Source organism: Sardina pilchardus, chromosome 13, assembly GCF_963854185.1.
Source record: "Sardina pilchardus chromosome 13, fSarPil1.1, whole genome shotgun sequence".
NCBI lineage: Eukaryota > Metazoa > Chordata > Actinopteri > Clupeiformes > Clupeidae > Sardina > Sardina pilchardus.
The window spans coordinates 22,011,246-22,083,157 of NC_085006.1; the positions used below are offsets into that span (position 1 = coordinate 22,011,246).

Genomic DNA, 71,912 nt, shown 5'->3' on the forward strand with positions numbered 1-71,912 from the left:
TGAAGATTAACAGTATTAAGAGACAGGCATAGGCCTACAGCAGGACGTTTTAGGTGGTCTACTGACAGGCAGGCATAGTATGAGAATGTTACGTTAGCCTACCTGTGTAAAAGGAACGGCGCACAAGCCACTACCAACGCTGAAGGGCACAATGTTTGTTCGCACGGTCTCGGGAAGACGGAGAAACTGTTGACGAGTCAATTTGTTGCTGCCCAGGGCACACACAGTGCTTCTATGAAGATAAAAGAAACAATGTTAGTAAATTGTTGGAGGTTTGAATGACTGTAAATAGCTTTTGTTAAGCTAACAGCTAAGAACAGGTGTCAAGTTTGGCAGTCAGTCGGCTTAATTAACCTAATGCGGACAGCAAAACCGAGTCAAAAAATCAAACGACTGGCCTTTGCAAAGCCTGGAGTTAGTGTTACTTGTGGCAATATTGCAAGGAAATTGAAATCCGTATACGGGTTTCTGACTTACCTGATAAAGTTGATGTAGGACAGTCCTCTCCGCAGCGAAGCCATCTTACTGGAGCTCAGAAGGAAGTTGGTCCGGCCCTGAACGATTACCCCGGTGAGACAAGAGCAGCTTTGCCGTGCAGCCTGCATTTTGGACGATGATGTTAAGTAGCCTATGAATTTAGCTTGAGAAATTATATCTTAGCTCTAATATGCTCAAAAGCGACGATAATTAGAATTTAGAATATAACGAGTGATTTTCTTTCTTTCTAAAGGAACGTTTGCTACCAATAATATTAGACTATATTGCCACCTAGTGGAAGTATTCCTTATGTTTTGACTACTCCGAGTCTTCGATGTGATCTGACAGAGAATGGACATGCAGGTATTTATAGGAGCGGACCTGTGTATCGATCCGTTTACTTTTCCCTCCAACAGCGTGCTGAAAAGGGATTTTGGACGTGTTCAAGGCTAGAGACTCTTTTACGTAGGTACTACGTTAGCAGAGAGGTTAAGTCAACATTGGTGTCAGAACATGCATGGGCTCTGAATGTATAGCAAGATTGTTTACTCTCCTCTTTTGAAAGAAATAGGCCTACATGGCAATACCTGATGAGCAAATGAATTTATTTACGTGCAACGACCAGTCAGTTTTACAATGAAATACAATTATAGGCTATCTGATTTGCTGACTTTCATCACAGGATAGAAATACCTCAGCAAATAAAAAGTCAGGATATTGCACAGAAGGCAATATTGTGTGATAAAACTAATTGAATTGCCACCAACATGGGACATGGGTTGAAATGTTCTCTTTTGTTTTCCCAGCTTTGCAATTCAGTGGGGTTTATCAGTGCATGCATAAAAAAATGCAGTGCATGCAAAAAAAAAAAAAATGCACCAAAGCGAGACCTAACATACCAGCAGTGCTATCAATGTGGATGTGCATTATGCTACTGTGTAAAGGTCTTCTACCTTTCAATAATTTAATCATCATTAATCATCTGATCTACTGTGAAAAATATACTTCACTGCCCTTACATAATTTTTTGTTCCCACAAACATAACAAGTTAGTTAGTCCTGATATGACATGTTCGATCAATATGTTTACGTGTGAGCACATGTAGGATGACCTCTCAAGCCTGGGAATGTTAGCAGCCAGTTCAGCTCAGGGTTATCCATGCTGCCTGGAACCTCTCCTAAGCAGTGGATAAATCAGCCTGGAACCTCTCCTAAGATAAATAATTTACTACTGGACATATTCTTATCAGAGCTCAACGGATATACATGATATACTGTATCTATATCACACACACATACACACACACATACACACACACACACACACACACACACACACACACACACACACACACACACACACACACACACACACACACACACACACACACACACACACACACACACAACAGAGAACTGGTTTTAGATATTACAGCGTTGACCTAGAGTTCATTTTGCCAAGTGACCAAAGAATGTTGCATAGGCTATTTGTAATTAAATTGTGTGGTTGAGCATGCAGTTGTTGAGCAGTATGCTTTGCTTCTACATGCAACCTATACATATTGTACAAATACTGAAACATGTCAGTGAAGCAAGGATTTGTTAATGTGTCAATTGGAATTCATTTTCACTGGTTCTATATGGACAGGGAATATGATGAGGAATTGCCACAAGATGGTGCCACTTGCTAACAAAAGCGGAGGTCCTGTAAATGTGGATTACACATTACAGTAATGCTCTTTTAGTCTATCAAGACAGAGTGTTGTGTGCACAGCAAACCACATTGAAAACGACCCATTGAAAACTTAATTAATTGTGCATTTGTGTTTGTTTGAGTTACTTTATTACATGATTTGGTTGTCAGTGGTTAATCAATAAGTGCACTCTGGAAAATAAAGGTGTTTAAATGATTCTTTAAATCTCTAGATGGTTCCACGGAGAGCCAAAACTCTGTGCTGAACCATTTACAGATCTGTTGCCTCAATGAACCCTTTCAAGCCAAGGCCTTTTGAAAATTTTATGCAAAAATCCAATGTTGTTTTTTTAAAACCTGGGCGGTTAGAGGGTCAAAGCACTGAAAAAGGTTCTTCTATGGCATTGCTCTGAAGAACCAGTACTGACCCCATTCTTAGTGTAAGCCAAAAACTGCTTGTTGCAATACTATTCTATGAAGTCATCCTCTACCCTGGTCAAGTACAAAGCTCACTGATGTGTTGTGTTTTCCGCCAGAGCATGCTTGTGGTAGCATGCTGCCTCTAAGCCATGCAAAACAAGCTGTTAGGTCCAGACAGGGTTTGTTTTGGCACATAAACACTCAGGTGCAGAGCATTTATTCCGCTCTTGTCCTTTTAGTTGTTATCGTTTCAGATTTGGCACTAACCTGTATTGGCAGGTTGCCTCCACATCCAACATGAATTTATCTTATCAAAACCCAAGGTGTGTTTACTGTTGGTGTGCCTGTCAACACTCTGCTCCAACGCTGGTCAGTGAGATTCACAGACCCATAGTTAGTCTCAAGCCGTTACCGTGACACTGGGAATGTTGGAAATTGGACGTTCTAAGAATATATGAGTTCATCGAATTCAACCAAAGATTCTGTAGTTACTGCTTATTCCTCCCAGGAATACATGGTCATTAGACCTCCCGTTAGAATCCTAAAGGTGCGTGGCAGTTGTGAACCCTATAAGTCAATGTTCAAAACTCCCATGCTGAAGCGTTTTAAATAGTCAACAGGGGGCACTCTTGTCATGTTAAAATGTGGGTGACTTTATAGGGAAGGTGCACTCTGCAATGTGTGCACATCATGCCTGTTGATTTCATTCACAATTGAGGCCTTTAAACGTTGGTTTGACATCTCTGTGTACAGTGTACTCTTGGCACTACAAACAAACAATCTTTGTAATGGACAGTGGTTTGAAGGTCTGGTTTTGCCTTCTTGTGTTAACAGACTTTTTCATGGGTATATAATAACTTATCAAAAACCCCTGTCACATCATTCAGAGTACAGCAATATGAGTGTGTGGTTTTATCACTGAAGAACTCGATTTGATATTATTACTCATCCATAGTCATCACAAATGCGTGTGCTTAAGCACCTGCATGTTAGTAGACCGTTTCCCTCTCTTTACCCAACCATTTGGTTAACCTGACAAATGCCATAACTATCTACCGCTTGCGCCTTTTAAACTATTATGGTAAACGATATAAACACAAATGATAATCATGCCATGTTCAAGTCATAGGCCTTTACTTTGCATCCACTATGCCAAAATACCAAATTCCAGACTATACAGCCAGAATGTTTGCTATCTGGGTTGTTCCATCTAACCTGAGTTCACAAATAATACTATCACTATAAGTATAATATGCCATCCTACACCTTAATGAGAAAACCACTCATCAGACACTAAACACTCTCACAATGTTGTCGTTGTGTTTGGATTCATCTTTAAATTTGAACAAACAAGTCAGTAGTGTGGTGTAGGGTAGCTTTTTTCAGATCAGAACCTTTTCTAAATTAAAACCCTGTTTCTGTAAACATTCATTCATGCCTTCATTTGGTTGGACTACTGCAATTCTCTGTATTCTGGTTTAACACACCACTATTGCTAGATTGCGACAAGTCCAAAACGCAGCTGACAGACTACTGCCAGGAGAAGAGAGCATTATCTCTCCTGTGTTGTCCCAACACTGGTTACCTGTGCGATTTAGAATAGATTCTAAAATGTTACTATTTGTTTTTAGTTTACTATTGTTCATATTTAATCATTTGTAAAGCACTTTGGGTCAACCCTGTTGTGTAAAATGTGCTACAGTATATATTTAAATTGACTATATAAAAAAAATGGGCAATGGACTCATGTGAGATGAATGTTTATTTCTGCTGAGATGTCATTTATGTTCCATAGACTACTAACAAAGAGGTTACAATTATGCTATAAATATTTTATAATACAATTCTTACATTGTACATTTACAGAGATTGATTGCAGCTGCCATTTTATGGTCCTATTTCTCAGATACATGTAATGTTTTTTGTTGTTGTTGGTATTTTTAAAGTTTGGCTACATGTGTATGCTCACACATACATCTGTACTTTTGTATGTATTTATTATATGGAATTAAAGTATTACATTAAAACAGGTAACATATAACAAAGTTATGGGGAAAGAGTAACAGAAAAACATAAATACCAATGGTTTCCCTGAGCAGAGTCATCTTTATTTCAGCTTTCTTCCCTTGTAGATAGCCTTTATATGCATTTTGTATGTTATTACAGAGGTTCAAGACATGTTAATTGTGATTCATTGATATTAATCAGTAAAAAATTGCATCACTTTCATACATTTTGCAATTCCTTATTCGGGTATTTAACTTGCCACCGGGGAGGAACGTGTGCGTGTGTGGAGACATCATTAAACTTGCAGCAGGCATAGTACCTCAGAGCATTATGGAACTTTTCATCTCTGAAACCATAGATAAGCGGACTTATCGCTCTGGAAAAAATGTGGAATGCCAAAAAGTCAAAGTAGCGAATGATGAGAAACAAATTGATGTCTCTCATCTCGAGGACGCGGGCTTCGATAAAGGGGCTGACGGCCTCCAGTGTGCAGAAGAAGAGTTGTAAGACGTGCAGTAGCATAGTGCGCTGCCCCTTTGAGGCGGCGCTTCTGTTGTCGCCCGAGGCCCTTCTGGCAACCAGCATGATCGACCCGTAGGAGAAGCACAGGATGAGCACAGTGAAGACGAGTTTGAGGATGTACACGTTGCCCCTCATCATCATATGCCAGTCCCGCTGCAGAAGCACCTCATAGGAGCAAGATGTCATCTTATAAAAGTAGCTCTCTGCTATATAGGAGAGCAGGATGACAAAGTCTACTAGGGGCCGCATGAAGGACAGGAGCCAGACTATGATGATGATGAGGACGGTCCTCTGTGGGGTGAAGATGTCCACGTGCCGGAGAGGCATGCAGACGGCCACGTAGCGCTCCAGGCACATGGCCAGGATGATGTTGGGCGAGACCTGAGCCAAGGCGTCCATCACGATGACCAGCGGGACGCAGAAAGCCATAGGCACGATAAAGTCCACATAGTAAGAGATGACCCCGCAATTAGTGAGGAAAAGGAAAATGGCGTCGGCGAGCAAGGTTTGGGCAAACAGTACATAGCGAGCCTCGGTTCCCAGTGCCTGTTTCCTGAAGTAGACCAGGAGCATGAAGAGATCAATGAGGATGAAGGGCCACACGATGACCTGCGCCACTGCTGTGGTTACATTCAGACGGACGGGGTCATTGCCTCGAAACGCGCCCTGGGTGCTGCCATTCGCACTCTGACTGCTATTGCCATTCATTGCTTCACTGCCTGCAAGAAAAGGAAATTCATATTATGCATAATTACTATCTTAAACATGAATCCTTTGGTCAAAAAACATTTAGTAATAATGAATTATGCATTTATCCTGGTGCAAGGTGTTGACATTTGATAGTGCCTCCTGCTCTGCAAGTGTACATAGCCAAAAATAATATTTCATATAAAAAAGGGGGAAACAATCATTTCCTGTTAAAACGTCTTCTACTATGACAAGTACACAGTGTTTTGAAAAGGAATCTATGCAATGCACCTTTAAATCACCCAGTCCACCATAAAACTACAGTATTTCATGCCAAGTCATATAACAGATAAATTGTTTGCCCCTAACCCTTTCACGAAACCACTTCAGGCATCCAACCAGTGTTCCTCCCTCTCATTGCAAAAACAGACATAACAATGCTAAACTCATATAAAGTTGCCTATGATTTACAGCTGAATGAAATAAAACTGTAACATGTAACAAAACCAACATAAAACTCCACAAAGTCAAATACAAGGAGATGTTTGCAGAGATAATAGTCCGCATTTAGAAAGAGTGAGTGGGTGTGAATCCTCTAAGTTTCTTACAAAGGACTAAGCCCTGCAATACCTGTGGTGGATATTTCTTCACATGTTTAAAGTTGGGGAGTTAGACCCTACCCTCTGAAATCTCTCCACTTTTCATTTTTATGTGGGTTGTTATGAATATTTATTAGCTCACCTGATGACGTCTTCCAGCCAGCCTTGTTGTTTTTCCACTAGTGGTTGTGTTAGTTTGTGTCATTATTCTTGATGTCTTCTTACTATGCATTGAACTCATTTTAACCATGGTCTTAGAAGGCATTGTTGTTTATGCCTCAAAGACTACAAGGATCTCCACATGGCTGTGGCTACTAGTGTTGAGGCTGTAAGCCGGATATGTGTTCAGACTTTTTTCTTTATAATTTGAAATTAATAAAAAACATATGCTCATTTTGTAAACAACAAGGAACGTGCCACAAACGTTTGCTCCTGCTTTCCAAATGGGAATGCTGCTGCCAGTGATGTTCATAATACACTGGATGGAGAAAAGTTCCATGAAATTATGCGTTTTGATGTTTTGACACAATTAAAATATGCTGATGAAATTGAACATGTTCACAATCATAATATGGAATGCTGAGGTGCTCAAAAATAGTTTTTAAATGTGTATTTTAGGCCTACAGTAATGAAATATCTGTAACCTGTTCAGCATTCCATATCACATTATAGTGTCTTGTGTCTTATAGTGTCTTGACATGTTGGAAATTCTCTGTGAAATGATGGCGTCAAACATCCTCCAAATTACACAAGCAACACACCAGGTTTGATCATCTTAGATATGATTGTGTGCTCATCTGTTTTGACTCTATTGTATACTGGTGTTATCATTAGGCCTACTTGACGATACAGCCAAGAGAAAAAGAGTTTTGATGGATACAAGTAAAAGTGGACCATGTTAATATATTGATGCCCATATACAGAAATATATATTTGAAATATAGTTTGATAATATATTTTGAAGCATATGTAAATATTAAAAAAAAACTTTTTTTTTTTTTTTTTGACACTTAAACATTTATTTGGCATGTTAAAATTGTCGAATTGTGAAATGAAAAAGTCAAACTTGTGCTCTTTGGTTGAGGTGAAGATGAGGTGTTACAGATCATCCACTGGGAGGCAGTACAACACTAGTACACTACTGAGCAGGGCACATGGCAGCAATGTCAGGCCTCTTGCACACTGCCTGTGTGGTGTGAGCATGGCATGTCTGTTGCGCGTCAGAGGGTTAATGAAGCTAAATGAACCATAGTATGTCTGAATGTATTAAATGAATGTGGCATTGATGTTGTGAGTGCAGCTTTCATAATGAACACAAATAGATCTTGCAACACAGTTTGGTAATTAAAAGGAAAAGGCCTAAAGATGTAAATATGTTGTCAGCATCTAATGCATTTATATAAAAATATAAAAATGATATTTATACACAGTTAATGTTTTTTTTTATTTTTTTTATCTAAACCCATTTTATACTCTAAATTATTTTCTAAAAACTCTGCATTGAAATGGGCACACATGACAGTGGATGAATCTTGCAGTGTTCAGAAAATAAAATCTGTTAGGTCTCTGAGCCTGATTGTCTGGTTGGGACATATGACTCAACAGTGGAGGCTCTTAAGCAAGACAATTATAACTATTGACTGCCCATGACTGTAATAAGGTACTGACAATTTAGCAGCATCTTGGATGACTTAACAACAACTTCATCATGTTTACTCTAAGTGACATGTGAGAGTTTTGAGTGAGGAAATGCAATCAGACATAGAAAGAAACATTTATTTTTCTGCAGAGATGTGATTAAATCCACACCTGGCATAATATCTCATAGCAGCATTAAACTTCTCATCTCGCAAACCGTACACGAGAGGGCTTATGGCCCGGGAGACGACAGAGAAAGCCAGGAAGTTGAAGTAGCGCACGATGAGGTAAATATTGATGTCGCCGATCTCCAGCACCCTGGCCTCGATCAGAGGCCCCGTGACCTCCAGCGTGCACAGCACCAGCTGTAGGATGTGAAGCAGGAGGGTGCGCTGGCCCTTGGAGGCGGCCTGCTTGTTGTCGCCCGAGGCCTTGCGCGCCACGTTCATGATCGAGCCGTAGCAGAAGACCAGGATCAGCAGCACGAGCAAGTAGTTGAGCACGAAGAGGTTCCCCCGCATGATCATGTGCCAGTCCTCCAGGAGGATGATCTCGTAGTAGCAGAACGCCGGCCGGGAGAAATAGCTCTTTGCCACGTAGCTGAGGAAAATGGTGAAATCGATGAAGGGCTTGCAGAACGAGATGAGCCAGACCAGGGCCACCATCAGCATAGTCCTGGCCGGAGAGAAGATGGTGACGTGTCTGAGGGGCATGCAGATGGCCACGTAGCGCTCTATGCACATGGCCACGATGGTGGTCGGGGAGACGTGGGTGAGGCCTCCCATGAGGAGGGTGAGGGGCAGGCAGGCACCCACCGGCAGCAGCAGGAACACCTGGTACGTGATCACCACAAAGTTGGTGGTGAGGAGGAAGGCCGTGTCCGCGATCAGCGTCTGGGCGAACAGCACGTACCGGGCCTCCGTCTTGAGCACGCGCCGCTTCAGGAAGACGACGAACATGAAGATGTCGATGTAGACGAAGGGCCACACAAAGATCTGCGCCAACGCGGTGGTCACGCTCAGGCGCACCGGGTCACTGCCGGTGAAGAGCCGCCCATCGCTGCCATTCCTGCCCTGACTGCTGTTGTCACTCATGGTCTGCTATGAAGGCGAAATGAATCAAACAGAATAAGTAAATAACATTAAGCTAGGTTCAAAGCAAATCTTAAAAAAGTCTTAAATTATGTCGAATCTAGAGGCAGAGTCGTAATTAAACCAGATTATGTACTACAGTGTATATACAGGCTGCTGTTAGTTCATCATGACCTGCTAAGATAGGAGATACAGCATCAGGGGAAAAAATAGAGTTCTAGACAGACACGAAGCCAGATTCAGCTGGATCAAGACGGCAGCTGTGCAGTATGTAAACCTCCCTCCCAGTGTTCCAAGACATTTCATCCCCTTACAATTATGTGGTTCTACGTATCTACTTTCTGTGAAGTTTTTAGATAAAAAAAAACCTCAGTCTTGAAATTCTATATTAAGTCATACTGATAAGTGGAACAAACCTCTTTAGATATAATGTCCGAAAACACATACGATTACAATAAACACCTCAACCCCACCTTCTTAAGGTGTCACAGAATAAGAACATGTCAATAACTCAATTTTGACAAAAATGTCAGATAGAACCTTATAATTCTAAGAGAACGATGTGTTAAGATAGACAGACATAAAAACACATGCCTGCCTCTCAATCAGCGGTGCTGCAAGTTGCTCGGGCTGGTTTAGGGCTGAGGCATGCAGTATAGTCAATCAACACATGCAGAGCTCAAATGCAAAAGCCTCTAAACACCACCCCAGTCCAAAATTAAATAATGATGATGAGTGAATGCTCTCCACACATACTGTAATACAGGTTAATCAAATAATTCTGCTTCCAAACCCGCTATAAATACCACTCTCTTCCTGGTCTGAAATATTGATTTGTAGGCAAAGAAAAGTGTTCAGAATGGATTCAGAGGGTTTTGCATCTAAACTCTTCAAATGTGCATCTAATAGGCTAAATATCATAATTATTAATATGTGTTTAAATCCTTGTGTGACACACAGTTATTGCATGCATTAATTATGCAAGCTGCAGCCGTTACTCATGATCTGCTGTAGGGGGGAAAAAGAGTAATTTCCATCACTACACTATCACATAGGGACAATCATACAGTAACGTATATTTGTATACAAGGCATTACACAGGTACACGTTAACAGTCACATAAACTCCCCCTGATAAAGAGTACAATGCATATAATGTTATTCACAGAGTTCTTACCTAAAGTTAGAGCTCATGATTTGTCAGATTCTGACAACCACTCAGGCTTGCATTACTTTTTTTATAATGTGTGATGTGCTTCATTTGAATATTAAGTTGTTGACAACTACACTATGTCTTCAGGGAGCGTAGTGTCACGATTGAGCGCATCCTGAAATGAATGATACTTATTGATGGTTGTTACAATTGCAATCACACAGTCACAATCGCATTGCTACAAAAAAAAAGATAACGACAAGAACACTCTACTTTCCAAATGTGTTTTGTTGAATTACTGTCCCACATTATCTTTCGTTTTTTTTTTTTGGCTATGAGAGATTTATTGGTCAACTGGTTGGATGAACTGCTCTCAATAATGGTTCTGTTGTTTTTGAGAGTTTGTCCTGGTTACACATTTAACCTCAAATTACACCTGCCTTTAAAAGGCAGAACATTTTCATCACAAAACATCATCACAAAACATATATGCGCTATATGCCAGAATACAGTACCTAATCAATCTTAACTTTTCCCCCAACCTTCCCAAAAATGCCTCTACATTAGTAAAATGTCTGTTTCTTGAGATCACTGAGTACCGGTACGGAAAAAAATTGGACCAGGTCGCTACAGTGCTTATAATTCAGTTCATATTGATAGTCCTGAAGTACTTTACAACTGATCTTGAAAAACAGAAATCTATGTGAATTTGTCAGGGATTTCCTTTAAGGCCCTCATGGCAATGAGGGAATGGGCACTAACGTGTTTAATATCTGCCCGAGTTTCCTGGTGTGTTCTCCAGTGAGCCCCCTGTTGGAAGTCTCCAGTAATATGACATGTACAGTACATAGGCACTTTTATTAATGGTGCAGCAGGTAGTCTACATGAACATGTAATTCAAAAGCACCATAAAGGAGTCATATTTGTTAAGTGAATGGGTTCACAGGTAACTTAAGGTGACTGTTACCCTTCCTGCTTGTGTAGGTTGTGGTTGGTGCAGTGCAGGAGATTTCCTCTGCTAACTTTAGGACCAGAACAGACATCTGTGCTATACATTTGACCAAAGTCTTTTTAAAGCAAGTCACGTCACTCGGCAGCCATATTGGCCATGGGGTCGGGCAGCGAGTTAGACCGTAACAAGACCAGGCCCTATCTAAATGAATGGGGAGAGAGCTGGATGTCCATGTTCAGAGGTGTAAGGGACATAAAAATCACATGTTTGAAATCACGATGAAAATCAGACTAAAATTGCTGAAAAGTTTTGATGGTTTGGTATCAAATTAACGCTTCAAAAGCCTTTTTGCTTACTGGTAATCTTGGACTGCGCATGTGTGATCACCAAGGATCGGCAAAATGATTGGAGCAACGGCAGTGGAAGAGGCGGGACATGTGCTAACCGGTGTAAACACCCGCCATCTTTGCGTTACGAAGTTAGCCCATGCATTTCAATGGGCGATTTTTCCAGTGCAGTGTCTCCTCATATATAAGTTTCTCTGATTTGACTCTGTCAAAATAAACCACTGCAGGCCGACCATTCCGTCTTTGAAAAGTTGCAAGGGCATTTCAGAGACCAAATGGCTTGATATTCCAGTGATGCATATCTCTGGCCAGAGAGATATCATAGATACAAGCAGAGTAACATCACACCCAAACTTTTGTTCATTGTTTATTTGTAACCAACATTTTGTCAACGTACTTCGTATTTTTCAATCATCACAATCTTCACAATCTTTCTTTAATTATGATGCTCCACTCAAAAAGAACATTCTGACTGTAGATAACGGTTGTTTTCCCAGTCCCAAGGGTGCTTGCCCTGCTGGTAGCCTGACAACAAAATTCAGTGTGTAGAACCATCTGATTACAGAAAAAACCCTGCGTAGCATTTTAAAATATCCACACACTTGTACGTGAATTAAAATGTATCCTTCTTCAGCTGGCTAGATCAGTCACTTGCGCAGCACAGGCTTTTCCAAACTTATAGTGCAACACAACTCTGTCCAGAGCAGGATGAAGTTGAGTGTGTATATATATATATATATATATATAAACACATCACATTGAACTGAGTCTTACCATTCAAGTAGACAACAGAATCATGACAGTAATAATAATGGCCTACTACTACAACTACTACTACTGCTTACCCTTAGCTGTTCTAAAATCAGTGTAAACTACAGACTCAAGTGTCATTGCTTTTCTAAGACGGTCACTACGTCGATCTAGCAAGATTTCATGAAACAAAGGCACAGCAACGGAAAATGTAATCAATCTTCTTTAAAATATCAAGGTTACTCTTAATCCTGCACCTCACACGGATGAGCGGCACTTTTGTGCAAGTTGTGGTAGCACATTAGCCTGGGAACCAGACTCTCTTCTTCGCAGAGAGTCTGGCCTGTAGCTCCATTGGCAAACATTTATTTTCTGGTTTGTGGACACTTGCCTGAAGTTTAAATTCATTGGAGTTCAATCGCTAAAGTTTGGTAATGACATATGATAATCATGGGGAACACAGCGATAACGGTAGGCTTGAAACCTAAATGTAATCGCTCTTGGGAACGCCCTCTGTTCGCTGATTGGGCAGAGATGCATTCGCTGAAGTAAACCAAGCTGGATGAAGCTTTGCCAGACGGAGTATGGACAGAGATGTAAATGAGTGGAAGTATGTAGTCAGGCGGGGGCCAGGCTAGTAGCGCATTACTATAGAACGAAATGCGGTCAAGTAGTGTTTGTGTTGGATTTTACAATGGCATTGAACGCGATTTAGCCAATCATAATCAAGGACTGGAACTATCTGTTTTAGAATACCAATTATAAAATAATAATGAATGTAAATAAATACAGTTGCTAGTGGCAATGGACAGGGTGCAATTCTTTTTAGAACATGGGGTATTGGGTGTTTGGCATTGAGATTATAGAACTGTGGAAAAAACGAGGAAGAACTGAATTTGCAGATTCTATGTGCGTTCAGATATGCTGTATGTAGGTACCAGTAATGACTAAGCATTCTATTTGGCTTGTTAAATCTCAGGAGAAAAGATCTACTTTTAAAGGTTAACTTTAAATGTAGATCTTGAGGCCTAGCCGTGGTGCGACTAGCTGGGGCGCCTGCACTGTACACCGGCAAAGTCGGAATTTCCTTTCCGGAAATTCCGGACCTCACTTCCTGTCGTTCTCCCCTGTCCTGTCCAATTGAAGGCATAAAAAACCTCCAAAAACTTTATTTGCTTGGTTGAAAAACTGTCTGACTTCCGACAGCTGGAGAGGGGAACTTGCCATGGTGTCACCATGTCAATCATTCCCTTGTAATTGAGGGCTCCTGTAGCCGCATGTACATTTCAAAACATTGCAACATGACTTGGAACAAATCACTGGTTAGGATTGTTTGTGAATAGGTCTTAGTGAGTTAGGAGTCCTACTGACTTCTTCTTAGGTATCCAGACTTAGGTGCTAACATAATTTGATTGATTATGTGTAACTTCTATAGTTGAAATTCCTAAGTTCCTAATGATAGTCCCTACTGATTGATGAATGACAGCCGTAGGCCTAATACATGCAGCAATCATCCTAAATAAGCATGACAGTGTGCCTAGGACAGGTGCAGTGCTGTTGTAGGTAGTATAGTTCAATCTAAATGTATAATTAAGCAATATATGACAAGAATGAGAGTGCTGTTAGTAGAAGATATTGCCAAATATTGTGGTTCAGATAAGTCTATGCCAAATGTGGAGATTTCGTCACTCATGGAGTGCCTCTCATCCAGTCAGAAATTAATAAATAGTTGTATATCATACTGTACATATGAAAATATTTTGTTTCAGTTGCACTTTATGTACAACTATCAACAGAAAATGTTTGATGCATGTGGGTATGGATTTAAATGGGGGTACTATTGCTGCTTTTTCACTTCTGGTTAGGCCTACAGAATTATTAATGTCCTGCATCAATAGTAAATTGCATGCTGTAACTGATGAATATGAACCTGGAGGTTAAAATGTATTATCTATATAATCCAGTATGTCTATAGTGTTTTTGAACAATATCGCCATCCGACAGGGATAATAATGGGTTAATGAGTAGAATTCAGTGTGCCACACTATTTATTTATTAAATTATTACTTTTTTTCTTTTATATGCTTCTGCATTATGTGTTACATCAGTCCAGGTACAATAGAATGGAAAGCATAGACAAAGCTCGCAATAGTCTTCATATCATGTCTGCTTTAGAATTTACTGGTAAAGCCTAGCTGATAAGTTGTGGCTTGTGACAACATGATAACATGTCTTTACTCCTGTCTAGTCCCAATTATCCCCCGTCATTTAAACATACACTGCAGTCCATCTGTGACAAATACTGTGTGAGGAAGTGTTTTCATAGAATTAATCCCATGCTCTACCATATGTTTCAACCCACAATCTTTTGAAGTCCAGCATATATTATATATAACTGGCATGACCGGAGTCTGTAAACCTGAGGAAAAGATTAAAACAAAAACAAGAATTTACACTTTTCTGTCAATGTAAAGATGCGTTCTTGAGCAAGGCACCTAACCCCTCACTGCTCCCCGAGCGCCGCTGGTTGGGCAGGCAGCTCACTGCTCTGGGTTGTGTGATTCACCTCACTGTGTGTTCACTGTGTGCTGTGTGTTCACTAATTCGGTTAAATTGGGTTAAATGCAGAGAACTGAATTTCCCTCACGGGATCAAAAAAGTATATATTCTATTCTATTCTATTGGAGGTTCTTGAGCAGTCTGGGCTAACTGTGGTTCTAATATTCATGGCTTTGTGCAGAAATTAGGCATCACGGCAGTATCAAAGACATGTATTGTATGTATGTATATATATTCATATATTCTATATACTTCAAAACATTCAATAGTGTGAAACTTACTGTACAGTACATTTAAATATCATTGTCAGTACCTTGACATTCATTTACATTGACATTCGTTCTGGGAGCCATGCATAGTATAGGGCAAATGTGCTGGGAAAGAAATTGGGCCCTGCACGTTTCTGCTAGCACTGATTGGTAGCCTAGTAATGAGGTATAGGCTAATATACATTTAATATACATTTTGTTATGATAGTCCATTAGCTCTCAGGTTGGCTGGCCTATTTGCCATATTTGTCCTTGTATGCCAGATGGCCTGTAAACCACTGCTTAGAAGATATTAGTGCACTTAGAAAAACAGTAAGTGAACATTATTTGTTGGGGACATGATGTACTTTGCTCTTCAGTGTTATATAAAACTTCATTGCCGCCAGGAAATTTTTATCCCTGAGGCCATAGATTAATGTGCTCATTATCTTGGCCAAGACAGAAAATGCCAGAAAGTTGAAAAAACGCACAATGAGGTACACTTGGACACTGATTTCCAGGACCTGGGCCTCCACATATGGACACATGACCTCCAGTGTACTCAGGACTAGCTGGAGCAGGTGGAGCAGTACGGTGCGCTGGCCCTTGGACGCCGCCTGCTTGTCATCACCAGACGCCCTGTGGGCCACGACAATGATGGAGGCGTAACAGAACAGCAAGATGCTCAAAATCATTAAGCAATCAGCAATGTAAAACATTCCCCTCATCTCCATGTGCCAGTCCTCGTAAAACATTATTTCATAGTAACAGAAGGTAAGCTCTTCAAAGTAGTCTTTTGTGGCAAAGGCAAGCATAATAGACAGGTCAACGATTGGTATGAATAAACACAGAAGCCAGATCAGGGCTATGTAAAGTACCGTCCTATTGGGGGGAAAAATGTTAACATGCCTTAGGGGCATGCAGATAGCAACAAACCGCTCTAAACACATGGCTACTATAATGGTGGGTGAGACATTGGATAAAACATCCATCGCTATGACAATAGGTATGCAAATGCTGATGGGCGATACAAGATGAACGTGCATAGTGATCACCACAAAGTCAGTCAGCACCAAGAAGCACGAGTCTGCAAACAGGGTCTGGGCGAACATCATGTAGCGCGCCTCTGCCCTGAAGGTCTCTTTCTTTAAAAAGACAAAGATCATGAAGACTTCTATACAGAGAAGAGGCCACACCAGGACTTGGACCAGGGATGTGTAGAGGTTCAGGCGCAAGGAGTCGTTCATTCTCAGCAGGGTGCTCCCCTCGCTGCTGTTACCGCTCGGCTGCCTATCGCTCTCGTTCATGATCCTCTCTCCTGGAGAACAGCAGAGACACAGAACGTTAACACTCACAAGAGCACAGGGTCACATATGCACAAACACACAGGCTACTGTGGGCCTAAGAAATATGCTGTAACACTTTAGGAAATCAATGTGTAGCATTATATTACATGACATGACATTAGATTACATTACATTACATTATATTACATTATATTATATCATATTATATTATGTTATCTTATGTCACATGATATTATGTCATATCATATGAAATCTTAAGCAAACATTTCCATCTTTTATCCTCTACATTAAATGAGTGTAGGAAATAATGTGTTGCCCTGCAGTGATCATTCCTCACCCGTGACACCCTGACTCTAGTGGAGTGATATGGCCCTTCATTAGAAATGTATTCTTTATATAGCCTTTCATGTGGGCAGTCTATTACGTTTTTTTGCGTGCTGATGAAAACATTGCCTTTGTAATTCATTAAAGGGACAGTGTTGTACAATCAAATAAAGAATTCTTAGAGGCTTTCATAGAAACGTTACTGACATGGCAAGGCTAGCCTATCCACCCTCTTATTCAGGATCCCCTTATTGTATGGGAAAAGTTATAAGGGGGTCATCATAGAACACGATTAACTGATTAAAAGTATTATTATTGGGTGTGTGTCTCATTTAGAGGGTACTTTTTAAATAACCATAACCTTTTTAATAACCATATATTTCATAGCCATTTCTCAGCAGTGACTGTTGCAAGAAACAATGTAATACTTTGACATTAATAAAGTTTAATATTTCAGTGGGCTATACCCTCACAAGTCCGGGCCTAATTCACTGATATCTGAATGAAGTGAGTACAGATTCAGATAGTCTGAAACATAGGCCTACGCTATGAAGTAGCTATCATTAGATGTTATTACAGATATGGCTCTTTGAGCCTCACACACACACACACACACACACACACACACACACACACACACACACACTCACACACACACATGACACAAGCTCATATACACACAAACAAACACACACACACACAAACACACACACACACACACACACACACACACACACACACACACACACACACACACACACACACACACACACACACACACACATGACACAAGCACAAAACATATTGAATACTTTCTGTAATATTCTCTACCCTGATTTACACATCAGCCTTTGATGATTGTGTTATGCACCTCCGTATCCCCACTGGCCTTACAATAGCAGTGCAACAGCCTTTGAGTGGTACATTTGCCAGTTGACTTGACTGTTACAGTAACTTGATAACAAAGCCATGTGCTTGCCTTCAGTGTGCTGTGGAGACCTGAATTTCTCATCACATGTGGGTGCACCATGCTGTTTTGTGTGTCACGTTTTGCACTTGACCCCTATAGATTTTAATCAAAATATTTAATGAAATAAAATACCCCTATTTTTACAACTCTGACGTCAGACTCCACATCATGTTAAGGCCCAAGAGGAAGGTCGTTACAATTGGAGTATGCTAGAACAAGTGTATCAAGCTATGTGTTAACTATAAGTCTTGAGGCTTACTGGCGTCCTTAGCTAATGAGGTGATGCTCTGCAGGAGTTACCTCTATGCCTGTGATGGAGCCTTTACAATAACTGTCTGTAGTTCTACTAAACTCTGTGAATTTCTGTCAGTATGTGCTATCTATCCAAAAGATTATGATCAGATTTGCAGATGGTGTTTTGCGTCCATTGGCGTACTACATCTGGTCTGCTTTTGGACCATCGTCGCCTTTAGCAGTTTAATTCAACTTATCGACTTTACTTGTTGCAAAAGAAAAGACAAGAAACGTTCTGAAAAAGAAAGAAGGAGTATTACTGATTTGGGCCACAAGTGGCAAATGGTGGGCTGTCTGTTGCCAACCAGTCAGCAGACCACAGGATTTGGAGTGTATGTTTCTATGTTCTTGGGGTGCTATATGAAACCATGCAGAACCATTAGGAGTTCCTTTGATGGGCCCTTCAAAATGGCTTAAAGAACCATTTAGGGGTGCTATATGAAGCATGCAATAGAACCATTTTGGTGTACAGTACATTTCCAGTTGTAGGGTGTGCTATTAAAATAGACTGTTAACCAGATGAGAAATGTCTATGGTTAGAAAGAGCTCGTCGCATAAGACACAGACAGGGACAGATGTATCATCATTAAGCAAGACGTGAACAACGTTACTTAAGAATTTAACTACAGACATGAACTATCGTAGTAATGCTTTTCTATGGTTAGGCTTGTCTTTTGACTGTTTCTGGTTACAACACTGTATGGCAAATAAAAAGCCTACAGATAGCATATTTAGTTCCTTTAGGTCATAATTCTTGCCAATATTTAAAATGTCTTGATATATAAGATATCCACCATAGTCTTAACATTAGGTCATACAATAAATACATAAACACGCATGACATACCAGTGCTGTTCATTTATGTGAAATATCATTTATTCTAGGCTTAATATAGCGTTTCATGGCAGTGAAAAACGTTTCATCCCTGAAGCCGTAGATGAGTGTGCTCAGTATCTTAGAAAAAATAGAGAATGCCAAAAAGTTAAAAAGGCGCACAATGAGGTACGCTTCTAGATCGACTCTCGCAACCTGGGCCTCCACGTAAGGGCAGATGACCTCCAGTGTGCACGGGAGGAGCTGGAGCAGGTGGAGCAGTATCGTGCGCTGGCCCTTGGAGGCCGCCTGCTTGTCATCACCAGACGCCCTGTGGGCCACGACAATGATGGAGGCGTAACAGAACAGCAAGATACACAGAATGGCAAAGAACTTCATGATGTAAAAGACTCCCCTCATCAACATATGCCACTGGGCCACAAACATGATTTCGTAGTAGCAGAAGCTCAGGCTAGCGAAATAGCTCTTGGAGACGAAAGCAAATACGATAAACAGATCAACAATGGGTATGAATAAACACAGGCTCCAGAGGAAGGCTATGCAGATGAACGTCTGTCTGGGGGAGAATATGTCCGCATGTCTCAGCGGTTTGCAGATGGCCACGAAGCGCTCCAGGCACATGGCCACTATGACGGTCGGCGAGAGGTTGGACAGGGCCTCCATGAACATGACCAGCGGGAGGCACATCCCGATGGGCAGCAGAAGCGGAACGTGCATCGTGACCACCACAAAGTCCGTCAGCAACAGCATGCACGAGTCCGCAAACAGACTCTGGGCGAAGAGCACGTAGCGCGCCTCCGCTCGGAGCGCCTCTCTCTTCAAAAAGACGAAGAGCATGAAGAAGTCCACGTAGAGGAAGGGCCACACCAGGACCTGGACCAGGGCCGTGAAGAGGGCCACGCGCACAGGGTCCCTGCTCCGCAGCAGATTATCTTCAGCGCTGCTGTTTCCACTCGGGCTGCTGGTCTCATTCATGATCGTTGTCACTCAGACCTGGTTACAGGACAATAATAACACAATAAAAGTAACACATACAGTACAGCAACAGCAATGAAACATGAATCACCTCAGCATTAATGCAAATATATATATTCGGAGTGATAAGATATCTAATAATAATGCATGCCCTTTATCTCTGTTGACTATATAATTATTACTTGACAGTTGCTTGATATTGCCCAGATCATTCATTACCCGCGATAAGTGTGGACCGAGACATGGGCAGGAGATCATTTTATATATATGCATAAGGTGGGCAGGCCACATGTGATTGTGTCTGTCATGCTTACAATTGTAATTTCATCTCTTGGGAAGTGTGTGTGTAGGGATTGTGCATTGATGAGATATTTACACATTTTTTAGATTAGAGACTATTATGATTTACACGGCTTATTCATCATGTTTTCATCAATTAATATATAGAGATCTGTTATATAGATGGAAAGGTCATACACTGTAGGTCCTAATCCAGCTCATCTATCACTGAAAACCCTTTATCTGTTTTATCCTTCCCGCATTTCTTTACCAAATGCAAAGCCCGGGAGGCGACATGGCAAGGCAGCACAACAGAATGTTTGTTATGGCCTGTGTCCATCAATCTCATTGTATGCACCGACGGTGGCGGCGGCGGCTTTTTCTATACAAATCCTAGGATGTAGGGTTTTGGGGGAATGTGTATCCACTATCCAGCGGCAAAAAACCCTTGGCGCTGACCTTTTTTTTTTTTTTTCAGCATCACTCTGAGCACTGAGAATTGAAATCTGTTCAACTTTTACAACAGTGCTGGTCTCATCAATGTCACTTCTCTCCTATTATCTCTGGTGTTGCACTTTGTAGACGGTCCCTATGTCCTCATCCTCACAGCCAGCAGCACTCAACCTTGAACCATTTATCCTGTTCTTAGGGTTCGATATTGTGAATATTAGCTTGTAACTTGTTGTTTGCCTTAGCCTATGCCTTATTTGGAAAGAGGTATTGTTTATGTCCTAACAATGACTCCCTTCTGTTCTGTAACTTCAACCTGGTCTTATGTTATAATGTTTCATGTATGAGTCACTGCTGATGATATGTGTGTGTTATTGTTACTATGTATATGTCGTGGTCTGATGACGATGAATGAGAATAGAGTGGTTAGGCCTACAATGCACAATGCGCTATATATATGCACGGAAGGCCGCTTTGTCAGGTGTGTTTGAACTTGGTGCATGGACCTGCTTGGTTGTAGCACCTAGTGAATAAGCACGTTATGATGTAAGAGGATTTTTTTATTATTATTGGCCAAACTGTCTTCAGTGTTGGAGCGAACATGTAAGCAAAATATAGCAAGATAGTCACATTTCATGCTCTGTTTACAGACTCAAAATTCTGAATAGAATTTTGAGTATGGCAACATCAGACTACAGGGAAATTATGCATTGCAGGAGAACTTGTATGTATGTGTGTAGCATAGTAGCACAAGTTGGTCTGCTGTGCTGGCCCAATTTCTGTGAATAAAACTTGTGAACAAAATAATTAAAATTGCATGATTGAAATGAGCACATACTAAAATGAGGACAAGATTTGAGCACAGGTTTTATGAAATTAAACATAAAATAAAATAATATATATATATAAAATTAACATAATTTGCTTTAGCAAAACAATTGCAAATTTTTGTAAAACTTTCTCTTTATATCACAAACATTTTGCAATGACACCTCCCGAGCTCCGTAGTTAAAGGTGTTGGGTGTTGGCCCCAGCTGTGGTGCGACTGGCTGGGGCACCTGCACCGCACGCCGGCGACCCGGGTTTGATTCCCGCCCCGTGGTCCTTTCCGGATCCCACCCCAACGCTCTCTCCCACTCACTTCCTGTCTCTCTCAACTGTCCTATCATTAAAGGCATAAAAGCCCAAAAAATATACTTATAAAAGGTGTTAGGTGTTCACAAATACAAGTGTTCTAACATATACAACTGTATAGAAACAAAATCTTCATTTGAACATTTGATGCTGACATTAATTACGATAAAATATCACATATTGCCTGATTAGATGAGATAACATTGACTTACTGCTTTTCAAGTTTAACCGAATGAACAGTGGGCTTTTTACTTAACCCAAAAACGGCATAGTACCTAAGGACCAATAAGAATTTCTCATCTCTCAATCCATATATCAGTGGGCTTAGGCAACGTGGGGCCAAGATAAAACTAATGAAATTGAAATATCGCACGTTGATGAATAGTTTCAAATCAATCCTGAGAATAGCGGTCTCAACAAAAGGACAACAGAACTGAATTAAACACAGCAGCAACTGCACTGCATGAAGAATGACAGTTTTGCGACCCTTAATGGTGGATTTGCTGTTCCCGGAAGCAGCTTTTGTCGCGACTTTGACTATTCTGAAGTACGTGAACACTATGACCGCCGACATCCAGAGGAAGTACAACGTCGCCACGACCGACCTCAAGTTAGCCTGCCACTGCCTTGGCAGCAGCAGCTCCACCTCACAGATCATGCTGGAGGAGAGGACGCTCGCTGGAGCCCACTCCAGGAACAGGAAGAGGACGAGGAACGGCGGGATTGCGCTCAGCCACCAAATGACGACGAGGCCTACCAGCTGCGTCCGCTCGCTGGAGATGTTGGCGTGCCGCAGGGGCATGCAGATGGCCACGTAGCGCTCCAGACTCATGGCCACGAGCGTCACCGGGGTGCCGAACTGGAGCCAGATCATCAGCATACAGAGGACGACGCAGGGAGCACACGGTATTGTGTACTGGTAGTAGCTCTGGATCACTGCCAGGTCGGTCAGCACCATGAGGAAGGAGTCCATGAAGAGTGTCTGGGCGAAGAGGACGTAACGCGTGTCGGTCCTGAAGGCCTCCTTCTTCAGGAAGGTGAAGATCATGAGAGAGTTCACATAGAGGAAAATCCCCACCAGTACCTGCACAAGCAGAATCTTCTCATTCAAAGGCCTGGAGAATAGATTAGTTGGTTTTCTGGTGATGTTAAAGGAGATCTGAGAGAGATTTTCAACCATATCTAAAAGAAAAAAAGTATATTTCTTATGTATCCAAAAATTATGTTAGACATTTATGATGATGTTATAATAGAAATAAAAGCCATTTTATGTTGAAATGGACATGTGCCTTATAAAATCTGCTGATACTTTCATGGCTAGCCAATTAAAAATTGTTAACAAATGTTAAAAATGTTAAACAAATGTACAGTACTAATCAAGGTAAACAGGTAAAAATAAAAGTCAGAGGATGAACAAAATTAAGACGACATATAATCAACAGTTGCACAAGAAATGTCTTGTCCAGTCAACTATAATTATTGTCTATGTAATAAAAGTGACAATATAATATAAAATAATATTTATGTCCTCAGTGTCATGCATGATCCTATCACCTGTGCTGTGTGCGGGTCTTGCCTTCGAGTTGAGGACTATAGGCTCCAGTGAGGTATTTGCTCAATTGCCCTCCCTTATATATTGTATGGGACAGTCTGTTTACATAACAGCAGTGACAGCCAATTTCTAAATATGTAATTGCCCATCTGTAAACCTGTAAACAGGCTAAGAGAGCACTTGAAGCAACATTTTATTTTTTTCAAAAATAATGGACTGGAAGAAGTTGCCCTATATATTTGGCTATATTTAGGTATAGGCTACTTGGTTATTCCAAATCTGAAAATCAAGCACTGTCGGTGCATGCTTGTGGTGAATGGCTTATCAATTTTAGAAACATACATCCACCTCCAAAAAAACTACTTTTTTAACAATTAGCTGAGGAAAACAAATCAATAAATAATGATAGGATCCCTTGTCTGACATATACTCAGAGCCCTGCTCACTGTTTTACTGTTTTTCATTGTCACTATTCACCGCAACTGATTCAACATAGCTGAATATACCTATTATTAAACCTAATATATATTTCAGCCATTAGTGTTCTGATGCACAATAAGTATGGTTCCAACCACTCCAGAATTGGCTGTGTACAATTTGGGAGCAGTAGAGATACTGCAGTAAGGGAAAAGGTATCACCACTCTTTCAGGGCCACTGAGGAAGGGCCTGCGGCAAAATGGCCTGGCAATAGAGTGTGGCTTATGCTTCATATCATCGAGCAAAAGTTAAAAAAAAAAAAAAAACTATGTAGTTTTGTATATGAACAATATCATTTCATGAAACCATATTAAGGAACCACAATGAGAGATCTTCCTTCGAAAAAATAATATAATGAAATAAAACGGAACGTGTGCAATAGTCATATAGCAAGCCTTCTTTCTTGCACATGGGCTTGTCAGAACTGATTCAGTTTTAGCAGTGATTCTGGTGATGTTGGAAAATGATGTCTTTTTATTAGTATGCTTTCAGTTTAGTCAACAGTAGGTTTTGATTCAAAGTCAGAGCAAGCCCAACATCAGAAGTGTGAAAATAGTGTCAGTGGGTCTCACAGTACTCTGAACATGTATGTTGTGTTTTAAAACTAAAACTTGTACTGTAAGGAGGGAATTAAGACAATTTAGGAAATCACAATTCAACAATGACTGATAAAAGAAGGCCAGACATTACCATTTATGGATGAGTATGATTTGTTTTGAGATGGCAAATGATAGATTTCTAACTTTATTCTTTGCCGTGGCAGCAACAGCTTAAAAAGTTCATGTTGTTGATATCTGCAAACATTTAGTGAATCAAGACTTGGATCTTAATCAGCAGTGTAAGGCTACTACACAGTTCCCGCTTCCTGTTTCTTTGTTGATCTGCTCCTCCGTTTATGCCCGTTAACGGGAGCGACTCTCTTGTGACAGCCGAACAAGGCGTAGTATTGCAGCACCAGGGTGAAACTCTCATCCCTGAGGCCGTACACCAGCGGGATGAGACAACGGGGGGCCAGAATGAACGCGATGTAGTCAAAGTACCGAACGATCTCAAACACCTTGAGGTCGATCCTCAGCACGGCCGCCTCCACCAGCGGGCACCAGAGCTGGACGAGGGAGAGGACGAGCTGCAGGGCGTGCAGGAGCACCGTCTTCAGCCCCTTGTTCATGGACTTGCGGTCCTCTCCGGAGGCGGCGCGCGCCACCCCCATGATCTTGACGTAGCTGAAGCAGATGGCCAGCGACATGAGCAGGAAGTAGAGCTGCAGCACGGCGTCGCTCAGGTGCTTCTGCCAGGCGCGCGCGTTCAGCATCACCAGGCTGCACACCAGCGACGACGAGTAGAAGCCCGGCGGCATGGCGGCGGCGAACAGGCTCAGCAGCATGACCACCACGTGGACCGAGGCCATCGCCTGGACGACCAGGACGGCGTGGACGGCGCGCTGCGGCGTGGAGAGCTCGGCGTGGCGCAGCGGCATGCAGATGGCCACGTAGCGCTCCACGCTCATGGCGGTGAGCGTCAGCGGCGTGGCCACGTTCAGGTTGACCAGCAGCGCGCAGACGGTGATGCACAGGCCCGTCGGCATGGCGACGCGGGCCACGGTGAGCAGCAGGAGCATGTCGGTGAAGATGAGAAAGGCGCAGTCGCAGATGAGCGTGTGCGCAAACAGAATGTAGCGAGTGTTTGTGCGGAAGGCCTCCTTTTGGAAGAAAGTGAAGATCATTAGGAAGTTCACATAGAGGAAGAGAGCTATCAGCACCTGGATCAGAAGGGCTTTCTCATTCATAGGCCGTCTGCCCCCACCAGCAGGGAGAGAGATGTTACCTTGACTTGTGTTTTGCATGTTAGTTTCTTCTGCATAGACTGAAATAGACAGAAGAATGAAGTATTGGCACAATTCTTGAACTGATTTCAAACTGATTTCAAATAACTATACAGCCTCTCTCAAGCCAGCAAAAGTACCGTATGGGTACGCAGTTATTTAACCTAAACATATCAAATATGAGGAAAGCTAATGTTTCAACATCCCATGTGTCTTGATTCAGTAGGACGTACATCTATAACTTACAATTATCCTCCAGTCTTCAATAACAAGTGTCACAATTACAGGAAACAAAATATGTAAATGCACACTGATATTTGAAGGCTTGAGCACACTAAAATTCACAAACATTCTTACAAACTGTTTAAATACATCATACTGCAATAAATATCCAATATGCCTATAAGAGAGTCACATATATGTAAAAATACAAAGACAAAATCACGGACCACAAAATCCCAAATAAAGCCTTGCAACCTGTCTCCCTGTGCTACCTCAGAAATAATCACACACCATATGAATGTCTTGTATGTGCAATGAGTCAGTTCATAGCAGCTCTCTGCCCTCCATAGTGTAGAGATGAGGAAGCCAAAGACTTATATCTGCCTCAGTTGGGGGAGTTGATCTCCAAAGATTGTGAGGTGGAGTCCAAACCGTGACTATACTCATCCAATGTAACTTCTGTGTCTTTATTGTATTGAATCATCTTTTTTTTGCTGTTGAAATCGTCCCCTTGTAATTGATGATGGGCCTGCAGCATCATATCATTGTGTCTTTCAAGAAAGCCATCTCTTTGGCAAACTGTGGGCAAAGGGGGTTCCCATATTGTGCCAACTATGGCTATATCAGAATGGTAAAGATACATTTTACAGACCTGCTCATTTAGATTTTGTAATTTGGTAACACTTTACTTAGGTATTTACATGTGAGTGACATGTGACATAACACATGAACCCTAACCCTAAATCTAACCCTAACCCTCACTTGTCATGACAAACACCTAATGATATTTAATGACAGAAGTGTTATGTCATAAACGTTTATGACTTCTTTATAATGTTTATGACACATTCATGACAGTGTCATGTCACTCTTAGATACCGCCAAGTAAAGTTTAACCATATTTTAAGGCCTTTCTGCCCTTTGAACACAACTCAAATGGGTACTCAGCACATTGAAAATGATCTGAAAGGGTAATTCTCACATCGTAATGAATTTCAGTCTTGCACATTCTCTCCGCAAAAACAAATCACACTTGTCAATTTGTTTCCATCTCCAACTTTGTCCCGTACTTTTGTGCATGTAAATGAGTGTATGACACGTGAACCCTATCCCTAACTTCTAACCCTAGTCCAAAACCTAACCCTAACCCTAACCCTAACTCCAGCTTGTCATGACAAAGACCGAATGACATTTAATGACAGAAGCATTATGTCAACATTTATGACTGTTTATAATGTTTATGACATGTTTGGGCCTTTCTCCCCTTTAAACACAACACAAATGAGCACGTGAGTGTGTCTGTGCGTGTGGGTGTGTTCATGTGTGTGTGTGTGTGTGTGTGTGTGTGTGTTAGTGCATGCATGTGTTTGTGCGTGCGTGCGTGCATGCATTTCTGTGCATGTGTACTCTGTGTGTGTGTGTGTGTGTGTGTGTGTGCATGCATGTGGCCCCCCATGAAAGAAATTCAACTTGGCATGCGTGCATGATTCTGCACTTCAAATCTCATACAATTTTGAACCTGTGCATTTGAACAATGCATCGCTTTTACCTTTTCTTTTTTTTTTTTAACAAGGTGGTGCTATGCCTCAAATGAGTGGATATGGGATGTGTTCACATGGCCCCTAGAGATCAATATAGAAAAGTATTTGGTCATCCTAGGCCTTACGTTTCTCGAGATATTCACATAAAACTGTATCCGGCCTACCCTTCTTTCAAGGGCGGGCGACGGATCAAAACAGTACTCGAAAAATGGTTCCATGTCATCCTTGTGGGCCTACATGCCCACCAAGTTCCGTGCAGCCTGGTCTTTCAGTGTTCTGGGAACTGTTGAGACAAATTTCAAAGAAAAAATAGATAAACTAGAAAAGCACTCAGAGAGCGCAGCTACCTCCGCCTGCATTGTTCTTCCTAGGTTGTCATACATTTGAACCTAAACTATTCAGATCGCCACCATGTGGTCATGCCATGCCATTACACCACTAAGCTAAATACATAAACGCCGACAGAATCCCGACGGAATTAAAGATCACTCCCAACATTTTATTGTTTCTTCCGTGGGTCATGTCCGACCCTCTCTGAAAATCTCATCGAAATCCATCCATTACTTTTTTGAGTTATATTGCTAACAAACAGACAGACAGACAACCGCCGGCGGGTCCCCGATGAAAACATATACCTCCTTGACGGAGGTAAATAAAAAAAAAACTCTGGCTAAACCTATGTGGCCACTAGCAGCGGTCATGATAAATAGCAACAAAAATAATGGAAAAATAAATAGTTGAAAAATAATAGAGTAGTGTACACTGTCACTGTTTACTGAATGGCCTGTCTTGGCATCTGTAATGTAAGAATGCAAGCACATCTACCGTATATATTACAACAGGAGCCAGATACTGACCGGGGCAAAGGAAAAAGGAAAAATGTCTGCTCACTGTCTTCTCTGCTTCCAAGGTGATTTAATGGTATAATGTTTTGATCACTGGTGACACTTTGGGAGCAAAGAAAACATCACCTGACCATGGCAGGGATATACTAGCAGCATGGCTGCAACAGCTTTTTACATTTTTCATTGTGTACTTTAAGTTATACTTTATTGCCCTGTAGGAAATTCCTTTTAGTAAATTTGTCATCTAAATTTTACCCATCCGGTGTAGTGTAGACACATACATACACACACACATACTTGGAGCAGTGATTCCGATCTGGCGCACAGGGAGCAGTTGGGGGTTAGGTGCCTTGCTCAGGGGCACCTCATATAGGTATGTGGATGTGGAAGTGCTGTTCAATCACCCCCATATAACCATGTAGGCCTAGTCACAGTTCTTCTTTTGTTATTTAGGTCATCTGACTATGCACTTTGTCAGGACCTTGGGCCCTTATACTTTCAAGCAGCTCACTGTAAAATACATATGGTGTACATGTTGCACTAACTGTGCACAGCTCAGAAGTAATGGGCCTGGTGACAAGAGAAGTAGTGTACCACCAAATGCAACTACAGTTTTTTGCAAGTCTAGTGGAGCAGTGGTAATGCCTGACAATCAGTTCACCCTGGTTTCATTCACGCCATTGCAAGTCTGTGTCATACTGGATAAATCTGTCTGTTAAACGCCAGTCAACTATCTTCCCCAAGAATCTAAAAGTACTGATGTGACCTACAGTAACCTGTGAAGAGAGGGTGGGGTAAATTGAGAGATTTGTCAAGATAGAACTTGCTTGGATATTTCATTCAATGCACAGCAATAATTGAATAAAAATAGCTATTTGTGTTTTGCCACATTTTATCGTAGTATTAGAAAAGTAGTTTAAACATTAATATTTAGGAAACTGCTTTCAGTTTCAGTCTATAACAGGCTGGGGTTCCTGTTCTTTGGAGTCTGTGCTGAAAATAGCAGTTAAAGAGTAAACAGTGTACAAACAAAGGCGGAAGAACAGGATGGAAGTGGGCATTTAATCACATGACTGTGCAAATGAACATTATGGTAAACATCTTTGAGGTTCACTATATAGCTGTGATTTATGATTGAACCAGTCAGGCAGTGAGCATCTGAACAATTGCTTTGTGATACACTTCTAAGTCTGCAATCTCTGTGACGCTTTCCTGCGATTTTTCTTGTGTTTTGTCACAGGTGCGATTTTATTGTAGCAGCCAAAGAACGCGTAGTGTTTCAGGGCCGCCAGAAAGCTCTCGTCTCTCAGTCCGTACACCAGAGGCACCAGGCACCTCGGCGCCAAGATAAACATCACGTAGTCGAAATAGCGCAGGTTCACGAACATGTGCAGGTCGATCTGGAGCACGGCCAGCTCCACGAACGGGCACCACAGCTGGATGAGCGAGAGCAACAGCTGGAGCGCGTGCAGCACGACCGTGCGGAGGCCCTTGTTCGTGGAGCTGCGGTCGGCCCCGGAGGCGGCGCGCGCCACCCCCATGATCCGGACGTAGCAGAAGCAGATGGCCAGCGCCATGAGCAGGAAGTAGCACTGCGAGACGGCGTTGGTCAGGCTCCTCTGCCAGGCGCGCGTCTGCAGCATCTCCAGGCTGCACACGCGGCGCGACAGGTAAAAGTCCAGAGGCATGACGGCGGCCAGGCTGAGCAGCGTGACCAGCGTCAGCGCCGAGGCCATCGCCTGGACGAGCAGGATGCCTTGGGCGGCGCGGCGCGGCGTGGAGAGCTCGGCGTGGCGCAGCGGCATGCAGATGGACACGTAGCGCTCCACGCTCATGGCGGTGAGCGTCAGCGGCGTGGCCACGTTCAGGTTGACCACCACGGCGCAGATCAGCACGCACAGGCTGGTCGGCATGACGACGCGCAGGTAGCTGAGCAGGAGCAGCACGTCGGAGATGACGAGGAAGGTGCAGTCGCAGATCAGGGTGTGGGCGAAGAAGATGTAGCGCGTGACGGCGTGGAAGGCTTCCTTCTTGAAGAAGGTGACGATCATGAGGAGGTCGATATAGAGGAACAGGCTGATCAACACCTGGACGATGATAGCTTGATCATTCAGCGGTCGCATGACCTGCACAGGAGGAAGAGAGAAGCCACCCTCGCTTGTATTTTGCATTCTCTTCCCTGGTTTGTCTGGAGAAACAGATCTTAGAAACGTAATTCAACAAGCACTGTCAAAGACAGTCAGCAATCAGCTACAGGACACTTAGAGTACTCAGACACTTGGCGTACTCAAAGAACAAAATAAAATGTCAAAATCAGTCGGATATATTCAACCCTTGTTCATTATTGCAGAGCTTGACAAAAAAATGCTCAATACAGAATTTTTCATAATTATGCACGTATTCATAATACACATTATCTCTACAATCACATGCCATTGACCCTAATATCACAATACATGATCATAATACAAAATAAAGTCAATTATACAGTCAGTTATACAGTAATTGGGAAAACAACACTTATTCAGTCTTGTACCTGACCAAGGGTCCTTGGCTTGCCACCCTAACTGCCAAGAGAGGTGGCAAGAGTGCCACTTATATAAATGATTATAGACCATAATCAGCATGAGGGGAGTTCTCCAAGGGACGAACAGAAGCGTTTTGGCCCTGACAAATTTGGATGTGATGCCATGGTGACAGAAAAACACACTATATTGCTTTCCTATTGTGACATTCTTTTTTTATTAGTTTATTCAGGTCAGTTATTAAGTGGCGATGGGATAAAATGGAAAATAAATATATTTCCGGGTCCAACAGCTTTCTGGGCAGCTTGTTTTCTTCTGTAGACAGTAAAATAGAATAAAAAATCCGCTATTCAGAGTAGCCTTTAAAAAATCGTCCTCCTATTGCTCACTTGTTTCGTCAATCTAATAAAATCCTATTACTCGCGGAAGCCTGGATGTTACCCTTGATTGTATCATCTGGCAGCACAGATACAGTAATTACTCCGTTAAAGTTACATAATTTTGTTCTACTCTTACTAAAACAGAGGTGATGGTGACATGGTTTTAAGGTTACAAAAACTGTCTGGCTGCATTTTTTAAGAAAAAGCTGTTGGACCAATGAGGTCAGACTTAACAACCGAATTACGTGTCTTTACAGTAATTTTCTGTGTATTAGCCGCATTGTGCTAGGTATAAGTTGTAGGACAGTGTTTTATGCAAGTCAAAATATTTATCTTTTTTAAAAAAAGAATCATGTTAATACCTTATTAACTGCCCACATGTATTAACCTCCTAGCTGAAGACATTTTGCAAAATCAATGTATAGGCCTAAGCCGCGGCTAATAGTTGGGAAATTACAGTATAGTTTATTATTTATTAAATCAAGGTGCTTTTGGGTTTGGACAGGCTACCTACACTTCCTCCTTGACAATAGGGAATAACATCAGATTTCTTTATAGCAGTTCCATATGCATGATTGTATCCATGTTTCGAATTAGCCTCAATATTGGAAAATGTCAGAATGGCCTTTTAGGTTTTCATATTGTAGCTTCAGGCCAGACTGAAGTCAATGAATGTATAATTTGATTAGCAGGCTTCTACCAGAGTCAAAGATTTATTGAGATTAACATGAATTGTCATTTCAAGGGGGTGTCATGCTCCATATACACATGTTCACACTCTTTACTTTTTCAATCTTGTTGTACTGACTAGAAGAAGTCGGTGCTATTGATGATCATGTCGGAGGACCAAGATATGGCGATCCACTATCTAGTCTGAAATGTTGAAATAAAACAATCCAATACTTTTAAAGCTACAACATATGTTTTGTGTGAAGTCTTTATTTTACATGAAGGTATGTGAGATACAGAAACTACAGAAATACACTACTGTATGTGCATTGTGCTCTGTGCAGTGGACTGGAACAGGATAAACAATGACATGGGTTTCACTTTGTTCACTGTGTTCAGTTTCATTTGTTTGAAACTGGATGAAATGCCTGAGAAATGCTGGAAAGATGAATAGGCCTCATTCTTTGGCTCTTTAATGGCCAAAAGCAAGTGCCTGGGCAACTCTAGCTATTTTTTTTTAACCTCAAGTTTTTTTACTTTAAAGGACTGATGTCCACAAGTAGCCTGAACAAAAGCAGTTGACAGAATTGACCCTTGAACCTGCAGTATTATTATCATGCCATGGCAAAACACTTGTCCATGCAGGTTGAGGAGGTGCTTGTGAGGTCACATTGCTCCTTAGATGTTAATTAGGCCTTTGGAGAGTAATTATCCAGCTTGCCATTCCATAATTATCTCTCATCACCTCAAAGACTAATTAGCGGTACCAATTCGGTTTGTTTGCAAACCCATAGATGGTGGGGAAAACATTGCAGAGAATGTTTTCCGACATACAGACCTCACCGAGCAACATGTTTGTTGACTGACCTACTGTGTCTCTAAGGATAAACGTTGCAAATGATGTCCATTCTAATCCCAATGGGTCGTTGTGGAAAACAACAGACTTTTATCCTGTTCTTCACGATGGCGACACATTTTCAAGATGTCTGTTTGTAAAACATTGCATCATGCACAGATGAAGGCCTAAAGCACAAGGCCCTACTTTATTTCTTATGTGAGAACTGAATATGTACTGTACTACATATTCTATTGCAATTCATATCTGCACAGTCATACACAAAATTAAATAGCCAATAATTCAATGTTGCAATATGTACTATTATTGTGTTCACAGACTGTTCATGCCGCTGTGTGTTTATGTTAAAACATTTTTGATTGGATTTCTCAATGATTTGATGGCCAGTTGAAGTGGGCTAAGACACTCAATTCCCATGGCCACTGTTGTGGCCGTAGGCGAGACACTTAACCCTGAGCACCTCCAAACGGGACTGTCCCTACAGTGTAAGGTGGTTTGGACAACACTGTCAGCTAATCACATGAATAAATGACTCATGTTTCTAACAAAATATTTCAATGACTAAGCAAAAATGATCAGAGAACACTCAATACCAAGCCACTAGATTCATTTTACACTCTTTCCCCTCATCATCTTTCTGAAGTTGTAAATTGTTTCCACTCATCCACTCACCACTGACAACTCTAAAACTCTTTACGCATACAGTATGAGTTAGAACCAAAGAATGAGGTTCATATCTAAAGTGATGTTACTATGTGATTTATAAGAGCCTAAGGTCTGATGCCAGTGTCTGTGTAAGTTCGAGTGTCTCTGTAAGGTGTAATACCAGTGTCTGTGTATACAAGTGTCTAACAGGGGAGCTAAGCAGGTGCGTAACTGAAGTGTTCCGTTCTCAAACTGTAAAATCCATTTTTGGTCTATTTTTTCGAATGTACACACCACTGTCACGTCTGGTGTAGCTCCATTGATATAGTGATTATTAACTGTGCCTGGTGTAGCTCCCCTGCAAGGTCTAAGGTACAGTGCCAATGTATGAACTGATGCTTGCATAGTGTGTTAATTGTGGTTTGTGGGCTACTTGCACTTTATCTAACGTTAACTTCCACTAACCAGATCATGTTAATGTGAGGCCTGCATGATCCATGCTCCCACTTTGTCAGGTGTGTGTGGAATTGCATCATCTTTGGGTAGGCCTACATGCCACATAGTTTGTCAATATTCCCCAGCAAAACAAACAACATTAAAACAAAGAGTATCATTAATAACTAAAAATGGCAACTTGCTTTTGCAAACAGTCATTAGCTCATTGTGTGAATCATTTATTAACCTGTTGATGAGGAAAACATGGATGCATTTGACAACAAACATTCTGCACACTAATTAAAAAAGTAATTAGCAGAACATATTGCACTTGTGTCCCTTGTGTCCTAGCAACAGCCCCTGAACAACAGAACACAAACAGACATTGATTTCATCAGATACACTAAGGAATTATCATTGAGTCTGGAAAGTACAGTCAGGGGTCACAGATTCCAGTCTGAATAATTAGTGGTCAAGTTGATAGGCCTGAAATAAATGACATGAAACAAGAGATAATGACAATTATGATGATAATAATCATGATAATGATGAATGATGATGATGATGGTGATGATGATGATGATGATGATATACTCCTCCAGGTGTTAACTTAAGTGGCCTAAGTAATGAAATGTAAAATGAAAATGTAAATGTAAAGGACGTTTCAATTAGTGTTCTGGAGAACAGGTATTCTAGACAGACAGACAGACAGACAGAGACACACAGACTGTCCAGACAGACAGACAGACAGACTGTCTAGGTTCTAAGTTCTAAACTTAGACAATAGCAGCAATAGAAATGAGCTTGTGAAAAGTCACGCTATTTGCTGTTTTTGAGATGAGATAAACATTCAAACTTGATGAATACATAAAATGAAGAGTGATTCCTCTTCAAAACGATACCAAAATTAATCTGAAGCAAATAAGGAAATAGGAAAGAAACTAAGAGAAGGGGAGCATTGGCTGAATAATCAGAGGAACTGCACCAACTGCCAACAATCCAGGGGTCAAGTCTAACTTCTACACAAGACCAAAGAAGAAAACCAAACTGAAGCTCTGAGTGAGTAAAAAAGTAAAGACAAGAAGACAGGCACTAAGACTGTGCCAACTATAAGACTTTGACTGGGTTTGAATCTGAATTTGAACCATTTCAAGAACTGAGATAGCTAGCTATGCTAAACTAAGCTAAGCCAAGCTGAGACAAATCAGTTAAATCAGTTAAAGGACCCCCTGTCAGTACATTATTTGTAATGCCTGTGAAATTCGTATTGCGCATGCGCATAATTACGAAATAGAAAACGTAACGATTCGTCTGTGAAATTTGTACCGCGCATGTCTTGATACACTTGACGACCAACAAACGGTACAACTGACGGCACGACATATCTTTATAAGCTGCACGTTATGTTAATAAATAATAAGTTATTATTCAGTTCACGGCGAGTCTGTTTCTAAGGATATTTAAATTGAAAGGCTCAGCCTCTTTTTACCAGTATGAAGCCGGTTTTCAACGGTTAGGCTACTGCAGCAAACGGCAAGCACTCAGTTCAAGTCACTAATGGAGTGACCTGTGCATAACTTTGGATGAGAGAAGACGCCTGACTTCAATCTTGCGAAATTACGGTGAACTTGAGGTAAGTCATGTCTAGCATTTTCCTTCAAAAGCATTAGCAATTGTTCCCTTAATATTTTAAAATTAACAGACAGACAGACGGACAGACTGTCTAGACAGACAGATGGACAGACCGTCTAGACAGACAGACGGACAGACAGACCGTCTAGACAGACAGACAGAAGGACAGACCGTCTAGACAGACAGACGGACAGCCAGACGGACAGACCGTCTAGACAGACAGCCAGAGGGACAGACCGTCTAGACAGACAGACGGACAGACAGACCGTCTAGACAGACAGACAGAAGGACAGACCGTCTAGACAGACAGCCAGACGGACAGACCGTCTAGACAGACAGACAGCCAGACAGGCCGTCTAGACAGACAGATAGACATTAGAAAACATTAGATTAATATATTTCCCAAAATTTGAAAAACTAATCCCACATTTCAGAAATTTAAATAACGACATCAAAATTAAATACATATTAGGAGAATACACAACATTACTACCACTAGCGGCACGATATGTGACAGAATGCCATAAAGCAAGAGACAGCCACTGGGCAAGCCAATAAGTTTTTTTTTTTTTTTTTTTCCTATTATTATTACCATTATTTTTATTATTATTATTATTATTATTATTATTATTATTACTATTATTATCATTATGTGTGTGCTTGTGCGTGTGCATGTGTGTGTGTGTATGAGTGAGGATGTCCTAATGTTCTTTTATAATTATTATTATTATTATTATCATTTTTTTTTTCTTTTTTTTATTATTAGTATTCTCCATAGTCCATGTCAATTGTTGCTATAATTAATTGTTGTTATAATTAATATTAATGTCTAATTATTTGATGCAATTACTGCTTTGGCAACATTGTAAAATTTTACATTCATGCCAATAAAGCTATTTGAATTTGAATTTGAATTTGAATTTGAATTTGATAGACAGACAGACGGACAGACCGTCTAGACAGACAGACAGACAGACAGACGGACAGCCAGACGGACAGACCGTCTAGACAGACAGCCAGAAGGACAGACCGTCTAGACAGACAACAAGACGGACAGACCGTCTAGACAGACAGACAGCCAGACGGACAGACTGTCTAGACAGACAGACAGCCAGACGGACAGACCATCTAGACAGACAGCCAGACGGACAGACCATCTAGACAGAAAAACAGCCAGACGGACAGACTGTCTAGACAGACAGACAGACAGACCGTCTAGACAGACAGACAGACGGACAGTCCGTCTAGACAGACAGACGGACGGACATACCGTCTAGACAGACAGACAGCCAGACGGACAGACCGTCTAGACAGACAGACAGACAGATGGACAGACCGTCTAGACAGACAGACAGAAGGACAGACCGTCTAGACAGACAGACGGACAGACCGTCTAGACAGACAGACAGACAGACAGACAGACCGTCTAGACAGACAGACAGACAGACAGACAGATGGACAGACCGTCTAGACAGACAGACAGACAGACAGACAGATGGACAGACCGTCTAGACAGACAGACAGACAGCCAGACGGACAGACCGTCTAGACAGACAGACAGACAGATGGACAGACCGTCTAGACAGACAGACAGACAGCCAGACAGATGGACAGACCGTCTAGACAGACAGACAGACAGCCAGACGGACAGACCGTCTAGACAGACAGACAGCCAGACGGACAGATCGTCTAGACAGACAGACAGCCAGACGGACAGACCGTCTAGACAGACAGCCAGACGGACAGACCGTCTAGACAGACAGACAGCCAGACGGACAGACCGTCTAGACAGACAGACAGCCAGATGGACAGCCAGACGGACAGACCGTCTAGACAGACAGCCAGACGGACAGACCATCTAGATAGAAAAACAGCCAGACAGACAGACCGTCTAGACAGACAGACAGACAGACGGACAGACCGTCTAGACAGATTACGGATACGGATTTCAATGTTGGACTTCCTGCTTTCAATGATGTAAAAATCATCATTTTACATCATTGAAAGCAGGAAGTCCTATTCATGGGTTTCATTGAAATCCGTATTTCTCCCATCTCATGGCAAACTGAGGGAATGATGCACGACCATTCAAAAACATGACTGGTTTTCTAAAGATACAAAGCTTAATGCTAATTGGTGAAGTGTCCCTTTAATTCAGATTTACCAAGGCAAAAAGAGAGGCAAAAAGAAAGTGGTGACGCATTAAGTCCAAATACAGTATTAACTTAGCACTTCCCCAATGATATCAGCTGTTGCTGTAGCAACTAGTATTACGAAACAACATTTTGAGATGCACCAACTATATATGTGACACATTGCACATTGCACAGAATATTTGTTCATGGTTATAGTTACTGTATGGTTGTATTCTAATAAGACTTGGTTCTATATGATCTAACAATTGTGATTGTTTTTGTGTCCTTAATTATTTAGCTTGTCTTCTTGTTTTTATGTGTGCTATTGATATATTAATGGAGAATGATGTTAATTGATATTATCATGCTTAAGACTTTGAGATGATATACTGTGTAGCAAGTAACAGGTATACCACAGATACAGTAACTCAAAAGTCTTTTGAACCTTTTTGCTACAATGCAGAATTACACGAGCAGCAACACAACTGTCACTGGTTATCTGTCCAGGCCTTTGAATGAGAAGATTCTGCTTGTGCAGGTACTGGTGGGGATTTTCCTTTATGTCAACTCTCTCATGATCTTCACTTTCCTGAAGAAGGAGGCCTTCAGGACCGACACGCGTTACGTCCTCTTTGCTCAGACGCTCTTCATGGACTCCTTCCTCATGTTGCTGACTGACTTGGCACTCATCGGTCAATACTTCCAGGTTCCAATCCCCTGGGTTCCCTGCTGTGTTTTGTGCGTTATCATGGGCTGGCTTAGCGTCGGTACCCCTCTGACACTTGTTGCCATGTGTCTGGAGCGCTACGTGGCCATCTGCATGCCTCTACGGCACGCCGACATTTCAAGCCCCAACAATCGACGCAGAGGCCTAGTGGTCATATGGGCGGTCAGCATGCTGATACCGATGTTCACGCTTGTGTCGTTCCTCTCGCTGGCGCCGCCCGCCTTTCTGCTCACATACGTGGTGTGCAGCATAGAAATGATGCAGCTGCGGACATGGGTGAGCACTGCGCGCCAAACCCTCTTACTGGTCTACTTTGCGCTCATGTGCTCTGCCATCGTCTTCACCTACATTGCTATCCTGAGGGCAGCACGGACTGCGTCCTCCGACAGCAAGAAGTCCACACATAAGGGACTGAGGACAGTGATACTGCACACTTTCCAGCTGCTGCTGTGTCTGAGTCAGTTTGTGTGCCCCTTTGTGGAGATGGCCATATTGAGGATTGACTTTATGTTGTTTATTAATGTCAGATACTCCAATTTTATCGTGTTCTACATTGCCCTGCGCTGTCTCAGCCCACTCATATATGGCCTAAGAGACGAGAAGTTTTATGTCGTTCTCAAACGATATGCTTCTTTTGGTCTCGATGCAGTTGTTTTCCCCCTTCTAACCGCTGAAAAAAACAAATTAAGGTGTCAAGCCAGAACAGGGCCTCTTTAGACTAGGGCACAGTGTACCATGCATTATGATACAAAATTGCATCATCCATGCCACAGAACTACAGATTAAGTATTAATCACAAGTTAGTTAATTACATGCCACTATATTGTACACACACTGGCCGCTGCATATGTCTGTGCAACAGTAAGTCTATACACTCAATACTCCTCTGCACATCTTTCTGAATAAAAATGCCATGCATATTGCACACTTGATATTTCACCAGGATTTGAATGTGACCCCTGTAGTTAAAATAAAATACCTGAGCATTGGAATTTGAAATCATTATTGAATGTTGGGAGACAACGTGAAATCCTTCAGCATTGATTTCAGTATAGATCTAAATGTCGTAAGACTGACTGAAGACTGAAGAATGTAATTTAACATTTTATAAATATGGTATTGCAGAATCCATACACCTCGACAGCTGATGCCCAATGATATGACATTATTGTTTGTCATATCTGTCATCATTATCCAGTTGTTAAGTTGTGATGCAATAATGTGCTGATCATTTTTTTTTTCTGTGTCCAATTGGGCCTACAAAGGCTTGTTTCTTTACCATAGACAGTAAAAGAAACATTGGCCGCGTTTCCCAGATTCATTAAGAAGCACTTAAGGCCCATTGAGGCCATCTAATTGTACATGGACAGTTGTAACTATTCAACACTATATGACATGACTAGACTGACATGTTATCATGGCAGAGACCTCTCATTTATGACTTCTGTGGTGGTTTTACGCTGCAATTAAGCATTATACAGTACCATCATGCATCACATTGCCACAGAGAAATGAGAACACTGCTGGATACATTGTGATATCTGAATTATACGCTGTGTTTTCGTTTTGATCATTCATTTTGATTATCAATAACTAAATAAACTAAATGGCCTCCTATTATTTTTGTCATGATGTTTATCATCCACTGGCCTCTCATTACCTGGAAGTGTTACATATGACCTGTGTTAATATGAAATGCACTCAAACAAACCAAACCACACTTGTTTACTGCATGGCCATGTTTACTGGTATCTGTCATCGCTGAACTCTGGTTGGCCACGTTCATGTTTTTATTTATTTATTTTTAGTATGTTTTATTGGGCTTTTTTGCCTTTATTTGTAGAGGACAGTGAAGGGTGAGACAGGAAGTAAGTGGGAGAGAGAGATGGGGTGGGACTGGGAAATGACCGCAGGCCGGACTCAAACCTGGGTCCCCGTGGGCACTCGGACCCGAAAGTGGTATGAGCGCTGTAGCCTGCTGCGCCACAGCACTCCCAGCCACGTTCATGTTAAGGCCAAACATGAGGCCTGCGTGACACCTGCAGAGGATTTGCATCACCTTCCAAATGAACACACTGCTAATTACCTCTCATTATTCCCCAAATGCTATACAGGCATGGTCTTAATTACAGACAATACAGAACAAAACAAAGAGGCAATAATTAGACTTGTGAATAATTGATTAGCCTTTCGATGACAAAACAAAGCAGACATGACAACAATTCTTGTTGTCTAACTAATTGATGCTTGATTAGCAAAACAGATATGTTTTTGTATTTGTCCCCTGTGTCTTAGCAATAGCAACTAGCTCCTGAGCACAGAGGATACTCAAACACACAAACACACACAGACACTCACAGACACACACACAGACACAGACACACACACACACACACACACACACACACACACACACACACACACACACACACACACACACACACACACACACACACACTGGTGTGGGGCTTGGTAAAGAGTATCAAGGTCAAGATCGTCTCACAGGCCTCTGTAAAGTGACTGTAAAACTGACCCACTGTATCAAAAGGGCTGAAATGTGGTCAGGTCAGAGATGCCTATCATTTGGCAGAAAGAGAAAACAATGTTCTAGCCTCTGTCACTCTGTGTCAGTACATTACACAGTTCTTCTGGTTGTTTTCCAAGAAACTATAGTGTCTCAACTTTCCGAGGTCAGGCGTTTGATTATAGGCCAAAGTATGTAGGGGTTTCAGGAGCCTTCAGCCTAGAAATTAGCTGAGGTTCACCTGCTTAGAACGCAAATTATTTTTCGTTAATTGCACACCCATGAAGTAGCTCCAGTGTCGTGTCACACTTATATTAATTTGCCAAACTCACTGTTAAAGTGAACTGTCACATTGCATCAAAGCTATAAAATAGCGATCTGATTCAAGGCAAAAACATATTAAGAAGCCCCTGTCCAAAATGAACTTAAAGAAGCAAGTTAACCACCAATCTGTCAACCAATGGTCACAAACACAAGACAAATGGCCAATCCCACAGCAGTATACAGTATACAGCATGTCATTGGAGTTATCAAGTGGGCACTCTCATTCACCGATGTTTCGTTAAGTTAGGCCCACGACATCTCATGAAGGCTTAACAGTGAGACCAGCGTCCTGGAGACACCCCCCTCCGCCTGCTACCATACTACCACATTGCAACAAACCAGCTAGTTTAGCTTGCGCTACATGATATAACCAAAATACCCAAATATAACTATATTCAGAATCCTATGCCTGCTTGACAATGAGAGATGAAACTAATGACTGGCCTTTGGCCATAGCAACCATCCATTTAGAACTACTGTAGTAATGGCAGTTTGTCTTGCAAGTTGAGAAATTAGTTGACACGTGGCAGGAAATTAGTTCTACAAACAAGACAATTTTAGCAATTAAAACATTTAAAACTAAAACAGAGAATGAACACCACGCAAGTGGCAACAGTGGTATGAACGGGATAATGGACTCCACAGCATTCGCTTCACAGAAAATAGAAATGCTAGCATGCCTGGGCCTTATGACCACCTCGAACATGCATTATTTTCTGTGAACTGAACACCGTGTTGTCCATTATCCCTTATACTGTATGATGTCTCATGCTGCTCACAACACTATTAGGCAGGCCTCACTAGACACCAGTCACTGAAACGCACTGTCTCTGGAGTGCGGTGCAACAATTAACTGCCACTATAATCAAAAGAACTGACAACCAGAGGTAGCATTGCCTACATTTGAAAAAACAATAGACAAGTCTACCTGTGTAAACTGTGGCCAATTTCTTTAGGTAAAGCCTGAGTTAGGGAAAGGGCTTAGAAAGTTTGTGACTGAGTCCGCATGCACTTCATGATCTAACAATGGGACAGTCTTCAGCCCTCACACACTTATAGGAATGCAGCTCAAAATCTATGAGGCTGAACATTGCCATTGGGTCATAGCACTGTAGCCTACTGAGATTGGGTCAAAGCACTGTATTGGGATTAGTATGTTGGGTCATAGTACTGCATTTTGGGCCCTCTGCACAACCCTATTTATCTTCTCTTTTGTCATTTGGTTAGCTGTGGCCTTTGTCCAATGTGGTGCTCCTAGAGGTAGCGTGTGAACACAGCATGTGATGACGTGTCAATTATGAGTGGGATGAAGGCCGCAGCAAAGTAGCTTATTTCTCAAGAGAGCTGAGGATTCAGTTAAGTTGCAAGCAGGAAATAACGTCAGCTGCTTGATATAATCTACTGTAATATGCAAATATTGACCTCCGACACTGTATAAATTCTAAGAATGTATCAAGACCTAACGTACTGTAGGTGGATGAGATAGATTCATCTTTTGGAAATGAATATCTACTGATCGAGTGACATGTGAAGAATCATTTGTGGTTATCACTGTAATGTTTAAGGTCTTTAATGTAAACTTTCAAGTATATAGTCAATAATTGCCATTACCCAATAATGTTCAAATCACATTCAACCTTACTATATTTCTACATGTTTTGTGTTTGCATTGTTACACCCACAGTATGTGTAACATTCTTGAAAACTGGGGGCTCACTCAAAATGTGTCTTATGTTATTCATGTGCTGTGCATGCCTTATAATGATTACATACTGTATGATGTACAGTATATAGCATATGTACACATTTACAACATTGTGAGACACATACATGTTTAATGCTTAATGTTTCTGAGATCATTATCACTGTATCATAGTTGTTCGCTTTATGTGCGGCAGATAAGCTATGGATGGCAACAGCAGCAGCGCCAACAGCAGTGGACAGGGCCTTCTTGCTGGCACCGACGCTGTGCGAAAGGACGCGAGCACGGCCGTGGTCCAGGTCCTCGTGTGGCCCTTCATCTACGTCGACCTCTTCATGCTCTATGTCTTCCTGCGCCGGCCCCTCCTGAGGGCCGAGGCTCGCTACGTCCTGTTCGCCCAGACCTTGTTCGCCGACGCCGTCTTCCTCCTGCTGACCGACTTTGTGGTCATCACTCTGCACGCCGTCCTCCTGCTGCCCGTAGGGTTCTGCGTCCCGCTCGTGATTTTCATGGACAGCCTGACGCACGTCTCCCCCACCATCATCGTGGCGATGTGCCTGGAACGCTACGTGGCCATATGCATGCCGCTGCGACACGTCAGCATCTTCACCCCGAACCGGACCAAGGTCGTCATCGCCCTTGTCTGGTTCCTGAGCTTTATCAAATCGTTTGTTGACTTGGTCATATTCCTCTCCTACGCTGCCGGGAGTTACTTCTCCCAGTTGACGCTTTGCTACTATGAGATTTTGCTGTTGCAAGACTGGCACATGGCGATGCGGGCTAATTTGTACATTCTGAATTATGCCGTCGTTCTGCTCGTCCTCCTTTTCTGCTACGCTTCCATCATGCATATTGCACAAAAGGCCTCGGGCGACGACAGAAAAGCCGCATCGAAGGGCCAGAGGACGCTGTTGCTGCACCTCCTGCAACTCGTCCTGTGCACACTGGAGATTATCTGCCCTTTCGTGGAGAACAAGATCCTGGAAATGAGAGACATTGAAGTGTACCTTATTGTGCGCTACTTCAACTTTCTGGCATTTTCTGTGCTTTCGAGAGCAACAAGCCCCCTGATCTATGGCTTCAGAGATGAGCGGTTTTATGCATCTCTGAAGCAGTATGCCAAGTGTGGAATGAATTCCGTCTCCACAGACAAATGACAGTGCCACCCTTCATAATTATATTCACACACACAGCTTTAAGGCAATTCGGAATGTATTTATTTCCAAAATGAATCATTGAGCTAATTGATTATTGAAAAGATCTAAGTGCAATTTAAAAAAAATATTTGAAATAAATCAGTACAACATGTTGGGCTTCATCATCTCTGTATAACATCATGTCTAAAATAAATACAGGGCCGCAGTCTCATGTTGAAACTTTACCCTGGGTCAGCTCCAGATGTGCATAGAGCAGTATTCTAGCAGTGATGTTGATAGTGATATGCCAAAAGATGGACCACTATAGATATAGCATAGTAATAAATACATAGTAATTTTCATTTCATTTTCATTTTTAACACTCATTTTGAATGGCGTTTGCTGTGAACACTGTTATGAATAGCATACATTTTTCTGATCTCCTCTTATGGTTACCGAGTTCTCCATGCAAAAAAAAACAAATGGATAAAAATGTACGTAACTGAATACAAGCTATAAGTGCCCTGTCATCTTTTACATTACATACACAACAAAAGACAGAAATAAAGCAGAACTTGATGTTCACTGCAAGGCTGATATTCTCTTGGTTTGTATCAAATGAAGTAGAGTCATCTTAAAGGCACAAACTGTAGGAGTTACGAGGAGACTTTTTCAGGAAGTTTAACGCCAGCATTTGTCCTGCCATTCAAACTTAGTCGAACTTAGTTGAACCTTCTAGTTTTGCATTATTTTTCACATTAGAACGACCCACACCCTACTCTCCACCTGCTTGTTCGTTGCATAACCTTTTGCCCACAGACAGAATACTAAATTCTATTTTGGCTTTATTGCTGCACTTTTAGATTGCAAGGGTACAAGGATACAAGGATGTTTATTTCTCACATGCATATCATTACTAATGTAGAGAATGCAGTGAAATTGTCAGATTAGATTCAGGTTCGAGTCTTGAGTTGGAATAATATTACTTCATCGTAAAGCCATAGGCTTTTTTTTTAGACCAATGATGCTTCTACTTTACCTAATAATACAGGTATTGTGAATAGGACAAAGTTATAATATATAACAGCAAGTCCTGACCATAAACAACAGTGCACAGGTAATGGAACAGTACGGCCATAGAGGACCTAGAGCAGTCAGTTCTACCCACACTGAGACCTTAACTCGTAATCAATATTATTTCAACAGAACACCAAGTGCTTTGAAATAGCCTTTAAAATACATTATACAGCGGTTGACAGCTGTATATGTTTGCAATGGTAATTGCATTAATTAATTTTACCACAGAACGTTGAGAAATCCCATTCAAGTTAACCCTTATGTTGTCCTTGGGGTCAATTTGACCCCAAGCAGTGTTTAACATCATAAAATATATGGTTCACTTTTTTTGTTTTGCTTCAAGTTTCATGACTTTTCCTTATTTGAAGGGTACAACAGAGTAAACATGAACTTTGCACAAAAATATGTTTCCAATGTCCTGTAAAAAAAATAGTTACGTTGGTGGTATTGGGGTCAATTTGACCCCATTTTTATGAAACATGATGAAAATGAATATTTGACAAATTATGGATATTATTATTGTAATAGTATGAGAACATGTAGCTATTATCATTATTTCATATACAAGTACATATTACATATAAGTTATTTTGGCAGGTCTGAAAAAGTCCAAAAAGTCAGCCTTTGGGCTGTTGACACTAGATTGGCCATATTGCCAGTCAGGGTTCCAGGGTTCATAAAGGGGTGTGGGGGGGTGGGATTGTTTTGTAGGGCTTTTGATAGTGGTTATTACACTCTTGCTAAGTACCTACCACAAAAAAAAATTGGGTAAAAAAAATAATTTTAATCATTTTTGAGAGTTTTTTGTAGCTGGGGTCAAATTGACCCCAAGGACAACGAACGTCGTAAGATTTTAGGACAACATGAGGGTTAATGGAGCGTTCTACTGGCATTGTGAAAAGCTGTATAATAGCATCACTTAAACTATCTACCTATACACCTATGACTTTTTGCAAGGGTGCAGTGATATCACGCACTACTACTGCTTGTTGCCTATGGGGACTATTTTCAGATGTCACTGCGCCCATGGTACGTTTGCAGCTTCCCTTGATTATTACGCCAGATGAGAGTGTAGTTCCACGTCAAATCAGCCTAGAAAAACGGCAGGTTTCATTTTCAGTTATATTAGTGTTATTGCACTTTCTAACTTGAGAAGAGACATGTTTTAAATGGGAAAATTACCGGAAATCTCAGTCACTTTTAAGCATGATGCTAGCAGGCGAGAAGCTAATGGTCTAATCCGATGCAATGATCTATGCTAGGCTGAAGCTATAAATTGTATCGCCAGACTCACAGAATGGCTGGATGAACGGGAAAAAGATATATATCGATTGTTTCGCTCGAGGGGAGGTGGAAAATGAGCTTATTTCCAAAAATGAAAGAATATCCCTTTAATTATTCTACCAACCACCACTATAATGTCAACCTAGCAACCACTATAGCAACCGACATTATTACCCTTGCAACCAGTATAGTAACCAGCATGTCTACCCTAGCAACCATCTTATTTACCCTAGCAACCACCACTATAATGTCAACCTAACAACCGCCATAGGAACCAACATGGTTATTAATAATTGTATGTATTGTTTCAATTAAGAACAATCATATGAAGTTGTATCATATGATTGTCATATTGCATGGTGCAAAAATAAGTTTACGTAGTCTTTAAAAATGAGCAAGCTAGCTAGGCTAGGCTACTCCCGAAGGTACACTATACGAAATGCCATCAGACTTAAACTTCGTGGGCCAGGACAACTGTTCGGGTAGGCTACAGAACAATGTTGCAAGTTCTTGAGCAAAAGTACCAGCCAATCGTGAAACAATTTTTGGAATACACACACACACACAAACACACACACCATCAATGGCTATCTGCTTAACTGCACACAACTGAAGGAATCACCTTATGTCCTCATTAGGGAAACCATATATGGGAAACACCCTTATTTTGAAAAGCGTGAAACATGTAAGAAGTAGGCTACTTCCTGTGTATTGTACCTACCCTTTCCTTGAAATTTTTCAATTTGCACATTTGTATCGAGACTTGTAAAAGCCATTTTGTGCTCAGACATTTCTAAATTTGCACTTGCAAATCTAAATATGTTTTGCACTTTGTAAATTTGCCAATGCAAATCTGTTTTGCACTTTTCTACTACTGTAGTTTCAACTGTAAATTATATTTTACATCACAATTTTTGCATTTTAATGTCCTGGTAATTCCTTGAAATATGACTTTACTTTAAACTGTTAATTCTAATGTTAATGCAATGTTTATTTATTTAATTTATTTTGGCATAGGGGCCTGCTAAGAACTATGAACATAAACATAAATGTACATTGTCAAATTATACAAATATTAGCAAAAGTATTTGCAAACAAACATGAGTCATAAAATGTGGATATCTGTACCTATCCATCCTGTACCTTGCCAATCCATCCTGTAAATGCTTGAATGTGTTTACAGGTGATAAGACTTGTAAACTGTATGTAAAGCTCTTAATTTCAAGATCATATACAACACAGCACCAAATTAACATAGTGCGTTAAAAAAAAGACAAACAACATGTTCAATCAATGACATGAGGTCATCTGATCAGTACCATGGGATTCCCTGAGAGAACTTAAAGAAGGAGCACTTTCCATGCATGGCAATACGTTGGTGGGTCCTGGATCAGCAACAGAGCTCCCTGACAAAGTGTAAGGGACTGACAACATTTCATGTCTGTACCTTCAGAATTCTTCTCATATTGTAATGAAATGAATATGATGGGATGTTTATCGGTGCATTTTGTAATTTTTCAATTGTTATGCATTTACATGTGCATACCTGACCTGCTATGTAACGAAGAGGGACGTCAGAGGCATTTACAGTGTCACACTTTTATCAGCTGGTTAAACCACTTTGGTGATTGTGGAAGTGAGTGTTTGATCTGTTATGCCTTTATGCATTTCTGGTGTACATCATCCATGTTGCATACTGTATGTTTGTAAAATGTTAGAAAATGCACTTTAAAGGCCTGTCAAGGACAAAGCCTAAAACTTGTTTACAACATTTATTGTGACATTTCTTGCTTATTCTGTAAAGCTAAATGTACTGTATAAATAAATGTATATGCTAAAGCTAAATGTATAAATGTAACATGTATGTTTGTTTGCTGGTTTATCTATTCGTTTAATCTCTCTTGCTGTCTCCACGGTGCAGAGAGATGAACAGCAGTGGCGATGACCAGCTGCTGAAGAGCAACGACCAAACGCGTCTGAACATCACCACTTCCCTGGTGCAGGTGCTGGTGTGGCCGTTCATCTCCATCAACCTCTTCATGTACTTCACCTTCCGGGCCAAGCAGAGCCTCCGGGTCGAGGCGCGCTACCTGCTCTTCGCCCAGACGCTCCTGGCCGACTCGGCCCTCTTCCTCATGACCAACTTCTCTGTGATCACCATCAACCAGCACCGGCTGCTGCCCATCGGCTTCTGCGTCCCCTTCCTCATCGTCATGTACACCTTCAACCAGGTGTCGCCCACCGTCATCGTGGCCATGTGCCTGGAGCGCTACGTGGCCATCTGCATGCCTCTACGGCACGTCAACATTTTCTCCCCAAACCGGACTCTGATCGTCATAGCCTTTGTGTGGTTCATGAGTTTCATAAAGCCTTTCATTGATTTCCTCATCCTCCTCTCTGTGGTCTCCCAAGGTTACTTCAAGAGACTCAACTTCTGCTATTATGAAATTATGCTGCTGGCCAAGTGGCATATGATGATGAGGGGTAACCTGAACATAATGAACTATCTGGCCATTTTAGTGGTCTTGCTGTTCTGCTATGTGTCAATCTTCCGTGTTGCCCGACGGGCGTCGGGTAAAGATAAGAAGGCGGCAGCAAAGGGGCAGAGGACACTGCTGCTCCACCTGTTACAGCTGTTCCTGTGCACTTTAGAGATTATCTGCCCCTATGTGGAGGCGAGGGTGATGGAAGTTGATGTACAGATGTATCTTATCCTGCGCTATTTTAACTTTCTGGCGTTTACCATTCTCTCCCGGGCAATTATTCCCTTGATCTACGGCTTCCGAGATGAGAAGTTTTATGCCGCAATGAAAACCTATGCCCGGTGTAAGCGGAGTCATGTTTCACCTCGTAAATTGAATTTGACACAACGTGCCAAATGAAAAAAAAAAAGGAGAGCGTAAGAAGACACAGAGAAGTCTGGGACTTTGTGACTTGCTTTTGTGTAATGTGATTTTGAACAAAAAAAAATTAATGGAATGCTGAACATTGATGAAAACAAGCTGAAACTGTATTCTGTAATCATCACATCTTTCAATAAATTTGTTTTCATTTAAAAAATGAATAGGGTCCCATATATAACCCATTTTTTCATATTTTTATTAAATGAACCACAAAATGTGACAGTTTGCACATACTGTAGGTCTTGCAACTAACACAACATTTTTAGGCTCTAAAACATTTGTTTAATCTAATACTGTTTTAATCTATAGCTTAAGAATGACCCTGGCCAACCGCACCCATGTATGACTTCCAGACAGTATAGTTAAACATGTTTCAGAGACCACGTGAAAACGTGATAAAAGTCAAAGCTTAAGGTATAATTTACAAATGGCAACGTTTTTGGGAAGACTTGTCTAAAGCCCATGCTCCCTATGCTTCTCTTTTAGTCCTTACGATATAATACAAGACTCCCTAATTTTGGTCAGTAGGTACCCAGAGACGGACAGCCAGGGTTCAGAAAGTAAAAGTCCTGCTATAAGTGTTTGATCCAATAATTTAGTAAACCAACTAGCAGCCAAGTATATCATACAATTAGTGAAGTGCACAGGTAGAAAAATGGCAGGACTTTTACTTTCTGGAGCCGGGATGTTCGCTTCTGTCGGTAGCATTCAAGGGGAAGTCTCATAGTGATTTTTGACAAGTATACCACCCTAGCCTTTTGTGTTTTATCAGCCTGTTTATGTCCATTTGTCTGGGTGGAAATCTTACCGTAGAATAGACTAAACATTTTAACTGATTAAAAAGCTCCACAAAACTTCCACAGCTGATTATTTACAGTAAGTCAATATTTTCTTGTATTACAGCTTAACCGAAATGTTATGTAGGCTATGAGTATGTAAATGAGCCATTATCTATGAAGGGCCGCCTAGGACATAATTCATACTTGGTCTTACATAGATACACCACACACTCACTATTATCAAAGAGTACTTCTATACTCTTTGATATGATAATCCTTTTACATGTATGTATGAGAGGGCATAGTGGTGTATCTGAGAGAGTATAGTAGTGTAGCCTATGTGAGAGAGTATAGTGGTGTGTGTATGTGTGTGTGTGAGAGAGAGAGAGAGAGAGAGAGAGAGAGAGAGAGAGAGAGAGAGAGAGCTTGATTGAAACGTTTAGCCTAATTGATCGCTCAGCTCATGATTGGGTCGTCAATGTCAGTTCTCTCTAGCTAGCCAATTAAAATGAGTTCTCTTGCTAGCCAATTACTTAGTTTGCATTAAGCTTTGTTCCAAAACAGACATGCTGGTAGGTCGTTTTGGTAACCTAGCAACAATAAACACTTGACCAAAGCGCTCTGAAAATGAGGTTGAGGGTGCTGTCGGCGCAAAAAAAAGTGATGGGTGGACACAGGCTCACGACTCACTGGCCACAGCAGCCAAGGTTACCAAAACCGTCTGCCAGTCAGACAGTAATGCTGCCAGCACAATCCTTTTAAAAATGTTATTTCGATGCTAACCAACTAGCTAACTAGCTGAAATGACAGCAATCGTTCAGGACTCAGCTCATATGACTTCGACAGACAAAAGGAGCTCATTTAATTGGCATCACAATAAAAGGTCAGTGTTTCCCAGACTTTTTTTCCTTGAAGGCCCCCTTGCCTGTGTCTAAGACAAGCCAGAGCCCCCTATTCAAACTCCTACCAGCACACACACAACATTGTTTATTGAACGATCGGGGTCCGGGGATAAATTACCAATGCCTAGCCTAGCCCGACCTGAAGGTTGTTTACACAAGTTCAGAGGTCAGAGGTAATAAACAGCTACATGAATTCAAATGTGGAACAAAAATATGTTTTAATTTGGATTATACAGAGTTTTAATTCGCCAACTAGGTGTGTTATTGGGATTTTATACATTTAAATGTGCGCAAATATAATTTTGATAATCTCATAACCTCAGCCTAGGAAACATTGTGCGCATTGTGCGCACCTGCAATCTCTGGCGGCCCCCGGACTCCAGGTTGGAATCCACTGGAATAGGTCACCCCCTATGGCTTTGTAATTTATGTTACTATGTGTGTTATTAGGACCTGATTAATATTCATCATAAATTAATCTATACCTATAATAAGGGAGGCCTTTTCTCTGGGTGTCTGGGTCAGGATATTACAGCAGGTAAAGAAGAGGTGGTTCAGATCCAGAGACACACAGAGCAGCTCTTTCAAACAGTGTCTGTTTAAATGAAAGCTTTTAGACCTCAATTCATCAACAAAAGCTGTTGATTATTGTTTTCATTTTCTTATAACCATTAATGTCTGTTAGTTTCCTGCATATTATGGGATCTCTTCTGATGCATTCATTGTCATTATGCGGCTTTTGTTTTTGTAGCTCATAGGTTACTCATATTGAACACTCCGAATGCCGAATGAATGGCTCCAGTATGTTTTAAAATGTGCATCCATTTTAGGGTAATGTGTCTTCATTTCATCATGCTTTATTATGTTTGAAGATTTCAGAGACATGTCTGAAAACAGCAGTGAACAGAAGATCCTGAAAGGCAACGACCCGATTCGGCTCAACCTGACCACAGCCCTGGTGCAGATCCTGGTGTGGCCCTTCATCTACATCAACCTCTTCATGTACTACACCTTCCGCAGGAAGCCGGCGCTCCAGGCAGAACCGCGCTTTGCGTTCTTCGCCCAGATGTTGCTCGCCGACTCGGCCCTCTTCCTCATGACTGACTTTGTGGTCGTCACCATCCACGTTCACTTCCTGCTGCCGCTGGGGTTCTGCATCCCGTTCTCTGTCGTTCTGCACGCTCTCACCCACGTCTCGCCCACCTTCATCACGGCCATGTGTCTGGAGCGCTATGTGGCCATCTGTTTCCCTCTGCGGCACGTTGATGTCTTCACCCCGACCAGGACCCTGTTTATTGTAGTCGTTGTGTGGCTCCTGAGTTTTCTGCGCCCATTTGTCGACCTGTGCATTCTTTTATCGGCCGTGTCCAAAAGCTACTTAAATGGATGGAATTTTTGCTATTATGAGATTCTCCTGGTGATCAAGTGGCACATGGAACTAAGGGGCAATTTGTTTATTTTGAACTACCTGGTGCTCCTGGCCATTCTGTTCTTTTGTTACGTTGCCATTATTCGCGTCGCTCGCCGGGCCTCCGGTAAGGACAAGCAGGCGGCCGCTAAGGGCCAGAGGACCCTGCTGCTGCACCTCCTGCAGCTCTTCCTGTGCACGCTGGAGGTCGTTTGTCCTTACATCGAGGCCAAGGTCATACAGATCGATCTGAACATTTACGTCATCGTACGCTATTTCAATTTCTTGGCATTCACTATTCTGTCCAGGGCAGTGATTCCGCTTATCTATGGCTTCAGAGATGAGAAATTTTACTCTGCTATGAAAAGTGTTGGAAAATGGAATAAGAGCAAAATTAATTTTGTTAAATAAAATATGCTACATGATGTGACATAGGAAAAATAAGGGGGTGAGTTAGGCAAAATAAAGATTTTATCTTTAAAATTGTTATTAGCATTATTAGCAAAGCTGCCAAAATAGAAAGAAAAAACCTTCCAGGTTCCTAAAATTCACTCAGAACTCTGTAGGGTCTTTGTTGTTTCAGTAATTTGTAGTATGAAAATAAATAACATAAAAATAAAGCTTTAATGTTTTCACTATTGTATTGTTTTCTTATGTACATATATTTTTTTTTGGGGGGGGGGGGGGGGGGGGGGGCTTTTTATGCCTTTAATCAGATAGGACAGTGTAGGGTGACAGGAAACGAGTGGGAGAGAGAGTGGGGTGGGATCCGGAAAGGACCACGGGGCGGGAATCGAACCCGGGTCGCCGGCGTGCGGTGCAGGTGCCCCAGCCAGTCGCGCCACGACTGGGGCCATGTACATATTTTGTGAGGTTTAGTCTGTGGTGTAAGTCAACAAAGGGCATGCACATCCAAACAAAAGTAATCTGTAAGTCCTGGACAGAAGTATAGAGTATAGATTTGGGAGCAGTTTGTGATGTGCATTCTCCATGCTTTTTGATTTATATATTTTTAAGTCGGTGGTAAATTAAATCTCTTAAGTGGTTGATCCATCAACATATGTGTATGTTCTCCATCTTTCATGCCATTCATGGCATCATTGATTAGTTCAGGGAATTGAGCGACTGTCTGTAAAGACTGTACACTTTATGAACACTGTGTGTTTGACATAAAAGGTCCATCCTCACAAACAGGACCATCATCATGGCAAAATGTGCCTATACACTGACAGTATACTGATGCATTCCTAAGCTCTTCTGTTTGTCATTCTTCACATTATAGATTTTTTAATCTTGATACAAGATAAAGCATATTGTACATAATAGTACCGCTGCTCAGTCCCGTACATCCTCTCCCACTTGTCAATATGTCTCCTTCTTCTACTCCATCCTCTTTCAACCTTCGAGTATGTGTATGCGTGCCTGCGTGTGTGTGTGTCTCTGTGTGCATGTGTGTGCCCATGTGTGTTTATGTGTGTGTGTGTGTGTGTGTGTGTGTGTGTGTGTGTTTGTAAGAGCAACCAGTTACCTCTACCAGCAACCCTTCGTTCAACACCACCATCTACAGGCCAATGGGTGCACAGTCACTAAATGTAGACATGAAGCCAATCCTAAAAAAAAATCCCTTTGATGAAATTTCACGAAACTTGGCATACCCCCAGAGGATGTCAGGTTAATCACACACATTTTGCACACATTTTGTGCAGTTCAGAACATCTCAACCTCAACTTTTACTTATTTTTTTGCAAATCACAAATGAGTAGTTAAGGCTCACGTTGATGTGGGCCCTTGAGATCAACGTACCATAAAAATGTCTTTATTTTCGGTGTCATGATTCAGGTAGTTATTTAGGAAAAACTGCATTTTTGTGGGTTTTAGGGGTTGGAGGGTGGGGGGAGTGGCCCCCGGGGACCAAACAAAAAATGCTCCATAAAAGTCTAGTTGGGCTACATGGCCACCAAGTTTCATGTGCCCTGGTATTTCGGTGTCCCGGGTATCGCTGACCAAAATTCAGGAAGTAGATGATGGGAAAACATGAATAGATAAATAGATAAATGAATGAATAAATAGACAAAAAGAACTTTGACAATCCTTATATGACGCTTCTCTAGCTACACTAGCTGCAGTCATATAACACTTGGTTAGATTGTATTAGATAAGCAGCTGTTGCAGTGCATATTTAAGGCCTAGTGTACAGTGACCTATCCATCGCATATCATCTTTGTCCTCTTTCCTGAGTTCAGACTTAATTCATAGTATTTCATTTTTCAGGCATCCCATTATACCACAATAAAACGGTCTTTTGATCTGATGAAAAAAAAGTGCATTGGGTTTTATCTTGTAGGCCTATGAGTTTTCAGATAATTGCACACTTCACATTAACATTAACTCACATAATTGTACAGAACAGCTCTCCATTCAAAACTTAGAATGTTTACAAAAGTACACATTCTACTGTACAGTATGTTGTCTTCTGTAACCCATAGCAAAGAAACCACTAGGGACAGCCATAGCACTACTGACTACTGTCTGATCAATACTGCTCTAGGCTTATATTAAGGGACGGCTGAGGGCGTCTTGTCACTGATTCCTCCTTCCCTTGAGCAGACTTCAGAGACATGTCTGAAAACAGCAGTGAACAGAAGATCCTGAAAGGAGATAACCCGATTCGGCTCAACGTGACCACAGCCCTGGTGCAGATCCTGGTGTGGCCCTTCATCTACATCAACCTCTTCATGTACTACACCTTCCGCAGGAAGCCGGCTATCCGGGCAGAACCACGCTTCGTCTTCTTCGCCCAGACGCTGCTCGCCGACTCGGCCCTCTTCGTCATGACGGACTTTGTGGTCCTCACCATCCACGTTCACCTGCTGCTGCCGCTGGCCTTCTGCATCCCGGTCGCCGTGGTCATTCACGGGCTGGCGCAGGTGTCGCCCACCTTCATCACGGCCATGTGCCTGGAGCGCTACGTGGCCATCTGCTTCCCTCTGCAGCACGTCAACGTCTTCACGCCGGCCAGGACCCTGATCATTTCAGTTGTGGTGTGGTTCCTGAGCTTCCTGCGGCCCTTCGTCGACTTGTGCATCTTCTTCTCCACTGCGCCCAAGAGCTATTTGAAAGGGGTGAACTTTTGCTATTATGAAATTATTCTTGTGGCTAAATGGCACATGGAGCTGAGGGGCAATTTGTTTATTTTGAACTACTTGGTCCTTTTGGCCATTCTGTTCTTTTGTTACGGGGCGATTATCCGTGTCGCTCGACGGGCATCGGGGGACGACAAACAGGCGGCCGCCAAAGGCCAGAGGACCCTGCTGTTGCACCTCCTGCAGCTCTTCCTTTGCACACTGGAGGTCTTCTGCCCTTACGTGGAGGCCCAGGTCATGAGAATCAGTGTGAACACGTTTATAGTGGTGCGCTACTTTAATTTCCTGGCATTCACTATTCTGTCCAGGGCCATTACTCCACTTATCTACGGATTTAGAGACGAGAAGTTTTATGCTGCTATGAAAAGTGTTAGTCAGTGGAAAAAGAGCAAAGTTCATTATGGCAGATAGGATATTTTCAACATTATATTACCAGGTAAATTATATGACATCATGTGAGGAAGGTAAATAAAGATTTTATTAAGGAAATTCCTGTAAGCACAGCTGCTAAGAAAAGAAAAACCAACCACTGCAAAAAGGTTGGGTGCAGAGAATATGCCATCATACACACATTTCAGTAATGCAATGTTGTGTTTCGACTTCATATAAAGACAGCTTTTCCCTGTGTTTTATTGCTTTGTTTTATTGTTTCATTTGTAAATATGTCATAACTGCTGTTGTGAGTGAAGTTGTGGTGTTACATGCAATATTTCAACCGGTCCACCCACCAACCCAGAAAAAGGCTGCTGCAGGAGTTAAAACATGTAAGACTGCACACATGTAAGAGCCCAGTGCAGCTCAACAGTCAGACTGCAGGGTCTCAGTAGGGCACGAAGAGTGACTCTCTCCTCTGAGCCTAGCTAGAAAGTGATCAACTACCACAGTCCTGCCCCTTCTCCTACATAGCTACCCTCTGATCCGTTTACTCTTTCCTGCCCTGATGGCATCAGTGGCACACCTGACCCCTGGGTCTAACAGCACTCTGATATTCTGTATCTGATACAGTATGCTTTGGTATATACTGCCTTGTATGTATGCTCCTTGTCTGTCAATACGACAAAAAAAATGTAAATTAAATATTCCTTTCACTATTTAACATATATGTTCTGAGTTAATCAAGTTTGCTGATTATGTTAACTTGCATGTTCCAAAGCTGTGAGAAGTTTGTTGATCCTCATCCTTAACTTTGTTATGAAACTTAGGCAGCCGTGGCATACTGGTTAGGGCTTCGAGCTTGTCACCAGAGGGTTGCCGGTTCAATCCCTGACCAGTCCCTGGCTGAAGTGTCCTTAAGCAAGGCACCTACCACCTCACTGCTCCACAAGCATTGCTGTTGGGTAGGCAGCTCACTGCTCTGGGTTAGTGTGTGCTTCATCTCACTGTGTATTCACTGCGTGTTGTGTGTGTTCACTAAGTAAAAACTGAAAAGTATACTATACTTATACTGTACTGTACTTATACTTTCAAACATTAATGGTTTGAAAGGCATTAAGAATTACGGCTCCGTTCTGACCAGCAGTTATTTTCTACCCCACCTGAACACCCAGACACACACGTCCCCCCACATCCCCCATCCATGTTTACCACTCACTACCCGCCATTGTTAACTCCTCTCTACATAATACACTTACACTTTACTTGAAGGTATCTACAAAAGAGTGAAATGACACTGTCATGAACATATCATAAACATTATAAAGAAGTCATAAACGCTTATGGCATAACATTTCTGTCATTTACATTCGTACATCCTGACAAGTTAGGGCTAGGGTTAGGGTTAGGGTTAGGGTTAGGTTTTGAGCAAAGTACAACGGTCCTCCCCAAAACATGGAATTACTCCAAGCATGGTTAGCAGAGGAACCGAGGAAAGTGCACAGGCCGACGCTTGTTAAGCATTGTCACAAGAATTGTGAATCATTCCCGTTGGGGCCCCTTTATGGGTTTAGGAAAAAAGAAAAGTCAGAGGGAGAGAATTAGGCTTCAATAAGCATAGGGCTAGTGGGAGGTTAAGTTTAGGATTAAGTTAAGGTGTAGGATTAGTTTTAAGTACACTGAGGTTATGTTTAAGGTCCAAGCTTAGGTTAAATTGTAGTATTTAGGTCCTAACATGAGGTTATATCAGAGAACGTAGGTTATGGTAATATCAGAGAACGTGAGGTCTGGTTAGGTCCGACTGGGGTTAAGTTTAGGGCCTAGGCTTAGGTTCAGGTGTAACATTATTGAAACCGCTTTGTGTTAAGGGCGACTGAGGTTATGCCCAGGCAGCAAAAATTGTGCGGGCCGAACGCGGCCCGATTAAAACGAAAACACTCGGCCAATCCTCGGCATGAATCTAGGACCGATTGCTCTACAAGCTTTCGGCTGTAACGCGGCCCGATTAAGGCGAAAACACTCGGCCAATCCTCGGCATGAATCTAGGTCCGATTGCTCTCCGAGCGCTCGGCTGTAATGAGGCCCTATTGCGGAACCCCGATGTAAAGCCCCCCGTCCAGTTCATTGTCTGGGTTTTATTGATTTCCATTCGTGTCAAGTTAATACTAGAATTGCTAAGCAGTTCTTTATACAAGATATGCCTAATCTGCATATAAATCATAGACAGTTTTCAAGTTTAAAGCATTTTTATTGGACTATACATCACAGCATTCATGTAAAACCAACAGTTCAAATACTTTGAAACATTTAACAAGTCCACTGCATTTGAGTTTGAAACTTATCTACGATGTCTACCGGTTTGCTCTGGCTTCACCATCTCTGTCGGAGGTCAGCTACATCCACCTGGTGCCGAAGAGCTTTTCTGTGGAGTCTTTAGTCAGGGAATTCCGGCGGACTGCATCTGAGAAAAAAAAGACGGCAGCATGTTAGCTAGTTGATTCAGTGTAGCACGTCTCTGTAACCGTAATATGCTAGCCTACTGGACCAGTACAAAAGTATGAGAAAGAGACACGAGACACCAGTTTTCAGAATAAAAATGAAATAAGTCAGTTGTAGGATTTTGTTCCAATTTATTTTCTTCCACAAGTCGAAGACTGAGCTCGTAAATAACCCATATATTGCATCCAAGCTGCAAAGAAATATGAGCTAACATCCCAGCTAGTTTTAGCCCCTTAGCCAATGTTTACCTTTGAGCTAAACAGCTATCGTTACACCTTATTGATCCCCCTTTCGGTTGTTGTCTGATTGTTAATTGAATTACATTTCTGAATTCTTTCTTTTCGTTTCATCTGGAGGGATAGAACGAAGGAACTTCGCGGACAAAGTGGGTCAACATTTCATTAGTAATAACACGAATGTAGTAGTTATGTAAAATGTTAAGGGAACTCAATTGTTGATGATTTATAGGGAATGTTAAACAAGACGTACCTCAAGTTAACCGTATTTCGCAGAAGTCAGGCGTCTTCTCTCATCCAAAGTTATGCACACTCCAGTGATGACTTGAGCTGACTGCGTGCTTGACGATTGCTGCAGTAGCCGTTGAAATCGGCTTCATACTGGTAAAAAGGGTCTGAGCCGAGCGCCCAGTTAACAGCTGTCGAGCAGCGGCCTGCAGGTGGCAAAATGACCTGGCCCAATTGTGGTTGCCACTACTCAGCCGAGGACGCGTCTCAGCCGACAGCGCCGCAGGTTTTGCGGAAGCGGCCCGCTCCTAATTTCTAGCAGGGCGCCGATGCCGCAACTCAGCCGACAGCGCCGGAGGTTTTACGGAAGCGGCCCGCGTGTAATTGCTAGCTGGGTGTTTAGGGCCTGAGTTTAGGTTTAGGTGTAGTATTGAGGTCCTGACATGAAGTTATATCCGAGAACGTAGGTTATGGTTATATCAGAGAACATGAGATCTGGTTAGGTCCGACTGGGGTTAAGTTTAGGTCAGATTAATCTGTTCAGTTCAGATCAGGCGAGCAACACCGGTGCTAGCAGAGGAACCCTCTTCGCGGCAGCCAAGCTGTCCACGGCATACCAGTGAGCTCAGACCAGACTCTGAGCATAGATGGGTTTCTTGTGTATCAGAGAAAGTGAGGTCTGGTTAGGTCCGACTGAGGTTAAGTTTAGGTCAGATTAATCTGCTCAGTTCAGATCAGGCGAGCAACACCGGTGCTAGCAGAGGAACCCCCTTCACGGCAGCCAAGCTGTCCACGGCATACCAGTGAGCTCAGACCAGACTCTGAGCGTGGATGGGTTTCTCGTGTATCAGAGAACGTGACCGCTTTGTGTTAAGGGCGACTGAGGTTATGTTTGAGGGCCTGAGTTTAGGTTTAGGTGTAGTATTGAGGTCCTGATATGAGGTTACATCCGAGAACGTAGGTTATGGTTATATCAGAGAACGTGAGGTCTGGTTAGGTCCGACTGGGGTTAAGTTTAGGGTTAGGGTTAGGGTTATTAGGGTTAGGTATATACTGTAGGACCAAAGCGAGATGAGTGAAAACACTCATCGTATCAGAGTTAGAGAACAAAAACCTAAAAAGTCTTGAAACTCATATATGTTATGTAGAAGGCCAAGACGCTTCTTTTGAGACCACTCTCGACTTCCTGTGATGACCGAAAGTTGGAAATAAACTTTAAAAAGCCTGTATCTCGAGAACGGAAGGTCGTAGAAACAAAATTCCACCTCTGGCATGTTCCTTGTGGTCGAATTATGTCTGACGGAGCACATCAGATTGAGTGTAGCACCTTCCGTTCAAGAGTTATAATCAAAAAACAAATTTCCCCATTGAAATGAATGGGAAAAAGAAAAAGCTGAATTTTCCCAAGGTATAACCCTAGTGTTGAGGCCAAAATCATCACCTGGAGAAAGTGTGTAGGAGTACGTTTCAGAGCATTTGGTCGATTGGTACCCCCTTTTAGTGACACTTTTTTTTTTCCCTAACATTTTTTTTTTACTGTTTGAGTGGATAGATCTTTGAAAATGACTTACAATTGCACCCCTCCATTTCACCACTAGGTGTAGGGTTTGGGAGTTATGAAAGAAAATGGGCTAGGGTTGAATTAAGAGTGTGGTTGGTACAAGGTCCCAACCCTAGGGTTTGGAATCAGCCGCGCGTGAAAAAAACATGATTTTGTTAGGGATATACTATCTCGTTATTTCGAGATAACACACTTAGGTAAAAAAAATATATATTATATACTATTTTTTATTTTATTTTTTACTTTCAGATATTATCTCGTTATTTCGAGATACTAAGTCGTTATTTCGAGATATTGTCTCGTTATTTCGAGATATTATCTCGTTATTTTGAGATGTTACTTTTATCTTGAATTAACGAGATATTATCTCAAAATAACGAGATAATATCTCGAAATAACGAGATAATATCTCGAAATAACGACTTAGTATCTCGAAATAATGAGATAATATCTGAAAGTAAAAAAAAATTAAAAAGTGTGTTATCTCGAAATAACGAGATAGTATCTCGTAATTACGAGATATTATCTCGAAATAACGAGATAATATCTGAAAGGTATAAATAGGGGTGCTACAGCACGAGTGCCATTCAGAGCTCGATCACAACGCAAGAAACATGCAGTTCAGTGAGGTTGCTAGGGAAAACACAGATAGCCTACTTCAGGCCTACCGGTCCTATCCGAACCCTAGTTCCTAAGGGATGATGAGCTCAGACTGGCTTTTTTCCCCACCCCACACCCCACACCCCTCCCCAGAAGAGCTTTGCTACAAGGCCGATGTGGATGGGGTGGTTGTGGAGCTGAAGAGCTTATACACAATTTACCCTGCCATTGCACAGCTCTTTTTGGGGGATGTTGTCAGGGCGGTCAACACATGGGGTTTTTTGAAAAAGCACATAAGGACCGAGGATTATTCCCAGGCAGTCCTGGAGGAATTTCACCATTGCCATGGTGTGAGGGTGGCCTTTCCTGGGGGGGATTGGCACCTCACTTTGTCTCTCGTTCCAAGGGACAAAGTGGTGGTGTCACACCAGTTTATCTCTAGCTCAGTGGCAAGAGCAATGACGTCCGATTTTTTTAAGGACGTCATTGGACATTTCAAGGCCCTGTTGTCAGATTTGAATTCCTTTCAAAAGGCTAGGCCGACCGTTCAGCGCAATAACACTGGCAACTTGTCGAAGATGGCAATATGTCCCGTAGACCAGCAGTTCATGCTTCTTGATAAGGCTATTGGGGAGACACGAGTACCAGCTGGTGTTAAGGTCATGTTGAGCCTTAGCCTTTTTGGACAAAAAGACCCCTCACCTCTCTGCCTGTCTGATATTGTAGACATTACAAAGGTGGAGAAAGTCTCGGTGCACGTGGCTATGTCCATTCGGACTAACCCTTCGGACTCCCTAGGCTCCTTGACACACCTCATGTGGTCAAGGTATGGGTTAGAGCAAGTGACAGGGCCTAGAGGGCATATGTTTACGAATCTGTCTATCCATGAGTCTGCGAATTTCCAGACAAATCTGGATACCAGAGCTCTGGACCTTAGTCCATTTCTCTACGGCATCCTCCAGATGCTTTTGGAATGTCCGAAGGTGAATCATATGCAATTATACTGCGACTCACCCCACACACACCAAGTACCATTTTATAAGCACCCGGTGACTGGGGTCATAACTGCATGTGAGCTTACGTTGCCTGCACAAACCAAGGCCATGTCTGTGCACGTCAAGCAGTACATAAGGCATATGGAGGACCTGATGTCTAAGGCAGATATTTTGCTCCCAGCACGGGTGGAGGCCGTACTCCTTTTCGAGGAGGAAAGGGGTATCCCCGAATTGCTGGAGCCAGAATCTGTCTTCCTGATGGAGGGCCTTCATGCCTTCTTAAGCAAAGAGGCTATGCTCCTGCCATTTCAGGAGGCTGTAGGGAGGTACCTCTGCAGGGACCTGCGTAACATCTGTTTTAGGGCTGAACACTTAGGCGGCTATGAGAACTCATGGAAGGCCTTCCAGAGGGAACTTGCTCAGGAAGAGTTCTTCCTAGGGTTAGGGTTAGGGTCAGGATTAGGATGAGGGTCACTCTTAGATAGGCCTACCACAAGTGAAGTGTTACCAAAATGATTTGCACCTGTGAAGATTTTCACACAAAAAAATTCAATATTAAAACATTGGCCCAGGCTTACAAATCAATTAACACATTTCTCCTACAGCTATAAATCATTGTGTGAAGGAATGTTGTAACGGGAGCAGGAATTTTACTACTGACCCTTGAGGTATAACAACAGACACACTAGATATATAAAACTATATGCCTGTTTTTACATTGTTTAAGAGTTTTATATATCTAGTGTGTCTGTTGTTGTACCTCGATGAGAGGGCCCGGTCGGCTTTTATCCCCCTTCAACCACCAATCACGGGTCCTGCTAATGGTCTCCATTATCAGCAGCACCTGTGGAGGAACATCTCACCAACATGCACACACACACACACACGCACAAAACCCGCCCCTAGGTACGTCATTCAATGTTTTGGCTTTTGCGCCCCACTACAATGTCCTTGTAATTGTTTACCTCATACAAATAAAAAGGCCTACAAGTTGTTGTTTAATTTTGTCCCTGACACCAAATTTAGATATTATTATCGCTGAGGATACTCAACATGTTCCCAATCACAACATATGACTTTTCTAATGGACATTTGCATTAATACAAATTTTAAAAAGCGAATGACATGGAGACATGGAATGGATTGGGGAAATGACAGGAGGTTGGATTTAGCTGGGCCTCCATTGAATCTGAATGTAGTATGGAAGTTGCAGATGCTAGTGCCACAGTGGTATCCCAGATAGCAATTTCCGTTGGGCCGGATCCGCATGAAAGCCTTTAGATCCGTATGTAGCGGACCTACGGTATCTGACTGTGGGCCAGATGTAGCCCACACCCAATAAGCGGACTCGTGTTGCAGATCCGTACACCACAGAATAAGCGGACCCCTATCACACCCAATAAGCGGACCCGTATCGAAGATCCGTAGAACACAGAATAAGCGGACCCCTAACACACCCAATAAGTAGACCCGTATTGCAGATCCGTACCACACACAATAAGCAGACCCGTACCACACACAATAAGCGGACCCGTATTGAAGATCCGTACAACACAAAATAAGCGGACCTGTACCTCACCTAATAAGCGGTCCCGTATTGCAGATCCGTACCACACAGAATAAGTGGACCCGTAGCACACTCAATAAGCGGACCCGTATTGCTGATCCGTACTACACACAACAAGCAGACCCATACTACACACACAAGCGATCCCGTATTGCAGATCCGTACCACACACATGAAGCGGACCCGTATTCATGGGTTTCATCAGGTCCCTTTGCACAGGTGTATCAAGCACCATGCAGTCTGCATTGATAATTAAGGTGCTTGATTGTATACACCTGTGGAAAGGGACCTGATGAAACCCATGAATAGGGCTCGATGGCGCTACAGCCATATTGCCTCACTCCTTAAGGCTGGCTTACATTGCACGATTTTGGTCTGTTTTAACAGTCGGCGACTAAATTTCCAAAATCGGGCGGAAATCTTGGGAGTTGTACTGAAATCGCAGCGCGCTCACGTCATCTAAATCGTTTAGTGTAAGGTGCCAATTTTAGCGGTTTTAAGTCCGTCGGAGGCAGTCTTTTTCTAGTTTTGCCGTTACGACAATATCAAACATGTTTGATATTATCGGAAGTCTTTTCAGTCGTGGCTCATGCAAATAGTGACGTGAACATTAAAAACCAATAGTAACCTTGCGCGAACATGAAACAGGAAGGGGCAAAATAGGCGACAGCTGTAGCCTTCATGATTATTTGTTATTTCATTTCTTATAATTTATTAGTCGGCTGTTCTACAGTACGTGACAGAACAACTCTATAGGCTATCTGTTAGTGATGTCACACATCAAACAATGCTGCAGAAACGCGAAAAAAATACTTTGATATGAGTAGACTATCATGTGATTTCCTGTGAATGATGACGTGTAGCCTATTGCACGATGGAAATAATTTGAGGGAATCTAGCAGCAGTCTTGTAAATAGTGACCCACAGTCTTTGCAAAATCCTAATCTGAGACTGGCCTGTGACTAAAAACTCAATGAATTGTCTTTAGATGTGAGAGGGTCTGAGACTGTAGTTTTTCAAAAATCTTTTCCAAATCTTTGCAAAGTCTGGCAATGTAAGGTAGGCTTTAGTTTACATGGATTACTATGGATTTACTCCCACCTATTAGTGTGTTCCTGTTACTTAGTTGTTGCCTTCTTGGTGCTGTGTAGTGGGGTGTAACAGCGCAACCCACGATCGCAAGAGGAAAAGAATCGCTAATACTATATTTCTGCTTCTTGTCTTCTGCATCTACATGAATGGATATTACGTTCGGTACGCTACCAACATGGTGGCTATATTCCTAGAATGCAAGGCGTGTGCCCGAGCCCTATTGCAGATCCGTACCACACACAAGAAGCAGACCCGTACCACACACAATAAGCGGACCCGTATTGCAAATCCGTAGGCCTACCACACACAATAAGCGGACCCGTAGCCTATGGCAGATCCGTACCACACACAATAAGCGGACCTGTACGGGTTCGCTTATTGTGTGTGGTACGGATCTGCAATACGGTTCCGCCTCTTATGTGTGGTATGGGTCCGCTTTTTGTGTGTGGTACGGATCTGCAATACGGTTCCGCCTCTTAGAATTGAATACTTTTTGTGTGTGTAGTACGGCCTCTTAGAATAGAATATATACTTTTTTTGTGTGTGGTAGCCTACTTTTCTTGTGTGTGGTACGGGTCCGCTTATTGTGTGGTACGGATCTGCAATGCGGTTCCGCCTCTATGTGTGGTACGGGTCCGCTTCTTGTGTGTGGTACGGATCTGCAATACAGGTCCCATATTACATATGACTTTAGGCAGACATTCACAACATCCCCAACTGGTCACCACTATAAAAAACTTTGCAGAAGAATTAAGGATACTGCTTATCACAATTTTATGTCTTTATAAACCTCATGGTTTAGATATGAAATATAACCTTCTCTGATAACTTTAATTATATTTTGTGTAGGCCTACTTTGTTGAGGTTTGCTTCCCAGCATGCATTGCAAATATTAGTTTTGAATTTTGAAACAATGTGGTTGGGACTTAGCTTATAGGCTAACCTACTCCACTGATGTTTTGAACAATAACATTACTAGATATGACCATTGACTTAGTAATTTATTAGGGGGGAAATACACCGTAGTCGTGAAAGTATCAGACCTAACCGGGTATAAATATCCAGCTAACTAAACAATTAAATATTTATCTGGACGTGATCATCACTCTGCAAGCCGCAATCACAGGTAAGACCAATTAGTATCACATACGGTAATCAAATAATGAACGTAAATGCTAACCATTGCTGTAGGCCAATGTCTGCTTAACAATAATGACAGGTGTTTCACTTCCATGAATAATCACCGAACGCCATATTGTTCGTGTCAGAACTACTTGGGGGGGGGGGAAGCTAAACGGCACAATAGCAAGTTGGGTGAAAGTCGAGGTATTTAGACTTTTCCTCTTTTTACGTCGCGGTGAGAAATACGTCCTTTAAAATGCTCTGAATCATCGCCGGGACGTTATCTTGTTTGTTGGGAGCAATCTTAGCCCTTAGTAGCACCAGATCAGTAAAACGGATCCAAAATAATTTTGGACCGATGTGCGTTTGGACGCCGGATCAGGTCCACTATTCAGATCCGTGCCGGATGTCGTGGTAGGTGTGTTTTGCTATCTGGGACGGACCTGGACGAGTGCAAGTTCATATCTGCCGCAGATCTGTCAAACGGATACAAAACAATTTTGGACCGATGTGCGTTTGGACGCCGGATCAGGTCCATTATGCAGATCCGTGCCGAATGTTGTGGTAGATGTGGCCCAGTTCCGTCCCAGTGTAGTTTTGCTATCTGGGATATCACTCCACCAACAAAGAATCACAGAAGTCTCTCATGTCTCTTAAAGCAACACTAAAGCACTTTTCCACTGTGGCACACACACTATTCACCCTGTTACGAGTTGATGAACCGCTGAAATAACTTTTAAAACATAATTTAAAGGTACGAAAAACTCTTTAGTGTTGCTTTAAAGTGTCCCAGAGTGAGATTAACTCACTGTACTCACTGGCTTATTAGACTTCTTATCAGATTTCTATCTTCATTTTAGTTCAAAAGCTCTGAAAATTCTTTAGCCTAGCCTAGCCTTTGATATTTGGAGTAGGCTATTTAGATTTGGGCTAGGCCAGTAACTGGCATTAGTAATTAATTTGAATGAGATTACGTGTGTGACCCCAAATGTACATTCAACCTCCTCTTTGATATAAAGGCCTGGTTCTGTGTGCGTAAACCTTCAGTCTTCATTACCAGCAGACAGACGAGAGGTAACAGCTACTTAATTATTCAAGCCCGCACAAATGCTTAGATCAGCATTGCTGAATATTGTATTTGGAACAAGATTAAACACACTTACAGCAGGATTGTATATGCATAGGCTATTATAATAATACTATGTATATTGTAATGTTTTTAGCACTGACATGAATTTATTTACTGACTGAATTTTGTTATGCATACAGTGGAAATAGTAACTAAAAATGAGAATAACTCAATTTGTTTTTTTCATGTGAATGGAAAAAAGCTAACTGTTGACTTGCTGTTGTTCAGCACATTGACTCAATATTATTGCTGCATATGTTTGCTTTATTAAATTACATATCCCTTGCATGCATGCTATATGGAATAAAATGGCTAATCAAAAGACATTCTCATTTGATTGACCAAATTGACCAAAACTTGATATGCATTTAATTGTCTGCGTATATGGACACCATGCAACAAAGGGTGAAAGGAGAATAGCAATAATAAAAGCCTACTGAAAATCAATAATACTATAATATACAAACCATAGCCCATAAGAAGTGCTTAATAAAGTACAGTAAGTGCAGGTTACAAACAGATACTGTATATCATGAGATATACTCTTTGTTACATATTGCACTTGTATGGTACATTTGATCTGATGGAAATAAACATGTTACATTTTTAAAGTGATAACTGTGACAGCAAATGCTGTAAATGATAGTGTGGCATGTTTCTTTCTTTTTTTTCCCCCCGCAGAGCAGCGAAACCAAACACAAACTCTATGAACAGCAGCCAGCAGCAACAAAGTTCCAACGGCACCAAGCAGCAGCTCCTGAAAACCAATGACCCTCAGCGTCAGAACGTGACCACGGCGGTGACGCAGCTCTTCATGTGGCCCTTCCTCTGCATCGACCTCTTCATGCTGTGTGTGTTCCTGAGGAGACGGGCACTGCGCGCCGAAGCTCGCTACGTGATTTTCGCCCAGAGCCTGCTTGGAGACTCCGTATACCTGCTCATGACGAACGTTGTGGTGCTGAGCATCCACGTGCACTTTCTGCAGCCTATCAGCGTCTGCATCCCCTATGTCCTGCTCCTCAAGACGGTCACCGAGCTCTCGCCCACCGTAATCATCACGATGTGCGTGGAGCGCTACGTGGCGGTCTGCATGCCCCTGCGTCACGTTCACATTTTCTCTCCCGTCAGGACCAAACTCGCTGTGGCCATGGTCTGGCTTCTGAGCCTCATCAAGCCGCTCATAGACTTCAGCATGTTTCTCGCCACTGTGTCTGAGGGTTATTTCGGGGCACTGAATTTTTGTTATTACGAAATATTGTTGGTGAGAGAGTGGCAGGTCTTCATGCGGGCCTACTTCTACATTGTGAACTATGTTGTGATTCTGCTCATTCTGCTATTCTGCTATGGGTCCATCATCGCTGCTGCAAAAAGAGCCTCTGGAGAGAGCAAGACGGCGGCAGCAAAAGGCAAACGCACGCTCTCTCTCCATCTCATTCAGCTTGTCTTTAGCACTTTCAAGGTAATGACCCCTTACATCCAGGCCAGGGTGAAGGCAATTGATCTTGAGACATATCTGATAGTGCGCTATTTCAATTTTCTTGCATTTGGCCTTTTGGCCAGGTGCATAAGTCCTCTCATATATGGTTTCAGAGATGAGAAATTTTACACCGCCATGAAATATTATGCGAGGTGCAGAAGAAATCGGATTATTGTGTAGGTTGAATGCAACATTAGCTTAGGTGAAATTGCTATTATCTTAGTTGATTTATAAGACCAGGAGGAGTTACTCTTCAAAGTTTGATAGGCCACATTCAGATCCTGTTATAGCCATCAAAACAAGACACTTTTCTATGTGCACTCAAAGCTGAGACATGTTACTGTGGAGACCTGACATCATGACATGCTGTGTTTGTCTAGTGTTGGCCTTAATTGCTGTCCACAGTTATTCACAAATTCAAGATAAATTACATACAAGTTCAAGTCCAAGTACTACTAAATATAAATACTAAAAAAAGGAAAAGAAGAGTGTATACTGTCATTAAAGTTGTGTAGCAAACCCTTGCGATGTCAAAAGTATAAGTGATTAAACTGTAGTGGGTAAGAAGAACTAGAAGAACATGCTGATGTGCTTGGATCATTTATCTTTTACTTTTTACCATAACTGACAATAAACAGCCTTTGATACTTTGATTTTGATGCGCTCACAGAATTCTGGCTCTGAGCCAAAATGGGAAGGATGGGGCCTGACAAGAGCTGTTATTGGATCAATCCATTGTCAGTAGGCCTATAGAAAAAAAAGGCAATGGGTCGCTGACTGTCCTGATCGTTGGCCAAACAAATTCAATTATATAGCCTGTTCTATCAGCCAAAAGGTGCGTCGGCCCATCGGGAAAATACCCGGTATGCCAGACACCCAGTCTGCCCCTTGTGATCAGTAAAGGAACAGGCTAACATTTTGGGAAGTCAGCTTTTTCACTGTCTCCTACAGACTTCAATATGATGATACTAGGGCTAGCAATCACTTTAGCTATAGGGTAATTATGGTACTATATTTTTTCTTAATATTAATAATCTAAAATTATATTATGATTATAGCCTATAATAATTATAACTAGAAAACGTAATTTCGAGGAAATTACCAGTGCATGCAAAAGCAAGACATAAGATAAAATGTGAAACAAACTTAAATTTACAAACAGTTGTGGACAGAGGAAGGTGAGGGAAGGGGGGGGGGGGGGGGGGGCAGTGTGTTGTATGTATGTGGCTTAGGGGCAGAGGTGGAAAAGTCCAACCAACCAGCTGATTCTCAGTAGTAACTCTTCAGCCAGGCAGAGCAGCTAATTGGTGAGATCACCTGTGTTTAAGTGCACAGATAGAACCAATACGTGATTGGACTTTTACTCTCTGAAGCTTGACTTTCCACCTCTGAGTGTGAGTGCGTGTGAGTGTGCGTGCGTGCGTGTGTGTGTGTGTGTGTGAGTGGATGTAAGTGGATGTAAGGAGCATGGCTTTCTATGATGCAGTGAAATGGGAGAGTTAGGTTAAGGTGACAATGTTGTGGAGTGCATGGAGAAGTGTGGTATATATGAAGTGCTGCAGTCAGGTGTGTGTGTGTGTGTGTGTGTGTGTGTGTGTGTGTGTGTGTGTGTGTGTGTGTGTGTGTGTGTGTGTGTGTGTGTGTGTGTATGAGTGAATGGGTAGACAGAGAGAGCTGATAATGCAGGTTTAATTTAACTGGCTGTCAATTAAACTTGATAGCAGCTGGCTCTTGACACAGGTGCAAATCAGCTTAATCAGCAGTGCAGTGCGATAGACCTCTGAAGTTCGCCTACAAAAAAGCTTGCCATATATGGGCAGTTGGCTTCAATTAACTCCCGGATCTCCTTATATGGCCAACAGGGCAGCTTCAGAGGTCTATGAAAAGTCAATGGGGAAAAATATTTTGCTAATATTTCAAAAAGTATCAAGTTTACAGAACTGAAATATAGATAGACTTAGTCTTATTTTCAAGACCTACGTAACAAAGTTTGAACCAAGTTTCTACGTTAAACGGTTGAAGCTGAATAGGACCTGGTTAGGAGAATAATAATAACTAGAAATGCAATTCCAAGGAATTACCAGTGCATGAAAATGCTAAAAATGTATAGATAATGTTGATATGGTTACTAAGGTGTAGCTAGGGTAAACATGGTGGTTGCATAGTTTAAAGAGAGTTGATAGTGTTAAGGTAGACATTTTAAAGCTTAAACATTCCTGTTCTAACTTAACTAATGATTTCTAACAGGTATGTTAAAATGTTAACTATGTTAACAATGCTAACCAGGTTGATAAGCTAACTTAGTTGATGATTTCTAGCAGTAATGCTAAAAATGTTAACCATGCTAACAATGTTAATTATGCTAACAATGCTAACCACGTTGATTAGCTGAGTTAGCTAATCATTTTTAGCAATTATGTTAAAAATGCTTACTATGCTAACAATGCTATCTATGTTAACAATGCTAATCAAGTTGATTAGCTAACTTAGCTAATCATTTCTAGCAGCTATATTAAAAATGCTAACTATGCTAAGAATGCTAACTATGCTAACTTGCTAGAGAGGACTTTTATTTGGAAACATTTGTTGATAGGGTATCCATGGTGGCCATTATCAGGAATAAAGAAATGACTGCAGTATAATCATGTTGGTTGCTATGGAAACGGTCATAAATGCTTAATTTTAATGGTTGCTATGTTGGTTGCTAGGTACATGGAGGTTTCATGTAGTTGACTGGAGGCATAGTTGATGATAACTGACAGTTGGAATGGTTGAACAGTTCAATAGTTGAGTAGTTTCAATGGTTAAATGATTTAATAGTGTATTATTGCAGTGAGGACTTTTATTTTGAAACAGTTGTGGACAGAGGAAACAGTTAACAGGATATGTAGTCTTCTGAGAGACTGTATGCTTAAAGCCAGAGAAACTGACAGTTGGTGCACAGGTGGCCGGCCACCTGGCGTAAGATTCTAATTGCTGCCGTGATGTCATAATGAGCAATGTTAAGTCTATGGGGGAAATTGTAATAGTTTTTAACTAATAGTTTAAAAAGTATAAAAGTTACAAAGTTGAAAAATACAAAGCACACATGGCATAAGCAAGACCTACGCAACAACGTTTGAATGAAGTTTCTACGTTAAACGGTTCAAGCTGAATTGCGTGCGTTAGAAGAAGAACTAGAAATGCAATTCCAAGGAATTACCAGTGCATGAAAATGTAAAAAAAGATAGATAATGTAGATATGGTTACTAAGGTGTAGCTAGGGTAAACATGGTGGTTGCGTAGTTTACAGAGAGTTGATAGTGTGCAGGTAGACAGTTTAAAGCTGAAACATTCCAGTTTTAACTTAAAGGGATATTCCGCCATTTTTGGAAATACGCTCATTTTCGACCTTTCCTCAAGCAAAACAATCGATATTTACCTTGTTCCCGTTCATCCAGCCATTCTGTGAGTCTGGCGATACAACTTTTAGCTTCAGCCTAGCATAGATCATTGAATCGGATTAGACCATTAGCTTCTCGCCTGCTAGCTTCATGTTTAAAAGTGACTAAGATTTCTGGTAATTTTCCCATTTAAAATGTGTCTCCTCTCAAGTTAGAAAGTGCAATAAGACCAACTGAAAATGAAACCTGGCGTTTTTCTAGGCTGATTTGACATGGAACTACACTCTCATCTGGCG

The 71,912-nt window shown here is 41.8% G+C and overlaps 10 protein-coding genes across 10 annotated transcripts in view; 5 read left to right on the top strand and 5 right to left on the bottom strand.

The window, feature by feature from the left end:
• The window catches only part of diabloa (diablo, IAP-binding mitochondrial protein a), a 3,146-nt gene extending 2,341 nt beyond the window's left edge, over positions 1–805 (bottom strand). Inside the window, exons 1-2 of the mRNA XM_062552748.1 lie at positions 478–805; positions 103–232 (exon numbers count right to left, since the gene is read on the bottom strand). Of these exons, the coding sequence (XP_062408732.1) occupies positions 103–232; positions 478–605 (258 nt within the window). The 5' untranslated portion in view covers positions 606–805. The remainder of the gene's footprint in view (positions 1–102; positions 233–477) is intronic.
• A 4,011-nt stretch (positions 806–4,816) lies between these two features.
• On the bottom strand, positions 4,817–5,827 carry LOC134099193 (odorant receptor 131-2-like). Its single transcript, XM_062551984.1, has one exon. It carries the CDS (start codon positions 5,825–5,827, stop codon positions 4,817–4,819), a length of 1,011 nt encoding a protein of 336 aa, XP_062407968.1.
• Positions 5,828–21,917: 16,090 nt separating this feature from the next.
• LOC134099195 (odorant receptor 131-2-like) lies at positions 21,918–22,889 on the bottom strand. Its single transcript, XM_062551985.1, has one exon. It carries the CDS (start codon positions 22,887–22,889, stop codon positions 21,918–21,920), a length of 972 nt encoding a protein of 323 aa, XP_062407969.1.
• A 1,697-nt stretch (positions 22,890–24,586) lies between these two features.
• Positions 24,587–25,525, bottom strand: LOC134099196 (odorant receptor 131-2-like). Its single transcript, XM_062551986.1, has one exon. The coding sequence runs from the start codon at positions 25,523–25,525 to the stop codon at positions 24,587–24,589; it is 939 nt and encodes a 312-aa protein (XP_062407970.1).
• A 3,828-nt stretch (positions 25,526–29,353) lies between these two features.
• Positions 29,354–30,292, bottom strand: LOC134099197 (odorant receptor 131-2-like). The gene has a single exon (XM_062551987.1). It carries the CDS (start codon positions 30,290–30,292, stop codon positions 29,354–29,356), a length of 939 nt encoding a protein of 312 aa, XP_062407971.1.
• Positions 30,293–37,903: 7,611 nt separating this feature from the next.
• LOC134099198 (odorant receptor 131-2-like) lies at positions 37,904–40,488 on the top strand. Its single transcript, XM_062551989.1, has 2 exons — positions 37,904–38,810; positions 40,469–40,488. Exons 1-2 carry the CDS (start codon positions 37,904–37,906, stop codon positions 40,486–40,488), a joined length of 927 nt encoding a protein of 308 aa, XP_062407973.1.
• Positions 40,489–42,926: 2,438 nt separating this feature from the next.
• LOC134099199 (odorant receptor 131-2-like) lies at positions 42,927–43,880 on the top strand. The gene has a single exon (XM_062551990.1). The coding sequence runs from the start codon at positions 42,927–42,929 to the stop codon at positions 43,878–43,880; it is 954 nt and encodes a 317-aa protein (XP_062407974.1).
• A 4,265-nt stretch (positions 43,881–48,145) lies between these two features.
• Positions 48,146–49,102, top strand: LOC134099200 (odorant receptor 131-2-like). Its single transcript, XM_062551991.1, has one exon. The coding sequence runs from the start codon at positions 48,146–48,148 to the stop codon at positions 49,100–49,102; it is 957 nt and encodes a 318-aa protein (XP_062407975.1).
• A 1,445-nt stretch (positions 49,103–50,547) lies between these two features.
• On the top strand, positions 50,548–52,679 carry LOC134099201 (odorant receptor 131-2-like). The gene is made up of 2 exons (XM_062551992.1): positions 50,548–50,785; positions 51,677–52,679. Exon 2 carries the CDS (start codon positions 51,688–51,690, stop codon positions 52,621–52,623), a length of 936 nt encoding a protein of 311 aa, XP_062407976.1. The 5' UTR covers positions 50,548–50,785; positions 51,677–51,687; the 3' UTR covers positions 52,624–52,679.
• A 2,151-nt stretch (positions 52,680–54,830) lies between these two features.
• Positions 54,831–55,766, top strand: LOC134099202 (odorant receptor 131-2-like). The gene has a single exon (XM_062551993.1). It carries the CDS (start codon positions 54,831–54,833, stop codon positions 55,764–55,766), a length of 936 nt encoding a protein of 311 aa, XP_062407977.1.
• Positions 55,767–71,912: the final 16,146 nt, after the last annotated feature.

Excerpts from the sequence above, each read along its gene's own strand:
- LOC134099193 (XM_062551984.1), bottom strand. The coding sequence starts at position 5,827 with ATGAATGGCAATAGCAGTCAGAGTGCGAATGGCAGCACCCAGGGCGCG.
- LOC134099195 (XM_062551985.1), bottom strand. The coding sequence starts at position 22,889 with ATGGTTGAAAATCTCTCTCAGATCTCCTTTAACATCACCAGAAAACCA.
- LOC134099196 (XM_062551986.1), bottom strand. The coding sequence starts at position 25,525 with ATGAATGAGAAAGCCCTTCTGATCCAGGTGCTGATAGCTCTCTTCCTC.
- LOC134099197 (XM_062551987.1), bottom strand. The coding sequence starts at position 30,292 with ATGCGACCGCTGAATGATCAAGCTATCATCGTCCAGGTGTTGATCAGC.
- LOC134099198 (XM_062551989.1), top strand. The coding sequence starts at position 37,904 with ATGCAGAATTACACGAGCAGCAACACAACTGTCACTGGTTATCTGTCC. Across the intron at positions 38,811-40,468 it reads CAAACGATATGCTTCTTTTG|CAATAGCAACTAGCTCCTGA; the intron begins GTCTCGATGCAG and ends CCTGTGTCTTAG.
- LOC134099199 (XM_062551990.1), top strand. The coding sequence starts at position 42,927 with ATGGATGGCAACAGCAGCAGCGCCAACAGCAGTGGACAGGGCCTTCTT.
- LOC134099200 (XM_062551991.1), top strand. The coding sequence starts at position 48,146 with ATGAACAGCAGTGGCGATGACCAGCTGCTGAAGAGCAACGACCAAACG.
- LOC134099201 (XM_062551992.1), top strand. The coding sequence starts at position 51,688 with ATGTCTGAAAACAGCAGTGAACAGAAGATCCTGAAAGGCAACGACCCG.
- LOC134099202 (XM_062551993.1), top strand. The coding sequence starts at position 54,831 with ATGTCTGAAAACAGCAGTGAACAGAAGATCCTGAAAGGAGATAACCCG.